General features: G+C 28.9%; 6 protein-coding genes across 21 annotated transcripts; 5 read left to right on the top strand and 1 right to left on the bottom strand.

Moving 5' to 3' along the window:
• Positions 1 to 431: 431 nt before the first annotated feature.
• Positions 432 to 3,259, top strand: LOC101268467 (transcription factor bHLH94-like). Its single transcript, XM_004237909.5, has 3 exons — positions 432 to 1,347; positions 1,859 to 2,308; positions 2,828 to 3,259. Exons 1-3 carry the CDS (start codon positions 856 to 858, stop codon positions 2,924 to 2,926), a joined length of 1,041 nt encoding a protein of 346 aa, XP_004237957.2. The 5' UTR covers positions 432 to 855; the 3' UTR covers positions 2,927 to 3,259.
• Positions 3,260 to 18,056: 14,797 nt separating this feature from the next.
• LOC101268178 (uncharacterized) lies at positions 18,057 to 23,474 on the top strand. 6 transcript variants are annotated; one of them, XM_069296471.1, is made up of 6 exons: positions 18,057 to 18,149; positions 19,538 to 19,584; positions 19,860 to 19,949; positions 20,070 to 20,197; positions 20,281 to 20,466; positions 20,994 to 23,474. In XM_069296471.1, the coding sequence occupies exons 2-6, from the start codon at positions 19,548 to 19,550 to the stop codon at positions 21,366 to 21,368; spliced, it is 816 nt and encodes a 271-aa protein (XP_069152572.1). In that variant the 5' UTR covers positions 18,057 to 18,149; positions 19,538 to 19,547; the 3' UTR covers positions 21,369 to 23,474. The 6 variants fall into 6 exon arrangements, with proteins under 6 accessions (XP_069152572.1, XP_069152571.1, XP_069152573.1 ...); XM_069296470.1 differs by having other exon boundaries at positions 18,075 to 18,178; XM_069296472.1 differs by having other exon boundaries at positions 18,101 to 18,178; positions 19,523 to 19,584.
• Positions 22,311 to 23,321, bottom strand: LOC101267886 (RING-H2 finger protein ATL54-like). The gene has a single exon (XM_004237907.5). It carries the CDS (start codon positions 23,319 to 23,321, stop codon positions 22,311 to 22,313), a length of 1,011 nt encoding a protein of 336 aa, XP_004237955.2.
• A 5,950-nt stretch (positions 23,475 to 29,424) lies between the features above and the next one.
• On the top strand, positions 29,425 to 39,434 carry LOC101267599 (uncharacterized). 10 transcript variants are annotated; one of them, XR_011220423.1, is made up of 11 exons: positions 29,425 to 29,827; positions 30,062 to 30,118; positions 30,254 to 30,336; positions 30,502 to 30,701; positions 33,055 to 33,171; positions 34,029 to 34,073; positions 35,480 to 35,528; positions 35,650 to 35,806; positions 36,887 to 37,035; positions 37,112 to 37,389; positions 38,353 to 39,434. XR_011220423.1 is itself a non-coding variant. In XM_069296468.1 (9 exons), exons 1-9 carry the CDS (start codon positions 29,643 to 29,645, stop codon positions 38,416 to 38,418), a joined length of 951 nt encoding a protein of 316 aa, XP_069152569.1. In that variant the 5' UTR covers positions 29,425 to 29,642; the 3' UTR covers positions 38,419 to 39,434. The 10 variants fall into 10 exon arrangements, 2 of the variants coding, with proteins under 2 accessions (XP_069152569.1, XP_069152570.1); XR_011220421.1 differs by lacking the exons at positions 35,650 to 35,806; positions 37,112 to 37,389 and having other exon boundaries at positions 38,353 to 38,472; positions 39,147 to 39,434; XR_011220420.1 differs by lacking the exons at positions 35,650 to 35,806; positions 37,112 to 37,389 and having other exon boundaries at positions 38,353 to 38,472; positions 39,120 to 39,434.
• Positions 39,435 to 40,893: 1,459 nt separating this feature from the next.
• Positions 40,894 to 42,596, top strand: LOC101267111 (uncharacterized). The gene is made up of 5 exons (XM_019213634.3): positions 40,894 to 41,424; positions 41,529 to 41,612; positions 41,686 to 41,753; positions 41,840 to 42,042; positions 42,374 to 42,596. Exons 1-5 carry the CDS (start codon positions 41,243 to 41,245, stop codon positions 42,464 to 42,466), a joined length of 630 nt encoding a protein of 209 aa, XP_019069179.2. The 5' UTR covers positions 40,894 to 41,242; the 3' UTR covers positions 42,467 to 42,596.
• Positions 42,597 to 51,492: 8,896 nt separating this feature from the next.
• Positions 51,493 to 56,486, top strand: LOC101266817 (uncharacterized). 2 transcript variants are annotated; one of them, XM_004237903.5, is made up of 6 exons: positions 51,493 to 51,893; positions 52,070 to 52,342; positions 55,435 to 55,595; positions 55,679 to 55,784; positions 55,871 to 55,987; positions 56,086 to 56,486. In XM_004237903.5, the coding sequence occupies exons 1-6, from the start codon at positions 51,702 to 51,704 to the stop codon at positions 56,221 to 56,223; spliced, it is 987 nt and encodes a 328-aa protein (XP_004237951.2). In that variant the 5' UTR covers positions 51,493 to 51,701; the 3' UTR covers positions 56,224 to 56,486. The 2 variants fall into 2 exon arrangements, with proteins under 2 accessions (XP_004237951.2, XP_010320190.2); XM_010321888.4 differs by having other exon boundaries at positions 51,526 to 51,893; positions 56,077 to 56,486.
• The last annotated feature ends 2,230 nt before the right edge of the window (positions 56,487 to 58,716 follow it).

The raw sequence follows: 58,716 nt of genomic DNA, 5'->3' as shown, positions 1-58,716 counted from the left end.
CATAATTCTAAAAGATTCATTTATATAATTCCCTTAACAATTCAAATTAAAATAGCATCACAATCATATTGTAAGCGAGTACGTACTATTAGCACAAACATGTTTTTTTCATTTGAGCTTCGATATTTTTATTAAAGCTTGATTAAATTTGAAATTACAAAAAAAAAAATCATATTAAAGATAAAATACTTTTTAACAGAAGTAACAATTTACACAAAAAAATTCAAACAACTCTCTCTAGTTATAATTATCATTCCATCACAATTCTCGTTGACACCATATACGATGTAAGTAGTTTAATTATTTTTTATCTACTATTACTCTACTATTAATGTCATTTGTCTTTGTCCTGTGTGGTTGGGTCCCATCTTATGTTCACCATCTTTATGAATCTATATAGGGGACCATTTTAGTCATCAAACTTTCTCAGTACACACATTCAGGAGCTAAGCTTATTCACTACCCCCACCCCAACCATTTTCTCTCTCTTTTTCCAACTTGCTTAGTGCCACGTGTGACATAATTTTGTGTACATTTTGTTAGGTTAAATTCAGTGCTCTTTTTTTTTTCCTTCTCTTATATATAACACAAAGCTCATTTGCTAGAAAGAAAAAAGTTATATTTGTTTTGGTCCTTTGAGAATTCTAGTGTTTGTGCCTATTTGCTTGAAACTTCCAATCTAAAGTTAGGTTTCTTTGGAACAAACATATTTATTTCACTTCTTCATCTCCTTTTGTTGGTCCTCTTTTTTCTTTATTCTTACCCTTTTCAAACTACTTTTCTTGTCTATATATGTTATGAAAATAAAGTAAACGAGAAAAAAAAGAGAGGGGTATTTGGTGTCAATAAAAAAATATGGCGTTAGAAACAGTGATTTACAATCAAGAAACATTTGGGTACGGTTGCAAAGAGTACTACAACAATAATTTAGGTAACTTCAGTTATAATTATGAGTTGGGATTAACACAAGGCGAAGGAGAAATGAGTTTTACAAATTTGTTGGATCATAATAATAATAATAATCGTGAAGAATCTTCATCATCACCAACAGAACTAATGTACAACAATAATGCAAGAGAGTACAACATTTGGGATCCAAACTCTTCGCTTGAAGATCATCACCTGTTTATGGAAGGTTCACCGGCGGCTGAAATTCCGGCGGCGGCGGTCAGATCCGCCGCCACCTCCGGCCGCCGGAAAAGAAGACGGACGAGAAGTTGTAAAAACAAAGAGGAATTGGAGAATCAAAGAATGACTCACATTGCGGTGGAACGGAACCGCCGTAAACAGATGAATGAGTATCTTGCTGTTATTCGATCTCTAATGCCACCTTCGTACGTACAAAGGGTATATATATTTTTCTCCTTTTTTTTTTATATGAATCTCTTTTTATTTCGAGTAATCCTTTTACTTTTTTAATAAAGTTGATGAACTTTTTGTAAATGTAAAAATGACAAAAACATGAAAAGGATTGTCACCCCCCTTAGCTATTTTCAACATATATTTAATTGTTTTTTGCCCTAAAAAGAAACGAATTAATTGAACTAATAGTAAATTTTAGGAAGTTTTCATACAAAGAAATTTATTGCATTTATTACTTAGTGTACTTTGTATAAATGAAAATGTTTAATTGTATCACTATTTATGTAGCTAGTCTTATTAATTATATATGGCGATATCGATAACATGATTTTTAACATATATATAATAATTCACATGAAGTTTGTATGAACCTTTTCCGCCCCTCTAACACTGTTAGATGTGTAAAATTATGTGGGGTTTCTTAAACATCCTTTTGTTTTTTCATTTTTGAATTACTGTTAAAATATTTAAGGAAGTTATTGTTGATTAATATCAGGGTGACCAAGCATCAATAATTGGAGGAGCCATAAACTTTGTGAAGGAGCTAGAACACCATCTTCAAACCCTAGAAGCTCAAAAGAGAAGTCATCCTCAAAAACAAGAGCATTCAGATGATAATGGCTCATCATCAACTCCACTATTTGCTGATTACTTTGCGTTTCCGCAGTACTCGACTCATTCCAAGAGTACATCTCCGGCAGCAACAGCATCAGATGTTGCTGCTGCCGGATCATGTAACTCTCCGTTAGCCACGGAGAAAATGTCGGCGTTGGCCGACATTGAAGTTAGCATGGCGGAGAGTCATGCTAACCTCAAGATACTATCAAAGAGAAGACCAAAACAACTCTTGAAAATAGTAGCTGGGCTTCAGTGTCTGTGGCTCACTGTCCTCCATCTCAATGTCACTTCTGTTGACCACATGGTTCTTTACTCACTCAGTCTCAAGGTTTGTACACTATTTCCTCTTTTAGTCAATTAACATCCTTTTTTTTATCGCAATTTACGTGACATTGATTGATTTAATGTATAAGATTTAAAAATTAAAATGAATTGAATTTTTTTAAAATTAAATTATTTCAAATTATATATAGAAAGGTGACAAAAAAGGAAAGTGCGAGTACAAACCCAATACAAATGTTATACTATTACATTAATAATGTACCCTCGATTTTCCACTTAATTTGTCATTTTTTAACTAAACTCAAATTCTAATAAAAGAAGAGAGATTTTCAAACCATATGATATTAAACCTATCATTTTAAATGTGTTTATAATGTTTTTCTTTTAAAAAAGGAAAAACGACTATTAAGGAAATAGTTTGGTATAATGATTGAAAGGAATGTAGAAAATGTTTATTTTATACTTTCAATGTATATTTTTTTTTCCTTTTCTGTTATTTTTTTTTTATGTTTGATTATTTCTCTAATTATGAATTTTGTGTGCATGAAATTGCAATATGGAGCAGCTAGAGGAAGGGTGCCAGTTAACTACTGCAGATGAAATTGCTGACTCTGTTAATCAATTGCTTGGTAGAATCCAGGAGGAAGCTGCTTCAAGTTCATGATTGGAAAAAAAAAACTCGATTTTATTATGTACGAGTTTTTACAACAATAACATATTCACTGGTGTCCCACATGGTGGGATATGGTCTACGGAGAATGTAGGTGTATGCAGACCTTACTCCTATCTCGTAGAGGCAAAGAGTTAGGAGTATGGGGTTTAATCTTTCTCAAAAATGTCGTCACTCTTTTTTCATTTCATTTTCTTTTAATTTGTTTTTTTTTCTGATGTGGGTTAAATTGAAGTTCTCTTGTACAAGATCCTAACATGCTACTATATGGCTCTAAGCATAAATTAATAATGCCCATCTATAACTAGCTAGCTTTTGACAGCTTAATTATGAGTACTTTGTACCTTAAGTAAATCTGCAGTGGTTTAGGTATTAATTAGACAATAATTACTCTTCTTGATTTACTTTGTCTTTTCTATTTTGCTGATTTACTCAAATGTCCGCTATTATTTCATTTTTGCTAAATTTTTAAAAATTAATAAACTAATAAAATCATCGTCTACCATCTAATTTTTTCACCGAGGTCTAATGTTTTAATTGATTTGTCATAATTTTATTTTATTTTTGTTAGAAGGAATTTATTTTGGATGGTGATCTAAAAAATCGATAAACAATGAAGAGAAAAAAAATTAAAAAAGATGAATATTTATCAAACAATTATCCTTAAAAAAAGGACAACAGGACAATTTTTTGTATTAATTATTCTCCAAAGAACAAATGAGAAATGTTTCTAGTCAAAATTGTCTATGATATTATATACTCGACAATAATATTCTGCCTGACCCTAGTGTTGCCATTGCAAAAGACAACCAACTCAAAATTATGAATTCCAAAATTATTTTTTTACAAGTTCAATTATAATTTTTTTTTATCTCCACAGTGACACGCAGTCGTTACGTATTAGGTAAAGTAAATAAATTACTAATAAGTGTGGTTACGTCTCACTCTATATAAAATATAATAAAGTGATACTTATAATTATAGTCCATGCCTTTGGATGATCTAGTCTAAAAAAATAGCCAACAAATAATATGTATTTCGTATATTTAAGTATGAATATGCATATGCTATAATCAGTATATAGATTTAATATATTTTAGCCAATGCAATAAATTTGATCCAACTTTACATATCGATAACCATCTCAAATATAAACGTTTTTCACCTGTCTTTTTAAGGCCAGACATTTCTTCCACTCCATTCCAATTTTAAGACTGATGAAAAAAAGGTAAAGTTGTTCCATGCCAATAGAAGATGAATTTGAAATTCTATTGTTTGTTCTGCATCCAACAACGAAGACAATCGAACTAATTAACAAGGACATACATCTAAAAAAAAGTGTTAATTTCGTTTTAAAGCACTATTAATTATTTGACCTAAAACTTATTTGGAATACTCGATTAATATTCCTATTCACTTCAAATTAGAATAGGAATATTAATTTCACCACAAACTAAAATCGGGCAGGGTATTGAAATATTATAAATTAAAAGGTGAGACAAAACTTATGTATTTTTCACATTTTAAAACTTATAATGACATATAGCAATTGGTTGATCATGTAACAATTTCATTTTACTTGTCCAAATTGTGGGAACTTGAAGGAGGAGACTAACTTGATCCATAATTTTTACTAAATAGGTATATCCATAATTTGTATGAAGAAATTTCATTTAGATTCCTCTTGATCGATAATAATAATAATAAAAAAGTTGAAATGCACCACACGGTTAATTCCTTTCTCCTTTTTAATACCAGCAAATTCGATTAAATTAATGTTATTATATTCAGGATTACTAAAAAACTTTTAATAAGCATTAAGATGTATGGAATAATTATAAATAGTTTCTTCTGGATGACAAGACCCCTTTGACTTTCATATAGTAAGGTTAACGTTTCTGAAGAAACCTTACCCCAGAACACGAACCAGGTTCGTGTAAGTTGCTTTTAAGTAAAGACAGAGTAAAGACACAAACACTTATTGAATTAAAAACCTTCCTCACTCAAGGAAGGAAAAACCTCGTTTTATTAATTCAACTATAAGATTTTGTGATTACAACTCAATAATCAAAAGTCTTATCTCTACTACTCCCTCGATTGACTCCAATCGATCTCTCCAAAAGGCCAAACCTACCTTTTGTTACAACTCTTGCTAACACCCAACCCTACAAAGAGCCAAACCCACCCTTTGTACAATAAACTGTAAACTATAATTAAGAACAAAAACACGACAAATAGTTCTACACGATAAAAACCTTCTCACTCAAGAATGTTTTGACCGTAGCAATCCTATCAATCTTGACGACCTCAGGTTGATGAATAATTCTCTCTTGTTCTCTGCGTGAAGTCGTTGTATTCTTCATCAGCGTCTTCTTCTTCTTATAGAGTTCCTTTTGCCTTCAGTCCTTATCAGATAAGGTAAGGAAGTTATTATTAAACAAGGATTCCATTTTAAAGTACAATCCTTATTATATACAACTTCCTTCCTTAATAATATATTTAAGGTTTTCCTTATTTGTATCAACTTATACCTTTAATATATTATTTTTGGCTTTGACAAATAACTCTATTTTCTTGATTACTTGGCTGACCCATTTTACTCGATCTTGGCTTCTTTTGCTGCGTACATTTGCTATTGATTATTTGTGCTTCTTGTCTATCATCAAAACATGAATTATCGATTCTATCATATTCTATCATATTCCCCCTTTTTGATGAAGACAAACAAATCTTTCTGTGTGATGCATGCGCAAATACTCTTCCCCCTTTTGACAAATCAAAAAGAATCCAACAGCGGCTAAACAAACCCAATCAACATCCATAGCAACAATATAAGCCCAGCCAGTTGAGCATAATAAGTTTAAACAACTAAGAGAACCAGGTTCAAACAAGATGTTTTTTCAATGTGAAGGTTGACCAGGCTTAGTTGAAGCAGAAGCCAGCATATCCAGAACTCTGTCAACTCTTGCATTGTTAGCAAGTTGCTGCTGCACTAATTGATCCTTCAACCTGTGAATTTCAGCATTTGAAGTGTCAAGTTCAGCACGTAACTTTTGATTTTCTGACTCAAGAGTGGCATACTTTTCTACAGCTACTTTAAGTTCCCTGAGTAACTGAGCAACATGACCAGATGTACGTGGAGACGCAGTTGCAACCTGCTCCGACTCCATGGGAATGCCACAATCAGCAAGAATGGTTTGAGTGAACATATCTGCACAAGTTAAAATCCTGCCTTCTCCCAATGGTACTTCAAATGCATCAAACACTCTAGTTAACAGATTTTCAAAAAAACTTCAATTCTTTGTCATCCATCAAAACTACAAACTTCATGTTTTCTCATTCACCAAGAGTTTCTATATATTTACCTTATAGTTACTACTATTAATATACATGTAGATTTGCATGTAAACCCTTAATTACACAAGAAATACTACAGTAGAAAACTCTAAATCCCTATTTATAATACTTCCATCTATTTATTACTTCATTTAAATTAGTAAAGTTTTTAAATTTCTCCATGCAAAGATATGTTTAATCATAAAGTAACATATAGATATATAGCAAGCTCTTCTTAAAAGATGCATCAATATTATAACCAATGAATGTCACTTCTTAATTTTGAATCACCTTTCATAATGTGTTGGATTAAAGGACTAATTATGTGTATTATGTTCATAATTACTTTTTGAAAAATTAATGAACATTTGCCTGATTAGTACAATAAACAAAATTAACTATAGTAGAGAAATATAAATGTTGCCAGCACCAAGCCTAAGGTCTAGTCTTTTGATAGCTAAACAAATCATTACAAACTTTAATTATTATTTTTAACTGTATGTAATTACGTAATTAAATAATTTACTATGAGTTAAAAGAATGTTTAGGAAGGTACCAAAGGAGACAGCTAGCACATACACTCAAAGAAGAGAATCTTTAAGTCATTAGTCAAATTAATAAATGATTGAAAAAGGGAAATGAAGTTTGAGCCAAGCATTTGATAGTTCACGAGAAAGAATGAAAGAGCCTTGATTTGACAAAAGTTATAACCTTATTCTTTTCATCACATGCTTTACAATTAAAGCCCCAAAATATATTTTACCTTTTGCACAATGGACAATGGTTAATTACAAGTAGCTAGGTCATTTTAAATGAGAAATGGTGATACATGTGTGGTACATGAGGGACAACACACACTATTATTAAAAAAACATTCAAATTAAATGGGCCGGGGCAAGACACCAACGTTATCTGGATCTTGAATTATCAGCGCTCGTTATTAAATAAGTATCATCTTGGATTATAAGAAAAAATTAAACTACTTTAGTTGATTGATGATTTGAACGATATATTTTAAAGATTTTGTCAAGTCAATATGAGTCGAGTAAAACGAAATGAAGAGACTACTTTGTAGTTAATGATCTAATTTCTAATTATTTTTTGTGTTAAAATTGTTTCCTAAATAAACACAGTTGTTGGTGTTTCGATCGAAGAGTAGGAGTAGAGCTAGGTAGGGTCTCTTTTGACGAAGAATAACACTAGTTATTCATTATTAAAAATATTTTGTACGTATATTTAGTATATATTGAATCCTTATTTAATTTTTTATATTTTAACTATTTTAATAAAAAAATTAATTTTATCACAAGTGAACAAACATAGTAAATATTTAGAATATGAAATTAAAAGAGGATGAAAGAAACGTTAACGCTTTGATTTTTGTAGCACGTAGAGGATTGTGTCTTAGCTTTTAGGGGGGTATTATATTACTTTTATTATATTATAGACTTATAAAAAAAAAAGTGAGAAACTCTCTGTGAAAAAGTAGCTTATAATATATACCTTTTTAAAATTTCTTCTTCACTGCAGTTTGCATCTTCCTAGCTTTCAGCTTTTTAACATGAAGAAAGTGGAAATACAGTTTCTTATTTATTCATTTCTAGAAATTTTCAATTCCCGCCATAATATAATATAATGTTTTATTATGTTTTTCTTCTGATTACAAAGACCAACTTTCTAACGCTTTTTCAACTAAAATATTACTTATACGTACTATTCAAATCTTGAACTTGACCACTTCACAGCAAAATACAAAGATAAATATTTCCTTTTTCATCTTATTATAACGATATATTTTAAATAAATTTTTTATTTATGAAGGCTCGATTCAATAGAAATAATAATAATAATAAAAAGATAATATATGTGTAAGTATAAAACATATAACATGACGACTTATAAGATCTTTGTATTATCATTAAAACCAAGGTCAAATTATTTTTTCTACTTTCGTTAAGATTTCAATTTTGAACCTTTCAATGTGCAAGTGGATGAATTTTGGGGGATGTTTCATACATAAAATTATTGAAATAAAACCAAAATATATTTAGTTCGATTTAGTTTTTTTTTTTTTTTCATTTTAGTTTTGATTTGGACTCTTATTGGACCTTCTGAAGGTGGTCCTCTAAAATATCTATCTAAAAATATATATTTATATATATAGTTAAATTAATTTATATATGTGTATACAAATTCAAATATATATAATTATGTAAATTAAATTATTTTACGTGATAAATATAATTATCATAACAAAACCCAAACTGAATTATCAAATTGCTAAAACTGATGAGGAAAATCAAATTATTTTAAACTATGAAAATTGTCCGTAGATGAATAACCTTGAGAGAGTCTAAAATAATACTTAGATAAATTTCCAAATACCTAATTATGCACAAGTACATTCATAATACATATTTGGAAATTTGGGACCTCTACCAACCTAATATTTTGGCATTTCTCCAAACCCTTCAATTAAGCTTAATCATCCGGTTTAATTCAATCCAAAAAACTAAATTTAAACGTAAAAATTATTCAATTCATATTAAAAATCTGACTCGTCCCTTAAAAAGCCAATATGAAACTTCTTAAAACCCCTCATATATTCAAGGTTGCTCTAATACCCATATAAATAAATATTACTAAAGCCATGTTAAGAGTCCAAGGAACCATTCATCATCTCCGATGTGAAATTTCATTGTGTTAAAAATTGAAAAAAGTCTCACAGCGGTGATTAATGAGATAGGTGGACTCCTTATAAGGCTTGAATAATACTCCTCCCATTTGAGCTAACTTTTGGGGTGTGAGTTAGGTCTCAGACCTGATCTAACATGGTATCAGAGCAGGGTTTGTCTCACCCGATATTAGAGCCTTCAAAAATCAAAACTATCATTAATGAGATGAGTAAACTTCTTATAATAAGACTGGATAATCCTCTTTTCTTTGAACTAGCTTTTAGAGGCGTAAGTTAGGCCTAAGACCTAACGTAACACATTTATCACCACCCATGCACACAAAATGTTTTTTTTTCTTTTTTTGTCTATATTCTGCATTTCTGCTCCTATGTTATACTATTCAAGTATTTTATTTTATTTTAACTTAGCGTAACAAATTGACTTTCATGAGGATATGATGTGAAAAAAGCTGCAATTTTTGTAGCAAAGTTTTTTTTTTTTTCCAAGAAGCAAATCAAAGCAAATTTGGATTTTGTAACCTCATGGTGGATTTGTTTTGTAGTCTCAATTAAACTTCAAGTTCAAATAATACAAAGACTAAGTCTTCAATTTATACACACACCTCTTTTCTTTTTTGCACTTTATTAATTTTCATTTTAACCCGATCCAATTAGCATGGTACCTGCGTAAAGATGATTAACACGTACAAATAAAAAAAAATGTAGTCAAATTATAAAATGGAAGAAATTAAATTTTAAGATAAAAGTAGAAGAAGAGAAAAATTGGAGGTCAGGAGGAGAAGAGCATGCAGCCTATCAAACAAATTATAGGTAGTTGATTGAACACTGCACAATGAGATAAAGAGTAAGAGGGACCAGATAGCTATTAGATTCTTTTCTCGTGTTTCACCCAAACACATACTTCTATAAATTATTATATACACATTCAGGTAATATCCATGAGTTCATGCAATTACTATTTCAAGAAAAAAAAAGTTGTAATCCTTCAATCAAATTATATGATATAGTTTGATCGAATACAAAATTTTAAGATAACAAGATTATTTCAAAATTTTATTATTTTAAATTAAAAATATGACATTGTTTCAAGATTATATCAAGTGACTTATTAATTTTTAGATTCTTATTTTATTGTAGTGCATCATGTGACATATTAAAATTGAAAAATAAAAATAAGAATAAGATATTAGTGTAATTTCATAAGTAAAATTTGACAAGAATAGATGTACAAAGATTTACCTCTGCCTTTAGACCCATTGTCTCAAAAGAAATATAATCAATGGGAGAAAATTAAAGAAAATCACTAAATAAAAAATAAGAGTAAAATACATGCTCCCACATTGAAAGAGAAGGAATATATATGACTTACACCATTAAGACTATGAATTTGAAAATTCTATTTTTAATATTTTAAAAAAATCAATAACCAGTCAATTTTTGTTACTTATAATTATGATGATAATAAGGGCCCGTTTGGATGAGCTTAATAAAAGCAGCTTTAAAAAAGTACTTTTGAAAGTGCTGAAACTTATTTTTAAAATAGCAGTTATGCGTTTGGATAAAAGTGCTGAAGTTGTTATGCCAAACGTGAAAAGGGAAAAATAGAAGAAAGAGATATTAGGGTTATATGGGTAATTTGGAGATTGTATAAAAATATTAAGGGAAAAAACATAAAAATGTGGTCAACTTAAAACAGCTTATAAGCTAAAAAAAAAAAGCACCCCTACCTCAGCTTTTAACTTTTGGCTTAAAATAAGTTTTTTTTTAACTTAAAATAAGCTATTTTGAGTATTGCCAAACAGTTAAATAAGTCAAAAATCAGCTTTTAAGTCAGTTTGACCAGCTTTTAAGCTGAGCCAAACAGGCTCTAAGATGGGTGGGCAGTTTTAAATTGGGCAACTTTCACATATAGCAAACAAAAAATTTATATTCGTATGTTATAGCAAAGTTTGTATAATTGCGCTCCACAGCAAACATAGAAACTGTATAATTCGCTATACATATACAGTTGAAGAAAATTGTATAAAACGAAGTGTATAAACAAGAAAGAGAAAGACACTTGGGCAGAGAACTGTATAAAAACGAAGTGTACAAAACGAATTGTATTATTATAAGTGTATAGAATGATTATATACAATTTGAATTTGTATAAAATGAGAAAGAGAGAAAGACAAAAGAGACTTAACAAGGAATATACAATTGAATCGAATTGTATAAAACGAGAAAGAGAGAAATTAGATACAGTTTGAAAATTGTATAAAACGAGAAAGAGAAAAAGACAAAAGAAACTGGGTAGGGGAGTATTTTTATTGTATAATTATAAATGTATAGGATGAAAATATATGTACTTGCATGTGTATATACAATTTTCTCACGTTTTATAATCAGAAACACAATTTATACATTTCGCTTCTGTTTGTATAAGTGAGAAAGGAGAGGGTGGCGAGCCAGATTTGGGAGAGTGGCGAGCGAGATCTGGAAGAGGGGAGAGAGGGAAACAAAAAACATATGTATTTATACAGTTGTGTTTGTATAAAAAGTGAGGAAGCGAGCTAGAGATTAAAGGAGAGTGGCGAGCTAGAGATTAGAGGAGAGTGGCGAGCTAGAGATTAGGGAGAGAGACGCCAGACAATTTTTTACAAACATTTGCTATGGAGCACAACTAAATCAAACCCTACCTACTCCATTTATTTTAGATTATTAGATTGATATTATATATAATTTTCCTATTCAAAATAGTTCCAAAAGACGTCATTTCCACTTTCTGTGTGTTTACATAATGATCCACTATAAATGAAAAAGCAACTCTCCATAGATCTGCTATGTTTATGGGATTTATTATTAGAAGGAAACAAAGAGAAATTATAAAGAATAAACAATGACGTGACTTAAAGTTGTACTAATACAATAATTATAAAAGTCCATTTAACACGAAGGATAAAGTTTGATATCTCAAGATTTATTTAGTCGATAAAATAAATTTATTCTCAAACATATGAATTCATTAATTCGAGAATTTTAATTACATACTGCTTATTTGAATTAAAATATGTTATTTCAAACATATAAACAATATATACACAGACTTTAATTATATCAATAAATTAATTGGTCGAACAATACTTAATTCATAACTTTCTCAATAATCAATTCATTGTATTAGAAATGGAATTCATTATCAATATATGCCCAACCGACTGTGATATTCTCAAACAAATGTGTCCATTGACTAATTGACAAAGATAAAATATATTTATATATCTTTGGATGAGATAAGAGTTAGGTTCCTAATTATTCTTTCAATTTTTTTAATTACTTCTTGATTTGAGTTATTTAAAAGGGTAACATCTCAAAGTCTCATGTTGTGCACAACTTGCCAGATTCAGAATTAAGATCTCTTATACTTTAATCCAATTTTAAATCTATATATATTTAGTGATGTGTTTGTTTTTCCCCTTTTTAAGATTTTTGTTTGTATTTCATCGGACTTCTGCGATGTTAACAAAGGCCCATCACCTGCCAACTTTCTGTATTTTGCACTTTATTTATAATATATATATTAGTAATAAATGGTCATTGCTTACCATTTTGACTTAAACTTCGATCATATATTTTTGTCCGGTAAGTTGCATATAATGTCAAATTAATAAATTAAAATAAGTGTTATAATTACACTTTAATTTAATTGTATCGTGTAGCAAATTGTTTGTCAGTCATCTCTCTTTTTCTAACTCTCGCTCGTCATTTTCCCCCCCTCTCTCTCTCTCTTTCTCTCTCACTTCTATACAAATACAAGTGTATAAAATGTGTCTTCATTTGTATGAAACAAGAAAAAATTGTACATATATATATATATATATAATCGTTCCCCTCTCTCTACTGTCCCAGATCTCGCTCGTCACCCTCGCCTCTATCGCTTATACAAACAGAAATTATTGTATAAATTATGCTTCTGTTTGTATAAAATGAGAGAAAATTGTACAGACACTTGCAAATACATATATCTTCGTCCTATACATTTATAATTGTTCAATTTAAATATTTCTCTGCCCAATTTTCTTTTGTCTTTCTCTCTTTCTCGTTTTATACATACACAAACTATGCAATTGATTTGTATACAACTGCTTCTTTTGTATATTTATAGCGGATTGTACAATTGGTTTCTTTGTATATGTATTGCGAATTATACATATTTATGTTTGCTATGGAGCGTAAATATGCAAAATTTTCTATAACATACAAATACGAATTTTGTGTTTGCTATATGTGAAAGTTGCTCATTTTTGTTTGATGTTTATCTACACTGCTTAGAAATTAAATAATTTGATTTTTAAAAATAGAATAACTATTTTGTTTGTAGTTCATGATGTTAATTAACAACTTGATGTTAAATAAGGTGTGAAGGACCCGAATTATAGTTGAAGGTTAATAGGTTGGAACTTGGAACACGTATATGCTAGTAGGTAGGAGTGGATTGTCTTGATACCCTTATTAGTAGTCATATTCTATGCTTGTAGTTCATGTTATTCAATTTTTTATCAATATCTGTTTTTCGATATAGTTTGATTGTAGTATTGTTCTGCTACTATATGTGTTGCTTTGTTGTTGTGTTTTATATCTTATGTCTTTTTTCTAGTTTGTTTTTGTCTTGAGATAATTGACTATCGAAAACAACCTCTATACCTCATATCTGACGTAAAGGTAAAGTCTGCTTAAATACTATCCATTACACACTTCAATTTTTCCCAAAATTATCTAAAACTAGTGAATTTTTTCGCGCTTTGCGCGATAGACAAAAAATTTAATCATATATTTTTATTTTTATTTTTATTTTAATATTTGAATATTAAAAATATTTTAAGGATTGTTTATAATTTTCAAACTCAAATAGATTGAATTTCAAATTTTAGTTATTATTAAATTATAAATTAAATAATGTAACAATAACGATGTTGTATGAATTTTTTTTTATTGATTATAGCCGTAATTTAAAATTACAAAATATATATAATATTAAATATATTATAGGAAGTGTTTGACTTTTAAAAAGAAATAAAAAGAGATAATTTTACAAAAAAACATTCACATATAAGTATGAAAATAAATTTTATTTTGATCATATGAAAATAAATTTTATTTTGATCAAATTTTTGAGTTATAGTTAAAGATTGATATAAAAGAATGATGCAATACCTCACTTTGGTCAAAATTATCACTTATCTTTGTTGTCAAATTTTTAAATTTTTTTCTTTATTTTGATTTATAATATTCACAAAAAGAAAAGAAAATATCTTATTTATCTTTCTCCTTAATATTATTACAATCTATTGAATATTTTTCATATCTCCTAAAATTATACTATTATAATTTATTATTTTTTCTACATTTTAATTTTTAAAATAATAATCTTATTTATCTCTCCTCTTTATCATCATAATTAATTATTCTTTTTCCTTAATTATTTTCTTTCTTTTGATTCATAAAATTTGAAGAAAAAATAAATTTAAATATTATTATTATTCAAAAAGTTTTTTTTTAATTTTTTTCCTCTTGATCCGTAAAATATGTAAATAAATAAATAAAATTTCTCTTTGATGAAGACTCATAATTATTATTTTTTCTCTTTTTCTTGACTTTTAAATAATTTTTTAATTTATATTTTATGATTAACAACTCAAAAGAAGTTATAATAGTATCTAATTTTATTTTTTTTTAAATATAGTTATAGTACTCTTCTTATATTATGATTACATACAATAACTATGTTTACCTTATTTATCTCTCTATCTTATCATTGCTACAATTTGTTGTTTTTTCATCATTTCTCATCATTGCTATAGTTTAATATTTTTTCTTAAATTAGATTTTTTACCCTCTACATTTTTATAATTTTGAAAAATAAAAAATTTTATTTATCTCTCCTCCTTATTGTCATAATTTATAATTATTGTTGAAGAAAATCTTCTTCTTTAAAGTATTTTTTATTGATCTATAAAATCAGTAAAAAAAATAAATTCAAATACCTTATTTGTCCCTCTCCTCACATTACTACAATTTATTACTTTTTCTTAAACCCTTTCTTTTACCTTCTATTTTTTAAAAAAAATTATAGAAATAATAATATTATTTATTTTTCTTCCTTACAATCATGCTTAATTTTGTTACTATTCTCTTTTACTCTTCTTAAACGTTGTAGAATTTAAATTATAATTTTAATTCTAATGTAGTAATATCATATTTTGTTTGTCAAATCCTAATTTACATTTTTTTGTTATAATTTACTAAATTCATTTGTTTTATAAATTGAGAAACTATGATTATCTTAATGCTTTGAAGACACGTGATAACTTAAAAAGATGTGATTATTTTTCTCATCTCAAAATAATTAATATAATTTGTATGCATTTGTTAAAATAATAAACTTTTTTTCTGAATTATTTTTGTAAAAAAGACTCAACTTTATTTCTATGAGCATTCTGATAAAGTTTGTTTAGAAAGTTTTTCCCAAATTTGTTGATGTATTTTGTTAAAGTATATAATGCCTCAAATTATTAGTTTCTTCAAATACTTTATTCTTTATGTAATTGGGGTTGTATATCTCTCAATCTCTCTCTCCATATATATATATATATATATATATATATATATATATATATATATAATTATTTATATCTCTTCTGTATTACAATTAATAATTATTCTTATTCACAAAAAGCTCCTTTTTTCTTAATTGTTTTCTTTCTTTTAATTTATAAATTTGAAAAGAAATGCAGATGTTAAATATTTCTATTAATATTCACACTCTCTTTTTAAATAAATAAAAATAAATAAGTTCTCTTGATAAAAATAAGATATCTCTTGATTTTTAAATATTTTTCTCCTTTATATTTTATGCTTAAAACAAACTCAAAAGAAGTTATCCATTTTCTTGATTTTTAAATATTTTCTTATTTATATTTTATGTTAAAAACTCAATAGAAATTATAAAAATAGTATCTAATTTAATATATGACATAATTAGAGTATTACCTTATTTATCTCTCTTTCTTACTTTTACTATAATTTATTGCTTTCATCTCTCCTCATCATAACTGTAATTTATTAATATTTTTTCTTAAATTAGTCTTTTAATCTTCTATTTTATAAATTTAAAGAGAAAATCTTATTTATCTCTCCTCCTTATTATCATAATTTACTATTATTATTGAAATTTGTTTTCTTCTTTACAATTTTTTCTTTTGATCTATAAAATCAGTGAAATAAAATTTAAATATTATGTTTGTCTCTCTCCCTAGTCCCCACGCACTACAATTTGTCACTTTTTCTTAAATTCCTCTCTAATATATTATACTTTTAAAAAATTCTAAAAAATAAATTCAATGAATTTATAATATATATATATATATATATATATATATATATATATATATATATTTATTTATTTATAATTTTTTTTCTATTTAAAATGTTATATAATAAAGAAGAAAGAGAGAGAAGTAGTTAACAAAAAACTAAAAAAAACTAACGTTTTATTTTCCTTTCTTGTGTTTATTTTAATTTTAGTTACTTACAAAATATCCGTATTTATTTTTATTTTAGTCATTTACAAAAAATTCTTTCTTTTTTCTTCTTGATCTTCCTTTCATTTTTTACTTAATATAATATAATTTACTCGCATTTATAATATGATATATATATATATATATATATATTCTTCTATTTAAGATGTTATATAATAAAGAAGAAAGAGAGAGAAGTAGTTATGGAAAAATAATTGTTTTCCTTTTTTTCTTTACCTTTCTTTTACTGTTTACTCAGTCCACTACTATATATTTTCTTCCTTTCATCTTGCAAGTTGCAATATCCTGCCTCATCTCTTTATTTTTTTTCTAATTATATCACACTAAATTTATTCTATACTATTAGAAAAAATTTACTAATGTCTTATTTTTTTAATCTTGCTATTTCTTGCCTCATCTTTTTATTCACTTTTCATTTGTGAAAAAAAAAAGGAATAAAATTAGAAAACTATACTTCAGACATTATTTTTACGATTTACAAACTAAATATTAGAGGACATTTAGATGTTTCTCGATCTTTGGTATATTGAATTTCTATATAGAATTCCATTGTACAATTTTGATAGATCCGTTGATATAATTTTCGTTGGCATAAAATGATTAAACTTGCATAAGTATATTCTAATGAATTCATTTATATAACAAATTAAAATTTTGATTTACCTGAAGCAGTAAATCTTCTTGTGGAATGATTCTTCAATTTTGTTAATTTACCTTCATATCCTCTTGTTTGACTTCATTTCTACAAACAAATAAATTTTTTTTTTTATTTAAGGCAACAAAACTTTACAAAAATTCAATTACCTGAAGTAGTATATCTTCTATTGCAATAATTCTTCCATTTCATCAACTTACTTTTCGATTATGTGCTCCCATGCATAACTTCATTTGTATAGACAAATCAAAATTCTTGATTTACATGAGGTAGTAATTTTTTGTATATATTTTTTTGCAATGAAATTGGAATTTTATTGGTTACTTTCAGATTATGTGCTCTCCTATTTTATACTTTTTATTTGATTGTAATAATTTTTTGACAACCGTTACAACTCTTCATACTCCATTAGAACAATAAAAATATCATTTATGTAAAAACTTTTCATTGTCCTCTTTAATTATAAGTTATAGATGTATTTAGTAGATTATTATTTTAAAAAATAAAATAAAAAGTTCAAAAAAATTGAGAGAAAAGATAAATTGGAATGGAGGTCATATAGGCATGCCACATCAGCTTTTCTATATTCAGCTTTATATATATATTGATTTAGTTTTGACAAGCTCAATTATAATCCTGTATATCTGAAGTTAAACCAAGTTGAATCCACCAGACCTAATTATGTGGGCTTTGATAACAGATACCCAAATGCTATTGGGCTGGACTGTTCTTAAGATAAGATTCAAGGGAGATTGACATATTGGGCTTACGATATGCAATTTATTGGGCCGACTTTCAATGCAGCTCAAATTTCCAAAATTAACCGGTTTGGTCACTGTAAATTCCGGTTCGGTTCGACAGACCTTTTGAGGTTTAAATAAATAATAAAGATCGGCTATAACTCGGCGAGTTTAAAACTTTCACCTTCGTTCTTCCTGCTACTGCTTCGAGGTCCGTTTTCGCTCTCAAAGACTTATCGCGTAAGATTTCTTGAATGAATTTGCTTTAATTTTGTTTGAATTCAGTTTTTTTCGCTTCAATCCCTTTTTATATAGTTTTGATATAAGTCTTAGGGTTTCTAACTTTTTATTCATGTATTGACATGATTTTTAAAAGCTTGTGATGTTAATAAAGCTATGATCTTTGTATTGGTGTTGATAAATAAATGTTTGTTGTACTTGAGAAAATTGAGTTTATGTTTTCTCTGCTGACCTTTTGCTGTACATTCTGCTGGAAATTTTGGTTTTTTAAATTTATGAGTGGATGTTGTAATGTGCTGGGTTGTTCATGTGCTTTCTTCTGGAAAATAAGTCATTTAACTTCGTTGAGTAGATGTTCGTGTGATTAGTGTAATGTAAACTTGATATCCGGAATGCTGATTTAATGAATGCAGTGGAAAGGTTTGTGTTTGGGTCATTTTTAAGTTTGGTGCCCCTGTTGAAGTCTTGGATTTTTTGGTACATACCGGGCAGAGTTAGGAATCACGTCAGGGTTCTCCTGCATGTGAATCAGGCTTTAAATGTTCCAGGATGTCCACGAGACTGAAGTCTTATGGAGCTTACACCCCAGTAGTTTATGGTTCTAATGAACTGGTACTCTGTTTCCCAATAAGAGAGTTGCGCAACCTCGTTTCTTGCTTATCTTTTTCTTTCATTTGTGATGGACATATTGCCTTGAACTATATGATTTACTTGTGTATTATTGTTAACTTTACTTCAACTATCAAGCCATATGAGTCATGATTGATAAAATGTCCGCTACCTTTTAAACACCAAGTACTTGGTATCTTTAGGTTCATGTGCTCGCTGTTTCTTCCTTCTCCATTTTACAAGGGGATCTATAGCAAGTGAATTTGACCCATCGTACAAGGTCAAGTACAACATCAGTACATTATTAACTTCTATCAAGGCGGCAACATTGTCATTCATGTTTCTTGTAATGATAAATCAATTTGCAGCTGTTGTTTGTAACCAATGTTCACCTAGGTTATAGCTATTTTGAAGTGTCTGATTGTGATCTTTGTGTTACTTGAAAGATCTCTATTTTTATCTAGTTGTTCTTTGTTCTTCTCTGTTTCATCCCTTAACTTGTTTTCATCTCATTCTATATCTCTGTCATATCAAGTTATTTGGGGTGTGGATTCCCTTAAAAAGTTTTGAAATTTAACATTATGATACAAGGTACAAGGTTGTTGCAGCTAGGACGTTGTTATGTCTTAACGAATTGCATGTGACTATAGGTTTTACTGACTATGATTTCGGCTTTATTTTTTTCCTGTTCAACTTTACCCTAGAAGGTAATTTGATGCGATTCTTATGGTTTAGGAATTGATTGAACAGGTTAAGCAATATGGCTGAATTGACTGCAGAAACCCAGCTTGTTCAAAGTTGAGTTCTTTTATTTAATGTAGTTGTCCTCTTCCTCTTATCAATTCTATCAATTATTTTGTAACAGGGGCATGGCCTTTGATATTTCATGTTTAGAATTTTCGTTATTTTGTCAAGCTTTAATTCATGTCGGTCTCCTGTGATTGTATTCCATTTAACATCTTGATGCTAAACTTGTTTTGAGATATTGAAGTCACAGATTAGGCCCAAGTCTACCTCTCTCATTCTGTACTGCTGACATCTGGAGAAAATTTCTTGCTTCTTCATGATTCAGATAATTTAGAGAATGTCGATGGCTTCCAACTGATGCCCAAACAAGATACTGCGTGCCTTCCTAACATGCAGATGCAGCCCGAAGAAATTGGTAGGAGATATCAATGCTCCTTTCATTCATGTTATTGTTTACCAATTATATTCATTATTGTTTTTCCAAGATGCCGGGTTCACGAGAACAATGTTTTCACCTGTATGCTTCTGTTTCCAGAAAGGAAAGCTCGGGTGGATGCTGTTTGGGAGCAAATGAACAAAGGAGTGTCTACGAGGACCCTGTACTCCATAATAAACAAGCCTACCTCAGCATCAAATAAAAGTTCCTCAAAATCGTCATCTTCTGTGAGTATAAGACCTCTACTTTACAAATTGTATGAGATATGCCCACCCTGTTACTCAGATTTGTGGTGTTACAATCTCAACAGAGTTGGATGACAGTACTGGGATTGTCCCAAAAGAAACCATCAGAGCCTGGAAGAAGCACACCAGAGAAGTGCCTTAGGACTACTCAAAATGATACTAGCGAGGAGTCAAAGAAGCTTGCTGCTGCTGCACTCTCTGCAGTAAAGGAGGCTGCCACAGCTGCTGCCTCTGCAGGCCGGGTTAAAGTGGTAGGTCTATCTTGCTTGCTTTATGATACTTCTATGAACTACTAGCTTTTCATTTTTGTAGCTGAAGAGATGCTTTCAGAGTAGGTAATATAATCATAGAACACAGGTGTATAGAGCTCTTTTGGCCGTAAAGGGATTCTGATTCACTTTCTTTATACTTAAAATGACATCCTGGGGAGAGTTCAAATTTTAGCATATAGACTTCTTTTTCTTTTCTCTATGAGTGAAAAATGCTCGACACCGTTTTCATTCAAGTAACTAATCTCCAACACATACATACCCAAAAAAATAAAAGATAGAGAGTAGTTGCTGTCACTTTAGTGGTCTTGGTACTGTTTAACCTGTATGTTTGATAGTTATTATCAGGAAAGAGGTTGAGAAAATTTGCGGGAATGCTTACACGCAATTGTCTGTGTGAACCACTTGATGGAAACTTCTGGATTTAATAATATGTCCCTCAAGATGTGCCTAAATGCTTCTCAGATTTGTTGTTACCCCTTTTCCCTTGACCTATTCTAATTTTACAGATTACTGAAGTGCGAGATTTTGCTGGTGAAGATGTTGAAATAAAGAAATATGTTGACCACAATTCTGCAGAAGCATCTGATAAAGGCAAAGGCCCCGCAGCACCTGCTTCTGCTGTTGATATCATCCTTGAACAAATAAAAAAGAAGCAGAAACTGAGTGTACTTGATAAGACAAAGAAAGACTGGGAGGGATTCAAGGGAGAAAATAGAGGGATGGAAGAAGAGCTGGATGCTTACAAGAAGAGTTCCAATCAGTATCTAGACAGGGTTGGTTTCTTAGAGCGTGCTGATTACCGAGAGTTTGAGCGGGAGAGAGATGCCCGTCTTGCAATGCATGCAAAGAGGAAACCAGAAAGCATGAGAGAAGACTACTGAGAAACTTACCTTGAAGAGATACTGGCACTTTTCAGCCCTGTAAAAGAAGTTGTGGCATTCTTCTAGCAAGAAAAATGTGCATCAGCGCCTTTTGGAGGCCTATTCCTGTCTTAGATTATGAGTTTGTTCTATCTATCACTAGCAAATATTGCCAGGGGTTTTATGGGCTACATGTTCATGGCTCATGCTTGGAAACATGTCTTGTAATTTAATCTATTCCGTTTTCCCCTAATTTCATTCAATTAACATTCTTTTACTCAATCCAATCCTCTTAGTCAGTAGGGAAAAGATCAGACAGAAGAGCTGTCTTGCGATGTCAGGTTGATTTTGTACTGACAGTAACGAGTAAGTCAGCATTTCTTTGAGTGCAAGGGCAGCTTCAGTGGACGAATCTTGTAGTCAAACCTATAAGCAAAACCGGTATCTGAAGAATTATTCGTCTTCTAACTAAAAGTATTCTCTGTACAATTATCGTAAAATCCAATATTTCCTTCGTACAGTCCCAACAAAACATCACCATCTGAGGATAGACGATGCAGATACTGTTAACTAGGTAGATTTTGAACATGATATAAATTACTAAGTTAGCACAAGGTTAATCAAATTTCATTATCTGAACCATTTTGCAAGAAGAAGAATTGAAATAAAATTGCAACAATTATTCGAATATAACAAGGAAGGGGGGGGGGGGGGGGGGGGCACCATGAGTGATTTCGTCTGCTGTTCACACTTGGACAAAGACGAAGAACTTTTTGTTTCTGTAATTAACTAAAATTTTCTGTATGAATATAAAACGTATGCAAACCAATGATGTTAAAACTAACTTACAACCTCCAATCTGGTTGCCGAATTACTCAATCTTCCTCTTGTTTCATCTTTAAAACCTAACATTGATGTTATTCACAATTTATCATCTTCAACTTCCATCCAAGTAGCTATGTTTCACAATGGAAGCACTGAACTTCGACTGCGATTATGTCTTGAGAAAAACGACCTACCACCATAAGAAAATGATCTCTTCATCTCTTCTTTATGCAGAGTTGATCTCGAATTTTCACCAACAGCTTCTCCTCCTGACAACAGAAACATACTATCAAGACCTCTACTTGAACTAATTGATGAATCCACTGAAGCTGATCTCCTAATTGACTCTACTTCCCCATCTCTACAACTTCTCTCAACTTGCAAAAACTCTTGTTGATTGACCCCATTCTCACCAATCACTACCTCATTGTTACTATTCACTTCTCTCTGTTCATCATCTTCCAGTACCCTTTCTTCATTGGTACTCAAATGAGCACCTAAATTCAACACGATTGGAACCGAAGCAGGTGCATTCAAACTGTTCGATAAAATGCCTGAACGACACAGAGGGCAATTTGTGTGTGATCTTAGCCATGTATCTATGCAGTAGATGTGAAAGGCATGTTTACAATTTGGAAGTAATCTAAGAGACTCATCTTCTTGAAATTCATTTAAGCAAACAGAGCAATTTGATCCTTCAACCAAACCATTCCCTGTTTTGTACTTGAAAATTGTAATCTTATTAATAACAGATGGCTGAAGACCCACAGTGTTGATGTACCAAATGGGATGATCAATAACAGGAGCTCGATTTTCGTCGAAAAATTCATCATCTTGTGCTGGTGGGGTTCTTCTCCTGTTCCAGTTGAAGCAATTCTTGACAATGATCAAATAGTAGCTGACAAGAATGAAGAAGCTAGCAAACAAGGCAACAGATATTATCACATAAGGTGATATGTTCTGATGATGTTTGCTACTTAACTGAGGCTGCAGCCACGACGACGGCGGAGGTGGTGGTGGAGGTATGTAATAATCTAAATCTACATATGGATAACAAGCATAAGGACATGTTGAATCACAAACATAGATACAATCTGCAGATTGGTTTGTTACTATTTGAAATAACTTTCTGGTGTTCATCATGGCCATTTGATAGATAAAAATTGTGTCTTGATGAGGTTTCTTGATCTTGGAAAAACTATAATGAAGTTAAGATGATTTAGGTGATTAGTCATTGAGATAATTAGCATGTTATTTTCAAAAGTTTTGAATAAAGACTTTTAGAGAGGGCTTTCATTTTCATTTCAATTGAATATGTGAGGTTGATGGCTTTCTTGGAATATTTTATTATTTCCATGAATTATTGAGAAACATTGATGTGAAGCAAAACCAGAGTAAATTATATAATAAGAATTTAATTAGTTGTCAAACATAATGATAGATAGTGTAATATATTAGTAGTTTAAACTAAATTCCACGAGATTATTTGACCCTTGAACCTAATTAGCATTAATATTTTGTAATCATATTGTATTCAGCTAGTCAATTTTCTAGTATGGTATAAAGAGTTACATGGTTATGGTATTAAAGATGTTTATGTGATCAAGTCATTAAAGGGTGATTATAGTGTTAGTCGTTAACCTGGAATAAATGATTAGTAGCCTACGATAATAAGTTCATTATATTGGTAGTATAAAAGAATTATTACATTAAACAAGTGAATTGTAGAGTGATAAGTCAAATTTTGAGTGGTACATATGAAACAAAATTTTGGCGGCATAGGTGATAAATCAACATCAAGATGGTACCATAATTAGAAAAATAATTAAGGTTATTTGCCTAACGAATAATTAATTTATCATATTATATATCAGGTAGTGGGTATCTGTCGATTTCCTAAGCGTTGAGCAAATAATAGTTGTAAATCTGAGTCACTACTAGTGTTTATTTTGTTTTGTCCAATCATTTTTCTTTATACTTTTCCTTTTTAATTAATAATATTGAGTTTTATGCTTTTGCTAAAGCCAATATTCTTGAGAAACAAAAGACGTATATTATTGATAGTTTCTCTCTAGGCTTTGTGAAAATGGGAGCTAAAATTTGGATTAGTTTAAAGATTTACTAGTATTAAATGGGTTAATTATCAAATTTTGGCCAGTAAAATTAATTAAGTATATGAAGGTGTTATAAATTTATAATTCACCCTCCCTATTTTCGGGTCAATTTGGGATAAGGCAAGATGAATTGGGGAGTGTTAGGTGAACTGAGCAATTAAGCCGATTCTGGAACCACTATTTAAGACATAGTCGAAATTTATAAATTTTTATAATAAGTTCAGACATGTGCGATTAAAGTTAAAAAAAAAGAATTGCGTATGAAATTATAAATGTATATAATTTTTTATTTTCTTTTATGGTCTCAAACTCCAAAACTATAATGTATATGATCAGTATATAATTTATGTGTATCAGCTAAGTGGCTATTACATAGAGATTAAAATAGTTAGTAGTTGACTTGTAAAATTATGCTCCTGCTCCTATTATGTCTAACTTAAAGTTAAATCTCGACAAAATGGCACAACATAACACTTTATAGATTAAATTAGTAATAAATAATTTGCTTTTAATTTTTTAGTAAAAAAAAGATTTTATTTTATTTATTTGGCATTGAATAGTTATTTTTTTAAAAAAAAATATATATGTTTTTGTTCTCCTTATTTTTCTCAAACACACGTCTCAAAAATTATTATTTTATCATTCCTATTTTACCTCCTTTTTTTTTAAAAAAAATCAACAATTTTAAAATAGAGTTCTCTTTTTTTGTCTCCTTTTTCTCTTCCAGATTTCTTTCATATTTTCACACGTAATTCTTTTCGTAATTTCAACTCTTCTGCTTAATTCAATATGTTTATGAAAATCATATATAATAATATATTTTTTCATGGATATTCTAAATATCATCTTTATATATATTTTTGTTTTTGTCAAATTAATTGTTGAATTTCATGATTTGTAGAATTGAAGTTTTTCAAATTTGTTTTTGCAAATTAGGTTATTCAACCTTTTTTTTTTCTTACTAAAATCCTTTTCATATTTAAATTTTCTTTTCTTCTAAATTTTCTGTTATTCTCCTAAATTTACTATGTCTATGCAAATCAAATATAACTGAATATTTAACGATTGATCATTCCAATAATTTATTTTAATAGATAATTATGTAGCATTTCTTGCCCCATTAGTTCTGAAATTTCGTAATTTGTGGAACTAAAGTTTTTAAAACTTTTTTTGCTGAAAATTCCGGTAATAGTTTTTTGAAATTTTTGTTCTCAATTTCATGGGTAAGAAAGATCTTCGTAAAAAATCAGAATGATGATTTTGATGAATACAACCCAATGTATAGCAATAAATTTCAATCTCAATTTAAATTAAAGTATAATAGTTTATTATGTGAATATAAATCACTGAATACACGAAAAATACGAACTAATGTATACATAGTGCAGTCACATGTACAAATAATGAATAAAATTTATATATATGTCCAGTGGCGGAGTTACATTGCATTAAGGGGGTTTTCATCCGAACCCCCTTCGGCGGAAAATTATATTATTTATACATAAAATAAGTTTATATGTATATATAGGAGATGTTGAACCCCTTCGGCTATCTATTTCTAAAGATTATGAACCCTCTTATTGTAAATTCTGGCTCCGCCTCTGTATATGTCATATTAATCTCATTCTTATATTCATTAATAGTAATACGTATAATTGATGGTAATATTCTTATGTATACAGTATAAAGTTTATGTATACATACTAAAATTATTATATACATCAATAAAATTTACATGTTTATTTTTATGAATATTTTTTTTCCGTATACATATTCTTTTTTCTGTATACATTATGTAATGCAACTTTTATTATTGTATAATTTATGCATATGTATTATTAAAGTTTCTAATAATGTCATTTAATATTATTTAATTAATTATTATCGATTATGTGATAATTAATACATGTTAGATAAAAGTAGTCACAATCTTTTAATAAGTTATTTAAAGAATTTTAACAAATTCATTTCTTACAAGTTTGTGTAACCTTTTTTTAATAGTTAACTAATAAATATATATATATCACTTCTTAAAAGTAGGCAATCAATTTTCTAATAAACTAATTATTGTTGTTTGATAAAAAAAATAATTCATAAAGTTACAATCAAATATATCTTTATATTTCTGTAAATTGTGTTACTATTTTTTTTTTAATAGACGGTTAAATAAAGTTGAGTTTGAGACTTTGAAGAAATTGAAAAGTTAACTTCCTTAAGTATAGGAGTTAAAAACAAGGAGAAAAAGTAATTCTACATCTCCTTAATTAATGGGGGTTCGTTGCACATGATTAAAAGAAAAAAAAACCTATAAAAAATTGGTTTTATTTCTTTTAGGCTAATACATGCTAATTTTATTTTAGGCTATTAATTGCTAATTATCTATATATTGCCAATTATACATAATAGTCGTATGTCTGTATCAATTCCTCTTAAATCTTTCTTTACTGACTCAATGATTTGGGTTTGGAACTTTCACGTGGAAGGTTTCAAGTTTGAGATCTTTTGCCCGTGAAAACAAGAAGTTTGGCTTTTGGATCAAGCTCATTGCATCAGAAATGCTTAGTGTTGATTACCTCTCCTTTTTGAGGCATTGCATCCGAGCAAAAGTTTTACCTATGTACATCTAAATGATAGCAACTATGAATTTCTCTTATCATCCAAAAATAAATAAGAATATATTTGAATTAATTTAAAAATTGATCAAACTCACTTTTCAAGTCATTTTTAGTTTTTGAATGTATTTAACGATGTTTAAATTAAGTTAAAAATGACTCTAACATGTTTTAAATCAAAAGCAAGACTCCCCTTGCTTTTTATGAACTATTCAATCAATTAGCCTTTGTGTGTGGCCCAATCTCACGACTCCAAGTCAATGATATATAGGGAATTATAGCTAATGAAAATGGACATGGGTAGTCATGAATTTTTTTATTCTGCTCGCACTATGGGCAAACATTCAAGATCAATAGATAAAATTCGATTACGAGGTAAAAAGGATCATCAAAAGTTTAAAATCACTCATTTACAATATGATCAGTTTTATAAATTCTCACCAATATATGAATTATATTGTGAAGAAGTGCACTGATGAAAAATAAGTAGAGAGCTTGCTTGATTTCAAAGGCTTTGAAACCTCTTATTTGTTAAGATGTTAGGACAAGTAATTGAGTCCAAATTGTGTACTAATTTTTGGTAATCCAAGAAATTTGTAGTCGCTATTCTTTGAAATTACATAAAATAAACTTGTTCATGTGCAATAATTTGCATAAAAAACGTGAACCACATCAGAAAGGTCCATTGCAACAAACTTTGACTAAGAAGGTTGATGGTGAGAAAAATCAAGAGTCCGGTGCCTAAAGGGTGAAAAATATTAACAAAAATTTCAAAACGGTATATGAAATTTCTTTTTAATCAAAATGGTAAAATCGCTCATGAAGTAGCGATTTTATCCGCTTGAAAAAGTAAAATTGCTGCAATAGCAGCGATTTGTTAAATTTGATTATTTTTTTTTAAAAAAAAAGAAACAAAAAATAATTAAAAAAAAAATTGATCTCAAGTCGTTGCCTCGACATAACAAAAATATAATAAAAATATATATATTTTAAAAATCGCTCCTTCGGGAGCGATTTTGTTTAATTTTTTTTTTTAAAAAAAAATCAAATTTAACAAATCACTGTTATAGCAACGATTTTACTTTTTTCGACGGACAAAATCGCTACTTAGTGAGCGATTTTACCGTTTTAGTTAAAAAAATAAATTCATATACCATTTTAGAATTTTTATTAACATTTTTCACTCTTTAGATTCCGAACTCGAAAAATCAATAGTCTATTATATGAGAAACCACTGACCAAACCCAAGCCCTATGAGTACTTTTTCTCTTATGTCATTACTCTAAAATTATCGATAAGTTATTTCGTAAATAGTGTCATTTATGCATTTTAGAAAGAATTAATATGTTCTATTAATATAACCATATTGATGTGATAGTTATACACTTATTTTTTAGCAAAAATGTTCCATAAACTGCGGCCACACTCCAATAATCAAGAAAATACATTTTTTGGCCATTGACTTTTGGTAGATAAAAAAGAAACGAAAAAAAATTAGCTATAAAGTTTAGTATAGTAACCCTTTTATAAAAGTATCTATGAAGTTTAATATTGTTAACCCTTTTTTCAAAAAAGTATAGAGATAAATATAACTATTTTCTGTTTTTTAAACTATAGTGAAGAATGTGTTTTTAAGTTGAATCCCTTCTTTTCTTAGAAAATAAAAAGAGAAGTTTTTGAGCTAAATTATTTTTTTATTAAACTTCTAAAACAAATTTGTGCTCTCTTTGGTAGCACAGGTTTACTCTTTAATTACGCAAGGGAAATTTGAACGGTAAATATACATGCAATGACTTTACATAACTTTTGTTTATTTCTAACCAAGTAAAAGAGTCTGACTTTTATTCATTGTATAAAAACGTGTATATTAATACAAGCCAACTAAAAAAAAACAAAACGTGTAATTTTTAGTACATATATAACATTTTAAAAGTTTTTTGACGGTCAATATATGTAAGTTAATTAATTTAATCAAAAAAGATAAAGTGACAAATTGAACCTTGAACTTCTGTGTAGACATCCTCATTTGACCATAATTAACTTGTTTTTATGGGTTTAGAACTTTCTTAGTACCTTCAAAGTAAAATAATGTGCATTGAATAAAGTTAAAATATACTAGTCCAATTTGCACCTAACATGATGACCACAGTTTATTACAATAGTTAAATAGTAACAACTTGTAATATATTGGTTACTTTGCTTTTTTTTTTTTTTTTAATCAATAGGATATTAATATATATATTTATATAATTAAAGAACATTGTGTAAAGAATGACAAAAATTTCACATCGGTGGTTAATGAGATGAGTAAACTTCTTATAAGGTTTAGACAATCCTCTATGAGCTAAGTTTTGATGTGTAAGTTAGGTTTAAAACCTAATTTCACATGGTATTAGAGTAGGGTCCGTTTCATCCGATGTTAAGACCTCCAAAGTCAAAATTGTCGTCTGCGCACCACAAGGGCTTGTTTTTCTCCCCTTAATGCCTATACGTCTATATTAGTTATAATTAATTCAATTCTTTAATATAATATCCTTTGTGTGTCGATTTGTTCTTTCTTCCACATGAATAGCACAGTAGTCTATTAATTTCTAGATTACTACTAGGATTATAAATTTGACAATTGACTTGAATCTCAACTCTCAAGTATTCTATATATATCAAGTTTTCTTCTCATTGTAAAAACCCAAACACCAAAAATCTCGATTACCAAAATATTATTTGATCCATATAATTACATATCGATGACAAAATCCATTAGTATTTTGCAAAGCTGTACAGGTATCAACAATGCCTACAAGTCCCATTATAGCTCTAATAGTAGTTTTAGCTTCAAAGATCTTAATCTCAAATGCTTTGGAAGCCAACAACATAGCTTGTCACTTTTCAACTCCACAAATGGACGTCTAAATGGTGATATTATTAAGAGGTACACATAATATTATTAGTTTTTTCTTTCTCTATTCGAGCAATGGTAAAATTATCCCTCTCTTGACATATTGATGACAAATTCGAGTTGTGGAAACAGAAATTCATTAGTGATTTTCTATAATTCTACGTCATACCCCTTGGACGTGGCCCTTTTATGAACGCAGAATGCTTTGTGTACGAAGTTCGATCATTTTATGTCCTCATTTGATTTTTTTTATTTTTTTGCCTATAGAAAGTTTGTGGTATGTTGCAATGGTTCCTTGCCTACTCCACCCTCTTCAAATCCACTGTAAGTTTCACATTTATCAGATCTGATGTCAACTTCTACAAAAAGGATTAAATAAATAAAAGTACGATTTAATTTCTCAAATTAACCAATTAATGGTTTTTAATAATCTTTTTTTTTTTAAATTTATTGGTGCAGTAATGGCTGGGTTGTAGGAATCCTACTATCAATAGTCTTACCATTCTTTCGCTTCAAATGGGGTTCATTATTGCAAATCAAAAGTAACATTCCCAACCAAATAGTTTATTACTTATATATATATTTAATTTGATGATTATCTCGTTTAAAAGTTTAAGTACATAAATCACATTATGTCCCACGTGACATACCTCCTCACTGTTATATTATATTTATAATAGTACATATTTAATTATATTACGTAACAGATAAGGTGGAAGATGTAATAGAAACAGTGGAAGAAGTGGTAGATGGGGTGGAGATGATGGCTGAGAAAATAGATGAAGTAGCTGAAAATATTGTGAGTGTTTTACCAGATAGTCAACTCAAAAATGTTATTAAAGCTGTTGAAGAGTTCTCTGAAGATACAGCTGAGGCTGCTCATGCTGCTGGAGATTTCATTGATCAGGTTTTTCTAACTAATATCTTAATTATTTAAATTAATTTAATTAAACACCTTCTTTCCTAGCTAGCAAGCACTTAAAACTTTTTAATTTATTCCTAGCTAGGTTTCAATTCTTGTTCTAATTAAATATTTGATTCTTTAGATCTAGCAATAATTGACTTATACATTTCAAAAAGATAATGGAAAAGAGACTAAAATACCTTTGAAGTATTGAAAATGGTATAAATTTATCCTTCATCCACCTATTGGATTCAAAATATCCTTTCCATCCATCTAGTGACTCCAAAATACCCTTGTCATCCACTTTTGAGTTCAAAATTGACCACTTATTTAACGGTTTTAAATTTAAACTATTTATATATATTTTTTAAATATGTGACACTCAACTATTTGTTATGATTTAACTTATTAGTATAATTTATAAATCAATCCACTATCCAGTCATTACTAATTAAACCCCACTAAATTAATAAACACGTCATATTACTAATGCAACAACAGGAAAACTTATGTCAATGAGTGTTTTAAAAGTTTGAGGCGAAAATATTTATAGAAGTAAATTATCCTATATTCAAGTGTCTAAATAAAAATTACTGATAAACTTAAAAGTTTGACTATATCCATCTTAATTATTCTTTCATCTCAATTATGTGATGTTACTTCATAGATTTTTTTTAAAAAAAATAATATATTAAAGGTTTTAAAACAAATCATAAATATTTATAAAATTATATTTAAAAAAAGTGCATGAATTAATTCGGGATGTACTATATTGAAAGTGTCCTCCTAAATAAGCGGCTCAACTCAAAATTTAATTGGGGCTTCGATTCGAAATCGAATAATTTTGAATGTCATTCTCAGATATCTATAATTTGGTCGTGTTTTAGTAGTGTTTATGACGATTTTGATATTATAATTGATTTATTAATTGGGTGGATTTAGTTAGTAATGAGTGGGTACTGGGTTGGTTTAAAAATTATATTAATAAATTTAATTATAACTAATAGTTGAGCGTCAAGTATATTAAAAAATATTTAAATAATTTAATTTTAAAATCGTTAAATAAGTGGTCAATTTTGAACCAAAAATGGATGAAAAAGGAGTCAATAGGTGAATGAGAAAGGCATTTTGGAACCAATATGTGGATGGAGAGTAATTTTGTACCATTTCCAATACTTCGAGGATATTTTAATTTCTTTTCCGAAAAAATAACTTTAAAAATTTAGATTAAATTAATTAATTATCTTTAGTCCATAACAATTATTGATGAATTCTGATTTAGTCTTTATAATATATTTGTTATTTGATAGAAATATAGAACACATTACCTTTGATGATAACCATATTATACTTGTGTATATCCACAAATTTACGATAATTATTAAATTCAACCATTTAATTACTGATATGTTTTGTTAAATTTGTATTGTTACTTTCATTTGACTGCTTGACAATACTTTAGTTTTATGAATAGTCAAATGTAATATATTTTCTATGTAGAGAGACAAAAATAAAATTTTAATTAATTTAATGTTAGAATAAAAATTTATCAAGAATTTAAAAATCAAAAATACTATCATAGTCCCTAGTTAATAAACTCGGTCATAGATTTGATATATTAATAATCATCCACTCTAATCTCTCTTCCAGCCAAGAGTCAAATTTAATTATACAACTATCACAGTCTGACCAAACAATTGCTTTAATATAAAGTTCATAATTTGATTATCTTAATCTTTGATAGAAACAAATTAAATACTCTTCTAGTGTTCATCGACTATGACTTTGAACATAAGATTATTATACTAATTAATTTGCTTTCTCCATTGAATTGTCCAAAGGAAATAGTCAAATAACGTAACCAAGAAAATTTGCTTTCTTTATAAGATTTCCTCTTCTAATTAACCATATCTACCTCTCAATAAATTAATCCTCTATAAAGATATATATGCTTAACGATTTTAAGTATATATACATGGATAATATAATATTTTTTTTCACGATCAATCCATTTGACCAGTTATATCAAGCCACAATTACTTGATTTTTCATATTGCACTATATTACATTTGAATTAAGTTATATATGTCAGATTAACGATATGTATATATTAAATTCTACCATCAGATAAAATTGACTTTTAATAATAAGTAACTCTTCATTTCAAGACTGATATAGTAACTCGAAAAACAAAGTGATAAAGATTGAAAACTTGCTATGTTAGTTAAATTGCAATGCAAAAATATTTCTAACGATCAGTGTATAAAACTTTAATCCGTTTAATTTATTTGAAAAGTTTCTTTACTAATGGTGCAAAATAATGAAACTATATTTGTATACATATATTTATATATAGATCCAAGGGGAGGACGTAGAGTTGGTTGAAGAAGTTGAAGTGCCAAAAGAACAACTCAAAGATCTCTCAGAAAAAACAGCCAAGGTTGCTAATGCAGCTGAAGATTTGAAAGATAAGGTATGATTAATTAATTAATTATCCTCTTAATGATAATCGTTGCTAATTAATTAACAGCTTCCTGGTTATTAGCACACTTGATTATTAATAAATCCCACGTTACTTCTAATCTAAAATGCAACTTTAATTTGAAACAAGGGATTAGTAGCAATTTGTATTTGGTCAAAGTCGAGATTTAAAATTAATGTTTGTTGGCCTTTAAAAAGAAAAAGATAATCATCCTTGGGACTGATATTATTTTTATATCTCTTCTTAATTCTCCTTTCTATCTAGGATTAAGAATCAAACTTAGACATAAAAAAATTGCTTTAATAGAAAATTCATAATTTTGTTAACCTTTATCTTCTTCAATATAAACAAATACAAATTATTCATCAAGTTTGACTTATTCAATATTAGACTTTTATCCTACTATTATAATCTAATTTTCCTAGTTCCTTACCATATTAGACTTGCATTTTTTTTCCTTGTCCAACAAGATATATATATATATATATATATATATATATATATATATATATATATATATATATATATATATATATATATATATATATATATATAAAACAAGAAAAATTTGTTTTCTTTTTTCAAATTTCCCTTTTTATAATCCTACCTACTTTAATAAAACCGCGTATTAGTTAGTATCCTGTATTTTAATAGAACGATATATAACAATTTTTTGTTTCAATTTATATAACGTAATTTTGATAAAGTTTAAGATTAATTTTCTTTTGATGAAAAACTAATGTGACTAAATCATATAAAGTATTTAAAATTAAGTTATTTGTAAATATTAATTTTTGGGAAATAAACTAATATAAATAATATACGTAAATTATTTTGTCTAAATGTAGGTACAAGAGGTGGGGCTTAAAGCGGAAGAGATCTCAGAGAAGAAGGTGATTGAATCTGTTAAAGAGGAAAACAATAAAAGTTTATGACACCTTGTATTGAAATATAGGTCACTCTATATAGGTTTACAATACTTTTAGTCATTTGATTTTTAATATATACTACTAATTTTAATTCTAGTAATATTTGATTAAATCATATTTATTTTTTAATTGGTTAAAATGTGTCTTTGCTTATGAATATTCAATTAAGAAAAAAAGTTAGAATTTAGAGTGTATTTGGTATGAAGGAAAACATTTTCTGATTTTCCAATTTTCTCATGTTTGGTTGGAACAAAAGTTTTGAAAAATGTTTTCCAAATGAACTCATTTTCCTCAAAATTAAGAAAAATGACTTCCCTTAAAAAATTAAGGAAAACATTTTTCAAAACACTCTTCTAATTTTAAATTTTTTTTTTTTTTTTGGAAAAACAACAATTTTTTTTAAAAAAAAAAATTAAATAAAAATTCTTTTTTTACCCGATCCCTGACCCCCACCCACCCTCACCCCCACCCCCCAATTTTTTTTTTTTTTTGCTTTTTAAAAATATTTTCAACTTCAAATTTTTATTTTTAACTCCTACCCCCCCCCCCCCCCCCAGACAGCCAGCCTCCACCCACCCTTAACCCCCAAAAAAAATTAATTTTGTTTTTTAAAAATACTATAAAGTTCAAATTTATATTTTTTTCACTACTATCCCCTCCCCAACCCCACCCTCCACCATCACCCTAAATAAAAATTATTTTTAAAAAATATTTTTCAATTTCATAAATTATTTTCTACTCTAGTTAAAATAAAAGATGTCTCCCAAAAACATTTTTCATTCATAATCAAACACTAAAAATCATTTCAGAAAAATATTTTCTACTCACCAATTAATAATGAGAAAATAAGTTCAAAATCTACTTATTTTCCAAAAAAACATTTTCCATATAAAACATTTTCCTTCGTACCAAACACACCCTTAGAATTTGTAGATTCTAAACTTATCATCAAACTCAATAGTCGTTAAAGTTATTAGATATGCAACAATATATTGTATGTTTTTTCTATGTCAATTTTATATTATTACTATATAGAAGCGTGATAGAGGATGACGACCAAGGCTATTTTGGTAGTTCTGTACTATATACAAGGGCAAATTTGTCATTTTGGTCAAAGACAAATTTCTATGACTAGCTTTTTGGCCTTTCTAGAAGACTCGTGAAGTCATTTCTTCTTTCCAACAATGAAGAATTTCCAGAAGACTTGTCCGAGTTTCTTTCATCCAAACTTAAATTTTTCAATTTCATAACTTAACTTCATCGATACCGTTGTTATTATTCTACTCACTCTATCTTCTATGTTCTCTTTGATTTTTCATCGGTACAAATTAGTTTTCTCTCTAAATATTTTCCTAATCTTGTTTTGGTAGTGTTCAAAATTTTCAATAAGTACCTTCTGCCATAGGCATACAAAGCGAGGTAAGTTTTTTCTCCTATATGGTGAAAAATTCGCATCTACAAATGTTCATATGCTATTATTAAAATAAGTTTCAAGCTTTTTCTTTATAGATGTTTGAACTTATTGGACCATGATTTGCAGAGGTTGTATCTACTAGCTCAAGCTAAGATATTTCGCCAAAGTAGATAACATCAATTTTCCGAGTTGGGATTTCAAATAATGCTTTTCAATCTCAAGAATGTTAAAATTATCGGCTGCCTTATGACATGGTTGGAGGCGTGGTCTGAAACAGAGTTTTGTAAGCTTTTCAAACCTTTGAGGTTTATATTAAAGAATACAACGGTTTTGCAAAAGTTTGTTATCATAAAAATTAAACAAGTGTGCATTCCGGCATTCATAACGATTGACTAAGAAATTGTTAGACAGTCAAAAATCATCAACAAATTTCGTGATTGTTTATCAAGAGATTTCTTAGCCAACCATAATAAATAATAACGAAATTTGTTGCAGTGTTTCTAGCCGCTGCAACAAATACATATTTATCAACAAAATATAAGGTGTATCTAGCGATTAAGAGTTGTTTTTTGTAGTAGTGTTCTTATTAGGATCATTATGTATGAACTACAACTGAGTTAGAGTTGAGTTTTGATAAGAAAAGTTGGAAGCTGTGGGCATGCTAATTGAAAAACCGCAAGTATCGACTATCGTGAAACAAGCACTTGATAGTTGATCCTGATCTTGTGAGGTTGGTCTTAAATATCTCAGGGTACTTAGGCTATAAGATGGATTCAATAGTTTTTTCTACTGTGGAAATATTGAGAACAGATTTATTCACAACTCTTTTTGGACTTGGATATTGGGCAAACATCCATAGTTTCTAGCACTATTTGAGTATCTGACTATCCAAATGGTTGCTGGATTATTCCAATCCTCTGGATGTCCTGCAGTAGTTGCAATGGTTGGGAATTAGTTTTGCAAAGAAGAGGTTATTTATAATGGGTATTTAGAATTCTCACACTTCTGTTGGGATATTACGGGGTCATTAGTCGCATCAATATTATTGAAATACAAATGGGGTTGGTCGGTGATTGTTCTTTGGTATCCTTATTGCTTTTAGTGGCATGATAGTGTTCCTTTTGTTACCCGTTTATCCGAAATCCATTGAATGCAATTAAAATGAAGTGCTATCTCTAGGAAAAGAAGACGAGGAAGTGAATGAACCTCTCTCGAGATCAAACAGAGAAAGAAATCGGCCGTGGGTTTTAGTGAAGCACGGAGGATTCCCGAAGTTGTGCCATCTGGTCTTTGACCTTTTTTTTGTGGCTTACACATTTCTCTAATGTGGTTGTCGTACAACACTAATTGTTCCATGCTGCAGGAAAGGTCAAAAGTATGTTGCACTTGGCTGAACTGGTTGAGAAACATAATGATCAAATTGCAACGTTCGAGACTTGGGACACTGAGAAGCCATATGAACAGGCTGTTAAGATTGGAGTACGCTGGTTATACATCCCCGTTATTATGCTGGTAAGTAATAAATTCAACTAGAAAGAAAGTCTATCATCAATTATTTCTTCTCCCTGAGAAAAAATTATTTCTACAGGCTAGGCAGATAAAAATCTTGATATGACTATTCATGCTGAAGGACCATATTGCATTCAAACGTTGCATGAACTGATTGAATTTGTTGGTTAGATTATCTCATGAAATTTTCCTCTCCTCGTGTTCTCTTGGAAGATGAGCCCTACTTTCACTTGTGGCAGAAATATCGTGTTAAAAATGCTGAGCAGACCCCTTTAACTACACTCTATGTAGAAAATCTGTTGCAGGAGGTAGCATCAAAATTTTCTCTTTTATTGCCCAAAAGAGTCGTTTTGCACAGTAAGTCAAGTTTCAGTTTTTTTGGTATCGTATCTGAGTGAAAGAATATGTTTTTTTTCTTTTCAATTTTAGAAAAAATATTCCACAACAGTTGAAGTTTTTCATTGCTTCTTATCAAACAACAACATATTCAGTGTAATTTGATGAGTGGTGATTGGGGAGGATAGTGTATACGCACAACCTTATCATATAAGTTCGATAATGTGTTATTTGAAATTAATTCTTGATTCTTGAATATATGATTTAAGTATGAACTTGGAAGCAAAGAATCAATGCTAATTCAAGAGAAGGGAACTGTTAAATGAATAACTATTAAGTTGATATGTCGGATTACTACTAAAAAGATATGCTCCTCTTTATCACTCAAGATCACAATTTTTTTCATCGGTTAATTTTAGCACTTTTTAAAGAGATATATAATGGATCTTTTAATACAATCTGTTTGTTCTTGTAATTTTTGAACTATATAACCCAAAGATAAATGGATTATCCCTCACCTCTTCCAATTCCATGGATATTTGTTGTCATTCCCATACCTTGAGAAGGTATATGAGCCTTATACTCATGGTTGTGTCCGTGAGCTTACGACTGTCTGAAGAAGTTTGCTTATGTCTGTTTCTTATAGAATAACCATATTTGAGTAGATCTTATTGAATCCTGATGGTTGAGTTGTCAAGAGGCCACAGTTCATATTGTTATGAGTTAGGTCTATTCATTTCTTCACCGTCGTCTCCTCAAAACTCCTCTGCTCTTCTGGTATTTCTTTTTCAATAATAGATGTAGATATTGAAAATTCAAGTTCATTTATTTTCCACCTCTCTCTCTCTCTCTGGCTTATGGTATGTATGCATTTATCAACTTTATTTTTTCAAGTTTACCTATTCTAATTTACGATAGAGCTATCTTTTTTTTTTCTTCTCTACTCATTAATAATTAGAAATTGAATTTGTATTTGAACTGCAGTTAGCTTTAAACTCAGTAAGAACTACATTGAGGTACAATGTACCATATAAAGTCGGGGTTTCTTGATTGACATACGACAAATGGAGAGCTCTGACTATGCATCGGTCTCTCACCAAAAAGGTATGGTAACCTCAAAAAAACTTTCCTTGAATCTGAAGACGAGAGTACTTCAATAAGGAAATTCGCGAGGAGCCTGTTGGCCAAGACCATTAATAGGTTTTGATTGAATAACCAATGTATAGTCATTCTTGATTATATCCATTAATTTCCTTATTTCGTATCATAGAATAACAATCTATACTAAAAAAAATATTTGCGAGGTTATAATTAGCAGATACTCTTAGTCATGGATACACTATAAGCTTCCACAAATGTTAAAAAAGACATCTAATATGTATGAGACAAAGGATCAATTATACATGTAATGGTAAGTCCAAAATCTTACAAATTATATCAGAGACAATTAAATTTTGCCCTTAATTAGCTGTAAACACTCGAGAAAAGTTATTTTGATACCATCATCTTTATATTGGCATTTTGTGATATAGCTTAATATCCAATGGCACTATCATGATAGTTAATTTATGTCTTCCTTTCCTCATATTACTTGCCACTGGACTCGCTAATGGGTTCAAAGATTAATAGACAATTAAAATCCTCATTGTAGTCCATTTAAATCTAAAGAGTATGCAAGAGTTCTATGGTTTGTGATGTTACTTTTTGAAAATTGTATCTTGATTAATGTGTTTTACTTTATTATTATCCAGTTTGTTCAAGTTGTGTGATATATTTAGGTGGAATGCTTTCGATTTTTAGCCCTCAAAAGAAGATGGTTGTGTTATTCTTCAATATATAGAATCAGATGTTGTTATCTTGAGTCAATTGAAGCAAGTTTCCAAGGTGGAAACTGGAAATAATCTGTCAAAACATGAGAAGGTTCAAAAACTTGTTATGTAACAGTGGTTAGAAGCTTTAAGTCGCACATATATTTTTGTCTAATGTATGTAAAAAATATAATTAGATCCAAAGTGTATATGAACTTAAACAATTATTTGTTTAATCAAATATGCTGCATTAGTATATTTATCATATCAACATTAAAGTTGCCTAAGGCATGTAATACTTTTAATCTTTATATTTGAATTGGATGTCGTTGAATTAAATTAAATTAATTAGATTTCCTTTTGCTAAAGGACTGTTGCACATGTAATTGTATATATGTAAGTAATAGTGTTGGGCCCGTGCTTAGCACGGGCACATGCCTATCTAGTATATATATAAGAGGTCATATACACCGTTATACATAGCTATATACGTAATTTCATCTTCCTCAATTAGATTTTTTTTTCAATCTCGACCACCGCCTCAAATCTCTTCTAAACATCTTCACACTTAAGATCATGATATTTTGATTCTTCTATATTTAATTAAAATGAATGACTCACATTACAACAAATCAAATTCTAAATTTTAATTTTAAAATCTTTCACTGATAAATTTCAATCAATAACTTAAATCTTTCTCGATACATCTCAAATCAACTCGTTCGTACAAACAAGGGCTTGACAATTAACGGAAGAAATGACGAAACAAAGGAAATACCACCCTCCCAATAATTCTTATTCGAAATACCAAAGAAAAATAAAAAGACTATATAGGTATATCTAATAATTTAAGTTAATTTAAATCATTTCATTTATGAAAAATAAAGTGGGAGACATTATCATGTGCAATTAGTATCTCATGTCCACCTCAACTTGCTTACCAAATATTAAGTAATTACTACGTTGCTTGAGCATTTCCTAATTTTGGAATTAGATAAATATCTCATTCTAACAAATTCCAAAATTTCACCAAAAAATTTCGTAATAAATTAAAAGACGTGATTCACCAATTATAATTTAAGATATTTTGATTGGAATATATATCATATGATACTCGTTTTTTATGTAGAAGTAAAATGCTAGTGGAAGTTTACATGATTGACCACTTTTGTAGTTTTGCTTTAAAACAAAGGATATTAAAGATATTTTTTTTTAATTAGAAATAAATATAATGGTACAAAAACTAAAGTAAAACTTACTTTTTATTCTATTTATGCTGTTATTGTGCTACAATTATTTTTTCCAGAGTAGCTTTCACAAAATGTTAGGTAGGTGAACGAAAGGAATAAAATCATGACAAACACGTGGGCAACTAGTAATATTTTATGCTACATTTTTTTTTGTTAAATAAAATCACACCACATTACGACAAATATTATTCTCTCGCATACAATTTATGTAAAATATTAAGCAATTCAAAATAAGAACCAGTGATGACTGTTTGAAAAGAAAGGGTCATATTTTGATAATTATCAAAGTTACCAAAAAGTAAGTTTTTTTTTACGTTCACTCAACTAATAGTTTAATATTATTTTAAAAATCACTCAAAAAAAAAAAGTCGATATTATCCATAAAAGTGAGGACACATATTCAGATACATTTATTTTTTTTCGTTTTATGTATTTAACTTATAGTTGGCGTGTTAGTTCTTAAAGTATAATAATATGAGCTACTGGTAATGATATATTCTTTATTCAAACCCATTCGTTCCCCATGAATTGACTATATTATATAAATAAAGGATCTTTTCATATATATTTGAAACTACAATTAATTAATTAATTAAGTAATTAAGTAGAGTATATATTTTTTTTAAAAAATCTGAGCAATATGAAGCAGAAATTCGATTACTTCAATGCACCTTATAAATGTTATCCACCTACCATTCATAGTTGACTTCTCATTGGGCTAATATATTTCTCTTTTCTTATTAGATCTATAAATAATAGATATCTTCCCAAAAGAAGAAAACTGTAGAAATTAAATAAAAAGCTTAGTACAAAATAATGTCACTAACTATGATCCCAGCAGCTTCTTACATGTCAACAAATCTAGTTAATCCTTGCAACAGATCTCTAACTCAGATCTTCAATCCTTTAGTTAATTCTAAAATCAACAATCTTGATCGCGTTCTCATAACCACCTCCAACAGATCTGGTGTTCTACGAAAAACTAACAAAAACACGAGGTAATTTATATTACGATATGATTCACTTTTCTTTTTATTCTGTCTCGATTAAAAAAAATATATATGGAGTACATTTCATAAGTTGTTTCTAATTTCTAATGTAGGGATTTAGTTGTCCATGCAACTGCTGAGACAGGAGATCTGCTTTCAAATGTTGTTCCCTTTTTGCCAACTGGTGAAAATTCTTGGTATGAATTTTTTATTTACAAGCTAAATAATGCACGTAATTAAATTTTGATTATTCTTAATTAATTTGAGCAGGATTAGCTGGGCTGTGGGATTAGGTGTAACAGTACCTTTGATAACAGCAAGATTATTAACAGTAACAAGTAAGGATCGGATATATAATATATGTTCAGTTCTTTTTTTAAAAAAAAATAAATAAATAAATTGATTTTGGATCAACGTTCAATAGAGCAAGTTTCACTTGCGGCGGAGACGGTGGAGAAGGTGGCGGAAGCGGTGGAAAAAGTGGCGGACGATGTGGACAGGGCGGCGGAGGAATTTGCTTCGAAGCTGCCGGAAGGTGGAAAACTTAGAGGCATAGTGGAATCCATTGAACATATAGCTGAAGAAACTGAAAAGGACGCTCAAACAGTTCAAGATCTCATGGACAAGGTTAATTTCGTCTTTTTTCCTCAATTTTAATTTTAACCTACTTAGCAATTCTTACAAAAATACACATTTAAAATAAAAATAAAAATTTGCGTTTAAAAATATTGATATAGTATCATTTATTCAGACGATCAATTAAAAGTAGATCGCAATTCTTATTATAATATTTGTAGAATGGATCTTGAATGGGTTGATTTCATTTTGATCCCAATAAATTTTTATTTTAGTCCATATAATTATGATATTTAAACTTTGATTACTTGAAATGTACATTTTTATTCGCTTTGCGATGAATATTACAAAAATTAATCTTGTTTGGAATGATTATATATAGGTTGAAGAAGTGGATGAGAAGGTGGAGGCATTTATCTCTAATCAATTGACAGTGAAGGTACAAAATTCATCAAATGATGAAAAAAAGCAATAATAGATTGGCACTACTTGTTCTTCCACTTATGATACACTATGTATTATTTGTGTTTTATTTTTTCTTTAGATATAAGTTTGATTCCACTGTAAAATATTGGCATTCAAAATATATTTTAGTATTTTATTTATACCCCTGTATAGAACCCACATGGTCCTACGGATGTTTTTTGAAGAGTGCTTGTTAATTTAGAGTTTGGAGCCTAAAGGGTATAAAATATTCATAAAAATTTTAAAACGGTATATAAAATTTTATATTGATCAAAATGGTAAAATTGCTGCAACAACAGTGATTTACTCCACCGGAAAAAGCAAATCGCTGCCTCTGCAGCAATTTTGTAAAATGTGAATTTTTTTTAAAAAAAATGAGATCGCTATCTAGACAGATTTTAATTTTATTTTCTGTCTAGGCAGCGATTTAAAAAAAAATTAAATCGCTGCCTAGGCAACGATTTTATAAAAAATAGTTATATATAACTACATGAGTTTACGTTTAAAGTATCATATAATAATATGATAATAATTGAGTGCATTTCTTCATGTGAAGAAAGAAATTTAAAATTTTAGTATTCGTCTTTTTTTGTAATTTCTCTTGGTAGTTATTTGGTAACACTTTTGGCGTTTCAATTAATTTTTATTTAATCTTTCAAAAGTTTCAAGTATGTTAGATTAAAAATTCCTAAAATTTTAGCAAAGATTTTAAAATATATATATATATAATTAATTAGATCTGCATTTCAAAATTTATAACTAGTAGTATTATATATGTTGGACCTATAATTTTTAAAATTTAATGGTTCATATCAAATACCTAAAAGATCAAAACCCTTTAAAATTATATCTTAGATGTATTTTTTTCATAATAGTGCATCAATTCTTTTCAAATCTTGAATATGTCTCTAATTATCTTATCAACAACTTGCTATATTTTACGTTTTTAAAGATAGAATTAAATAAATAAAAATATTTTATAGGTTGAAATATCTCATTTAGATGTTTTATCAAATCTTTTATATGAAATAGTAATACTTTTTTATCGATATAAATGATAAAGATAAATATTTTTCCAAAATTAACTTACATCTCAAACAATATTTGGAATTTCTAATAACTTGAAATTAAGATTTTTTTTTGACTATTTTTCAATCATTTTGTCATATATTTAAATTGCGAATATTTTTTTAACTAGATTCCTGGCTATATTCTAATTAGCAACTATAGAAGTTCTTATGTGGTACTCTCATTTCTCTCAATTCAAAGTCAATAAATTCGTGACTTACTACTCTAATTCTAGGGCTACGTAACGCGCTAAGTCTTCCCAGGTAATAGTTTGTTTGGCCAAAATTTAATGACAACTTTCACATATAACAAATAAAAAATTCATATTTGTATGTTATAGCAAAGTTTGCATAAATGTGCTTCATAACAATATAAAATATGTATAATCCGTTATACATATACAGTTGAAGCAAATTATATATAACGAAGTGTATAAAACAAGAAAGAGAAAGACACTTGAACAGAACTGTATAAAAACGAATTGTACTATTATAAGTGTATACAAAATCTTCTCAGCCTCAAATAGATGAGGACTTATGCTTCAACAAAGTATATTTTGAAGATTATATTTCCTTTTTTCTCTTTAATTCTAGTTGGCTTAGTTTAAATTAGTAATTATCGTTCACTAATTTACTTTATTAGTCTTTGATTTTTTAATAATTTGTTATTATTTATTTATTTAATGGAGAAGTGTTAAAAATAGCTTAAAATTATATCACATTAAACAAAAATATTTTGTATAAATAATTTGTCCTAAAAATATCTCCACTCTCCAATATAAATATTAATAGTTTGACCCTAAAATTATCCCCGTTGTTACTTTATTGTGTCAAAACTTCACTTTTTCTAATGAACAATATTATTTTTAGATATATTTTTCTAGTAAAATTATTATTTTAAAGAATCCACTTCTTGTTTCTTTTCTTTTGAAATCTTTTTAGCTAAAAACATGGAAATAGTAATACTTTTCTTAATCCGTTTTGTAATTTAAATAGAATAATATCATGTACTTTTTAAATAATATTATAGTAACTTCATTTAACTTTTATGTATGATAAAATCCTTTTTTCCTAATAAAATAAAAAATATTTCTATTACATAATCTTTTAAAAATTGATCAAGTAAATATTTTTCTTGTAGTTATTGCAATTGTGAAATATCATTTTCTTTGTAAAGTATATAAAAAATGAAATATAAAATAAGAGTGGTGATTGATATCCAAATGATTTGTTTAGTTTGTTACATAGTAAGTGATATATTTACAAATATAAATAATGACGTGTAAACTCGTCGAGAACTATTATAAATGAATAATATATATTTATAATATTAGTAAATTCATTTTAAAGAAGGTTATGCTTTATGGATTTTGTGCGGAATCGAAAACTAAATGCAGGAAGTTCAAATCTTGGATCCGTCTCTGCATATAAGTGAGATGAAATCATTTTGCCTATATAAAATTAAATGGATCACTCATACATTCTTTCTTTTTCTTAAATGGATTAATATGGTCCTCACTATTTAGGCTCATACAAATATGAATAAAATGAGTTAGCATAAGAATCCATATTCAACCTATATAAGTGAGAAATGAAATAATTTTTTTTATTTTATGAAAACAAAAATATTTAGGAGGGGGTAATTTTTTTTATTTTTTTTTTGAAAAACAGATTTTTTTGTTTTTGCAAAACAAAAAAAATTAGGGGTCGGTTGGTGAAGGGGAGGGAGGGGTAAATTTTTTTTTGTGAAAAATTAATTTTTTTTGTTTTTGAAAAACAAAAGTTTTTTGGGGTAGGTTGGTGGGATTTTGTGGGGGTGGGGGGGGGGGTTCGGAGGGAGGGAGTAAAACTTTATTTTGTAGTTGAAAAAAAGGAATTTTTTTTTCAAATACAAAATTTTTTAGGGATAGATTGGTGGAAGGTCGGATTGGAGGGGTTGGGGGGAGGGGTGCCTGTAGGGAATTTAAAAAAAAAAACAAATTTATTTAAATGGTTAGAACCATTTTGCCCAAAGCATATTTGACCAAATTCATATTTGCTCATATTATATTTGGATAGATTATAATTCAAACAATTTTTTTTCAATACATATTCAACTCTTTTAAATCCGATCCAATTAAACCATTTGTCCGCCCTGTCAATATATATACCTGATTAAGCCAATGGAAGATTCATATGAAATATTATTATTGTCTTAGTGTTTATCTTTGGCTTTAGAGAAGGTGTGACATTAGATAGGAAACATGATTTTGCTATGTTTGAAATTTATTAATTTTCATGATGACTACTTTTTAGTTTTAGTACAAAGTTTTTATGTATGGACTTGTTAATTCCCAAATTGTAATGCCTCTGTTGCTAGGTATTTACCTTTATAATAATTTCGTAATCAGCATAATTACAAAATTTGATACAAATATTTGGTAAGAAGGAACGGAAGCAAATAGGAAATTATAAGTTCACAGAAGTTCGAAATTACAAAACCGATTGATTCAAAATACTTATAAGAGTCGATGCAATCGATATTTATTTGGATCGGCTAAAAATTGCAATTTTTTAGATACAAAACTAATTAAAAAAAAATTCTCGTGAAGAAAATCTTATATTAAGAATGAGGAAAAAGGTCTGAAGTATATTTAAATTTTGTTCGACATTATTGTTATTTTTATCGAATTTTATAAGGACATTTTAATCTCTGCACTATTTAATAGTGTATTTTAAAGGTATACATGTGTCCAATGGACATCATAAATATTGCATTATTTTAAATAGTAATGTGTCCACGTAGATACATATATACCTTTAAAATATACTTTTAAAAAGTGTAAAAATAAAAGATATCGTAACTGTAATTTCGATCAAAATTAAAATATCTTTCAAACCCTTTTTCCTTGCTAATATATACACTTTCTAAAAAGTTTTATCACAATTACACTTTATAGCAAATTTAATAATAAGAAAAAAAATTCTAAACACGTCTCCTCCTTATACAGTACTATTACATACATAAATCACAAATAACTTATACAACACTTAAAATATATAAAACTAGTGAATTCAGTCGCGCTTCGCGCGGTCATAATAACTCGTTAAATTCACTAACTAACTTTTTAGAATAGTTGAATATTTGAATATTTAAAATATTTTATATATTTTCTATAGTGACATCCTAACGATTAAATCAGATTTCATGTTTTAATGAAATATATTATTAGTATTTAAGTTTTATACCTTTTATAATCTTAAGTAAGAGTCTTTATCTTCTAATAATATTTTTTATATCGCTAAACTTATGCTCCTTATTTTTGTAAGTAAAAGAAAATTTGATTCAAGAAGTTATATACATGTTTATCTATACATAAGTTTTCCTTTCATTTATATGGAAGCATTGATGAAAAACATTTCAATATAAAAGCAACAACCTATTTAAATTAGTTATTTAAACTTGAAAATAAAAAAATTAAAAAACGTAGAAACATAAGAAAGAAATAATTTTGAATTGTGAAAACCCAATTGATCATTTGACCTTCATTTTTATGATTCTACTATTTTAAATTTTCACGACTTAAAATTTAAAAAAATAGAAAAACAATGAATAATAACTTTTATTAAAAAATAATCAATATATATCGTATGGTAAAAATAATTTAAAAAACTAAACAATCTATATTTTTTCATTCCTCTACAAATTTATATATGTCATGTCCATCCAATCACAAGTAACTAAAAGGATGTATTTAATCATTATTTTTATTTATTTATTTTGAATTTCAACTATGGAAAACTCAATTTGACTATGAAAGTTTAAAATTTAACTCATAATTTTTAAAATTTTGAGAAATAATAAAAAAGATTTTCAATCCAAATCATTGGCAAAAAGTCAAATTAATTTGCATTACACAACCCCAATTTTCATAAATTATTTTTCATATTTTAAAATAACAATTATTTTTTTTAAAATTGTACAATAAAAGTGGACATTTGTCTATAAAGTTTTCTGATTTATGGTCATAATTATTGTGTCTTAAGAAATTTATATAAAAAAAATGTAGTGAAGCAAACTCTCTTTGGTGTCTTGATCTCGTTTTACTTTCCTTTTCTCTAGCAACTACATGGATAAAGAATTAACAATTCATAATATAAATAACGATCAATCTCTTTTGCTGTATGAATTTTTGAGCAACATTTTTTTTGTTTATTGGCTTCTAAAACAATTTCTTGAATTTGAATTTAAATTTGTTCCTACAAAAAATATAATATTATATTTACAGTTCACATTTTATAGATGATTATGTCTTTTAATATGCTATTTTTACAAAAATGTATATAAAAAAAATAATTTCACTTCTTTTGGTATGTGTGAATTTTAAGCAACCTCGTTTTGTTATTGATTTTCAAATGTGTCTCTTAGGTTGAGACTCTAAATAACACTTCTTCCAACAAAATATAAAATTATAGTTTATAGTTCACATTTTAACATATTACTTTTGAAAAATGTATATAGAAAAGAAAATAGATATTCTCACTTCTTTTGATATGTGTGAATTTTTTAACAACCTTTTTAGGTTGAGACTCCATATAAGACTTTCTCCTGCAAATTATAAAATCATAATTCAGGGCTCACATTTCATAAAAACTCATATTTTTTAATAGATTCCTTTTGAAAATTGAATAAATAAAAGAAGATAGATATTCTTACCATCAATTCATATAAAAGAAAATAAATTTGAGCCTCCAAGCAACACTCCTCAAAAATATAATATCATAATTCAAGGTTAACAAATTCATAAACACTCATGTCTTTTGATAAATTTTTTCTGAAAAATGCATAAATAGAAAAAGATAAATATTCTTATCATCAATTTATATAAAAGAAAATAGATAATCTCACCTTTAAAATAAACAGTAAAATATCACCAGCACCCAACATTGACTGAGCTTCTCAATCATTTGCAATGTTTCTTATATTTATATGTGCAAATATGATATAACTACAATACATAATAACTCATATGGTAAATGCCATTAAAACTAATGACTTTTCACATTTTTGTATTTATTAAATTACAACGAAACTTACCTTTTAAATTTCATAACTACTGCATTGATCATTTCTACATTTCCTTATAAAAATATAAGTAATACAAAAAAAGTGAAAAAAAATTAGGGGAAGAGATTAATAATAATGGTGGAGAATATCCTAAATATGGATAGATTAAATATGACATTCACACATGTAAATTATAATAATAACTAAATTAATAGATGAAATTTAGGGACAGAATTGAATATTTGCAACACATAAAATGAGTTTTACGTATCGTTGTCCAGTTGGGTATATTGTAACGTACATATACAAAATAATAAAGGAATTAATGTAAGAATTTAAACGAAAATGATTAATAGAGGGCATTTATCTAATTTATTTAATATATTAAGATGAAAATAAGATAAAATAAAAAAATCAGGCATGAAAATTACATACTAAGATAATAAAATTTGGACAACACTGACAATGCTAAAATAAAATAATTAAAAAAAAGGAAAAAAAGAAAGAAAAAGACTTCTTGCAAAAAGAGTTTGAAATAAAAAGAAGAAGAATTGAAAGGAAATTATGAATGAAAAAGGACAAAATGTTATGTAGTGTTAGATATTTGCTTTAGTATTTATAGTTAGTATAATAATTAGTAACATATGAATATGAAAAGATAAATAATAATTAGTAACATATGAATATGAAAAGATAAATAATAATTAGTAACATATGAATATGAAAAGATAAATAACATTCATTGGAGTAATTATAATTCAATGACTTTAATTGTGATTAGCTTCAATATTTAAGAGACTCTTTTTATATTTCAAAATTTAAAAAATATATTTAAAAAAAAAAGATGAATATTTTTCTAGCCCTTAGAGGCATGCCACATCAGCGATTTGGAATTCAGATTTATATATATATATTGATTGGGAGTGAGATTTGAAGAGCGATTTCTTATGTGTTTTGAAAATAAATACATAATGTGTTTTGGGTAAGAAGAAAAAGTTTTTTATTTATATTTAGATAAATGACAAAAATTCCGCCTTTAAGATCTTTTATTACCATTATTCCTTATTAGTTTTACAAATTCTCAAAATCTTTCATTTTTTCACTCATCAAATTAATGTATCAACGCATCAGATTTATGTATCTCGCGCATCAGATTAGTGTATCGTGTATAAGATGTACATCAAATTTAATGTAATGTCTAAAATGTAATGTATCTTACTTAACGATTAATGTATCTTGCGCATCAGATTAATGTATCAGTTTGAGAAATTTTTGTAATTATAAACTTATAAGGGACAAATGATAATTTTGATTTAAAATTATGTAATTTTTGTCCTTTGCCCTTATTATTTTGATAATTATGGTACTTCTTCTACATATATAGAAAACTACTCGAAGTTAAATTTTTTGCAAAGCTTAGTCAAAATAACTTCACATATTCGAACTTGAAGTATTGTCTCGTGAAAAATAAATATTAGATATTTCTGATCAAAGTTTTGTATGACTTGCAAAAGCCAAAGGCATAATGCATAAATGTTTAATTTAGCTTCAAATCACATTTATGCTCTTTAACTTTGAATGTGTACAAATAGACCCTTAAACTTATATAAAGTTGAATAAATAGACACACATGTCCTACATGTCGTTTTTTGTCATACGTGGTGTCTTACGTGTATTGTGATATGTAGGACTCATGTGTTTATTTATTTAAAAGTTGGATAGTTAAAGTGCATGTTTGTGCATTATGAAAATTGGAGGTCAAAATTAAAATTTAAAGCCAAATTTAAAGTTCAACTTATTATTTTGAACATATTTTCCTAGAATTGTGGGCTTAACCAATCAAATTATAAATATTTTTAAATTGAAAATTTTATCTGACTTGCCAAAGTGAACCTCAAACATTTACTGAGGTGCATATAATGATTGGTTGAAATTTTAATCACGTGTCTAAACGTTTCAACGCATGACATGTAAAAGTTAGCTATAACATTTTAGTTTTAAATTCATGCTTATTTATATATATTTTTTGTCAAAAATAAATAAATATTCATTTTTTGAATTTCACTAATCAAACACATAAACTCAACATTTTGAATTTACTACAAATAAACTCAAATTTGAAACATAAGTTAAGCTCTATGTATAATGAAGAACAAACGCTAATCATCAATTTGTCAAATAACATTTCATTCAACAAACTATTTTACATTCATCTGATTTCTAATATATGCAACTGAAATTATATAAAGCCTTGACTATAGTTTCAGTCAATGTATATTTTTATACATAAGCAAAAGAAAATAAAATTTTATCATAACTTATCTAAATCAGGTATTCTGCAAGATGAGAGCAAGTTAAATGGTACAATCAAAATAGAACATTAATGGATTTTTTTATTTTTCTCCCAATTGAAAATTTAAATGGACTTCGAAACCCATGAAATTTATTACTTTTTTCTTAATATATATGTTTTAATAATATTTAAAAAATAGGGTTTGACTATAAAAAATTCATATACTAGTTAAAGTGTAGCCATGAATCATTTTTTTGCAATTTATTAATTTTACAGCTTGCGATTTTAATTTTCTAACCCTCAAACCCATGAAACTTATTCCTTTTTTAAATATATTTTTTAATATTATTTAAAAAATTAGGGTTTGACTATAAAATATTCATATACAAGTTAAAAGTGTAGCCGTGAACTAATTTTTTACAATTTATTAATTTTATAGCTTACAATAAAGAAAATTAAAAAGCTTATGAAATTAAGTTAGATCATAATCTATGACTTCATAAATGATATATGCCATTTTAAAAAAAATAGAAACAAAAATTTAACTAATAGCCTAAAAGAACCTTTGCATAAATCATCTTATTGAGTCCAACATTTAAATTCACAAACAAATCTTTAAGTTGTAACGGCTACATCTTCCACTTCCCAATTCGAAATTCACTATAAAGAAAAAAAAGATAAATATATAATTCAGACTCCAAAACCCCTCATTTCAGACCGCAACCGCTCTCACTTTGCAGAACTCTCCGATCACATTCCGGTAGCCGGGAAGATCGATTTTCAATTCCCATCGCCGGAATCATTTAATCGGAGTTTACGGTTTGTTTGAAGTTTCAAGATGGATCTTTCGCAAGAGACCGAAGATTACATTCGTGAATCGATTGAGTACTCTCTTGGTCTCCCTGTTTCGTCACAAACGCTTCAATTAAAGCTTCGAGCATCTGAAGAATCTTTTGTTCGTCTTCGGAATCAGTATCTTTCTCTACGAGCCAAATTGAAAGAGAAAGATGAAACGATTGAGCGCTCTAGGGTTTTTACCTTATACTCTCCTCTTTGATTTACTTCAATAAAAATACTGAGTGTTTGTTATAAATATTGATCTTCTTTTATTTATCGTTGTATATATAGAAAAGTTCATATGCCTATGTTAAGATTTTATTTGATTTTGTGCTTCTTCTCTTAATTGTTGATATTATTACTTGTTAGGCTGAGTCAAGTATGAATGCTTCGGCACTGAAAAGGTTTGTGGACGAAAATCAGAGGTTGGCGGTGGAGTGTTCGAATTTGTTGGCTCAGTGTAAGAGGTGGGAGAAAGAGTGCGCTTTGTATGATCATGACCGTGAGGCATTAATGGATTTTGGAAACGAGGCAGATGAGAGAGCAAAGGAAGCTGAGATTCGTGTTCATGACTTGGAGGAAGAGGTTCGAAAGTTATCTGAAGAATTGCATTTCTACAAGTGTCAATATGAGACCCAAGTGGTATGTAACTCCCCCCCTTTTTTTTCTCTTGGTTCCCTCCCATGTTTAACTTTATGTTTATTCAAGGTCATGTGGTTTTATGAATTGTTTATAGCATTTATCAGGCCAACATGGACGACTTCCTTTTAATTTTAAAATTTAATGTTGTTTTGAATGTACTAACTTAGGTCTCCAAATATTGTTTATTTGGATCAAAGTATTTACAAAATGATTCATCGCATGAAATTCGGAACCAACTAAGTATGAACAATAGTTGTGAAGAAACATTAGGGGAGGTTATATTACAATGTCCAGTATGAAATGGAGGTATGCATATGAAGTTCTATGTGATAACCTAGACTTAAAGGCAAATTCTATAGAGTGGTAGTTAGACCAACTATGTTGAATAGTGCGGAGTATTAAGCGGTTAAGAACTCTCACATCCAGAAGATGATGAGGATGTTGTGTTGGGTCCATACTGGAAGAGATAAAATTAAAAATGGGGATAGCTAAGACAAGTCGCAAGAAGTAACCTTGAGATGTTCAAGCATGTGATGAGGAGATGCACATATGTCTAGTATGGAGGTGTGAGAGATTGGTATGGATGGATTTAGGAGAGCGAGAGGTCGACTAATGAAGTATTGGGGAGAGGTCATTAGATAGGATATAATTAAAAATGGGGATACTAGAAGAGATATAATTAAAAATGGGGATAGCTAAGACAAGTCGCAAAAAGTAAGGTTGAGATGGTTCGAGCATGTGATAAGGAGATGCACGTATGCCCAGTTTGTAAGTGTGAGAGATTGGTATGGATGGATTTAGGAGAGGGAGAGGTAGACCAATGAAGTATTGAGGAGAGGTGATTAGATAGGATATGCCATAATGTAACTTATTCATGACATGACCTTAGATAGGAAGATGTGGAGGACATGACCTTAGACAGGAAGATGTGGAGGACACGAATTAGGGTAAAAGGCTACTAGGTAGGAGTGTGTCCATACTGGTAGGTAGGTGTGCTACTAGTAGTCGTAGGCCTACTCTTGTAGTTACTTGTTCTTCGATTTCTGCGATTATTTATTATTTATGTAGTTTCTTTTTAGTATTATTTTGTTGTAGTACTATTATGTTACTATCTATTGTCTATTGTACTTCCATTATGTCTTCTCCTAGACTTTTTTTGCCTTGTGCCGGAGTTCTATCAAAAACAACCTCTCTGCCTCACATCTGAGGTACACTCTAGACCCAACAATGTGGGACTACACTCTGTATGATGTTGTTGTCGTATGTCATACCATTATGTACGTAGGTATGTTATGAAGCACTCAATTAGTAAGTCTTGTCATCTTATAGAAATTATATTGCTTCTTCCAAGAAGCTAGTTTTCTCACTCATTTTCTGACAAACATTTTGCTAATTAGTGGATGCTCTCAACTTTTCGCCCAAAGGGTACTTCAAGATATGTTGTGGTAAAGTTTCTAAATTTGCATCCCAGAGTACTTTTAAGAGATTCAGTGTAAGCTGAATGCATTTACTTAAAATAGATGATAACAGATGAACGTTTGCTACAACATTAATTATCACATTATTTCATTAGGGTTTTGATATCTACTCAGGCATGAAAGAGGTTTTTCACCCAGGAAGCTTCATAGAGCTGTTTTATCTTGACATCATGAGGCTCACTGCGTTGTTGACTCCCCAATTTTTCAACCATGGGTTATGATGTGGTTAAATAACTCTGATGGTAGCGTACATTAAGCTAGAGGTCTCTTAAATCCTATGTTGTACCACCGTCTCCATTTTTTGGGTTTTAGGCTTAAGGTTTCCAATTTTTTGTACTTTCAGAATTAGGTATACGCACGATATTAATTGCCTTATTCTACTATGAGTGATGATGTGATTTATGTATGATGGTGACTTACAGTTTGTTTGAGGCCATTATTGACAACAATTTGTCCATTTATTCTTGAAGTAAAAGTTATGAAGTCAAAAGAATATCAATGGTATCAGTGTTTATTTAGGCCTCTTAGGTCTCTAAAACGTACTAGTGTCACACTTTTTTTTGCGATAAGATCTTCATTTTAGCATGCACACATGTCCTCTATGATGCTGGGAGTCTGGCAAGCAAATGCATTTTTATATTGCTTAAACTATTCCCAATTTTTCCTTAGGATCTTTGAAGTTGGTTCTGATGTGAGAACGTTTTCGACCCAAATGCCATACAGCTGTTGTATATGGGGATAATATGAAGGGTTTGACTTTGTTGATCGTCTCACTCTTTGACCATGAGTTATGATGTGTTGAAGTTCTTCAATGGTAGCGTTCGTAAGGCCAAGATCTCTCAAACTTTGTTTGTGTCAATGTCTCGTTGTTAGGATTTCAGACATATGATCAATGTTATGTGAATTCTCCCATGTCATTGTTGACCGGTGTTGACATGACAACATTGGCATGCCAGTGGAATTGTTGTTGTCTCTGTCCAGGTTACGATAGGGAGTAATTTTTGTTCTCCATTTCCTGTAACAGAATTGGGCTTTTTAGGCCCCTTTTCTATTACATATTCCTACAACTCTTTATTGGTCTTCTTCTTTTTGTTTTTGTTTGTACTAATATATATGTGTTAATGTAGAACAAACTAGATAATATTGTAGACATTTCAATCCTTATAAATAAAAATAGATACTTTAACTAACAAAAAATTATATTTGTTTTGACTCTCAAAAATTATATTATTTTGACTCTCAATGGCCTTCCTATAATTGGGATCCTAGATTTTATGTGATTTATGAATCTGACACCTAGATCCAGTGTCGGATACTGGTAGTGTAACATAATAACTGGTGACTGCTACGTGAATAGCTTCCTTTCTCTTTCCCAGGATTCAAGTTGTGCCTTTTCATGTGCAACGGCCATTCAGATAATTAGATCCTTCTTCTGAGGATATGCAATTAGCCCTCTGATTACTTGGAAACCTAACTAATTGGCTGCTTGGAAAATAACACGGTCAATATAGTCAGTCAATTAGTTAGTTACAGATCCTATTTGATACATCTCTAGATTGCTAGAAGTAGAATCTTTCTTCTTGAGGCTAACAATTAGATTACTCATTCTTGAAGGATGACACAGCCACAGATGATGCTTCGGTGGAACAGAATCTACTCGACAATTTGCTGGAAACTGTGATTGGTAGAGATGCTGCTGCATCGACAGCACATGCATTTCTGGAGGCAAATAGTGGTGTAGAAGTTTGTCAAAGGTTGTTGACGAAGTGGAAGCGGTGAGTTCAACTTCTGTTTCTCCAAATGTCTACAATTTTGTGTTTTGTTTTAATTTTTAGCTGAGTGCCTTTTGCTTTGATAGATTGAGGCCATCAACACAAAAGGTTATTGCTCTGGTTGCTGAGGTCAATACTCTGCAGAAAGACAAGGAACATTTGAGGACAAACCTCCATAAAGCAGAAGACGAGGTGAGTAGATTTAAAGAGAAAGAAAGTGTTTGATCTCCTGTCTGGCCTAGTAAACTAAGAAAAGATGGGTAACTTTGTGATTTTAGGTGAACGTATTGTTTGATCAAAACAATGTTTTGGATGAGGCCAATAAAAGGCTGATAAGGCTGTACCAGAAAGAGAAACACACACCTGGTTCTGGTGGAAAACCTTCTTCCGGCAAGGTAAGCTTATACGAGTTTCTTTTAGTCTGGTCTTTTGTTTCCTCTCTATATTACGCCCATAGCTTAAGTTTTGTTTAACCTTTAACTAGTGCTCGCAGGGGAACAAAAGGAAATCAAGCCCCAAGATAAGCAGTCCAGTGGAGGGAAAACTTGATTTCAGCGAGGTTGATTCTTCGAGGCAACCTTTATCACCCTTGCGAGAAAACTCACCTGAATATAGATTATGCAAGAAGTAGCAGGAGAAGCTCCTCCTTCCTGACCAGTTGCAATTTCTTTTGATCATTTTAGGCTATTCTTGCATTTTAAAAGTGTTGTTACGATTCTCGGTAACTGTAAAAAGTAACGTACTACATTCCATCTCTCCTATATAGCCTTGAAGAATTTGGTTGTTTTGCGTTCTTGTAAGGAAATTATTGTTAGTCTGCTACCATTGTATTGCTAGTGCATTATGGATATATATTTTGCTTGTGTTATATTGCAAAGTAGGGATTTTTGGTTACTGCTTCTTGCGACTGCTGCATGTGTTCTTGTGTTAAAAGTCAATGGACATGATTTGCCAGATCTTTCAATATCCATATATCCTTGTATCAGTGATGAATTTTTGCTCAAATTTCTACTGCCATGGCCCATGGGACTGACTACTGTGCAGCCTGCTTGTCAAATTGTTAGATGTATGGAACTGTGAAAATGGTTTTTTTTCAACAACAATTTTGTTCCAATTTTTTATTCCAAATTTATGTTTTGCATGGTTTTGATGGTGGTTGGTTGTTTTTGTTCTTAACAGAGACCTTTTCTTTTTACCTTCGTAGATGCTTTCACCTTTTTGCTCTCTTGGTGACTGAAGCTCAGAATTTTGAAGGTTGAAAATGAGGAATGTTTATCATTCGAGCAAGTTCCTTTTTCCAATTGAAGGAGAATCTTTCTTTATTTCTTTTGGATGAGAAACATGAGTTTCTTGAGTTTTGTTGTTAGAGAATTGGTCATATCTCAGAGCAAAATTATACGTGTGTAGATCCTTGACACACAGAGGAAGTTGGAACAAAAAAAAGGCATAGCTTGGGTTGGTGGTCATCACAAATGGTTTTTATTATTTGCAGGTTTCTTGTTGATCTTAGAAAAATAATGGTTCAATATAATAAAAACAAATTTAAATAGACAATCTGACTATATGAAAATCTTGATTGAAAATTTTCAAAGAATCACTCTTTTTCCGTGTAGTATTTTGGCGTTAATTTGATTAACGTTCCAGACACGTGCGTTGCACGTGTTCCCCAAGCTAAATTGCATGAAGTTGTTGTAACGATGTGTTTGTATGACCTCTTTGATATTAAAGATGAAGAAACCACAAATTTTGTGAAATAAACATAATTATATGTTAAATGGTGCGTACATTTTGATTTAGTAATTTGCTGATAGAATAAAAATAGATCAACAAAAAAATAATTACAAATTAAAATAATTAATTAAGAAAAATATATAGAAAACTTTCACATATATAAGAAAATATTAGGCAAAATAGAAGGCATACCACTATATAAGAAAAATCACATTTATAAGAAAACTTTCAAAAAAAAATTTCAAGAAAATCAAAAAAGTCTTTCTTTTGTAATGGAAGATATATGTACGTTTTTCTTGTAAAGACGATTTAACTTAACCAAGAGAAAAGTAATTAATTAAATTGGACAATTTGAACTTAAACTTCATATTAGAATTAAAATGAATTAAATGAAAGAAAATGAAGGATAGGAATGAAAGTCTCAAACATCTTTACATATTTCACCTGTAGCTAGAAACTTTTAGTAGATGAATATGGTCAATATATTAAATTAAGTGTATTTAATTATTAAGTAACCCTTCAATTTCTTCAAATTTTATAATTTCAAAGAGTGTTATCTATACAAATTTATAGGATAATTCTAGTAATCTAACCTTAACTTTGTTGCTTCACACTTTTAGCTAGCGTTTGGCCATAAATTTTCAAATATTCTTGGCAAATATTATTTGAGTGAAAATTTGGGTGAAATTTCACCATGTGTTTGGCCATAGGATTTGGAAAATATATTTCACCTTTTTAGAAAAATATGATTTATACCCATAAGTTTTAAAAACTATTAAAACTAACTATAAGTTTGTATTACAAGTCAATTGGATGTTCATTACAACAATAACAAATAGTTTCCACCACACTAGAGCAATGTGGTAATTTGGAGCGAGTGCAACAAGTATCATTCCATACATCGTGAAGTAGACGAAGCACATGATTTTATTACCTTGAGTTAATTTTTCACATTTTCATCAACAATCATATCATTATTTAATATTGACTAAATATTTCATCACCAGTTTGGTGTTCACGTAAAAAATTATGTAATACAACACAAACAACTACTATAGAGGGTGTTTTTGTAAAAGATAAAAGTTTGGGGTAAAATTTTAATTTTCAAAAGATCCCAAATAATGAGATTTGGCCCAAATACTAGAAAAAACTAGTATTTGAGAATTTGGGATATTTACCAAAAATATTTGTCAAATAATGACAAATTGTATGGACAAACATTATTTGCCAATTTTTTCCCCAAATATTATTTGGGAAATCTATGGCCAAACGGGTCCTTAATAGAACTAATAATTCTATTTTTATTATAAAGTTTGTAAAATAAAATAGTAAATCAAGAAAAGTACTTTAAAAGCTATACAACTTATGTGGTTATCAAAGCAAGAACAATTAT

The sequence above is a fragment of the Solanum lycopersicum genome, chromosome 4 (assembly GCF_036512215.1).
Source record: "Solanum lycopersicum chromosome 4, SLM_r2.1".
NCBI classification, from domain to species: Eukaryota; Viridiplantae; Streptophyta; class Magnoliopsida; order Solanales; family Solanaceae; genus Solanum; species Solanum lycopersicum.
The sequence above is the reverse complement of the archived record's forward strand: the minus strand, read 5'-3'. Positions and strand labels throughout refer to the sequence as shown.

Bases quoted from the DNA above. Each gene is read 5' to 3' on its own strand.
- LOC101268467 (XM_004237909.5), top strand. From the start codon at position 856: ATGGCGTTAGAAACAGTGATTTACAATCAAGAAACATTTGGGTACGGT. The intron at 1,348-1,858 runs GTATATATATTT...GATTAATATCAG, and splicing joins CACCTTCGTACGTACAAAGG to GGTGACCAAGCATCAATAAT. The intron at 2,309-2,827 runs GTTTGTACACTA...AATATGGAGCAG, and splicing joins TTTACTCACTCAGTCTCAAG to CTAGAGGAAGGGTGCCAGTT.
- LOC101268178 (XM_069296471.1), top strand. From the start codon at position 19,548: ATGGCTGAATTGACTGCAGAAACCCAGCTTGTTCAAA. The intron at 20,198-20,280 runs GTGAGTATAAGA...CAATCTCAACAG, and splicing joins CCTCAAAATCGTCATCTTCT to AGTTGGATGACAGTACTGGG. The intron at 20,467-20,993 runs GTAGGTCTATCT...CTAATTTTACAG, and splicing joins CTGCAGGCCGGGTTAAAGTG to ATTACTGAAGTGCGAGATTT.
- LOC101267886 (XM_004237907.5), bottom strand. From the start codon at position 23,321: ATGGCCATGATGAACACCAGAAAGTTATTTCAAATAGTAACAAACCAA.
- LOC101267111 (XM_019213634.3), top strand. From the start codon at position 41,243: ATGTCACTAACTATGATCCCAGCAGCTTCTTACATGTCAACAAATCTA. The intron at 41,425-41,528 runs GTAATTTATATT...TTTCTAATGTAG, and splicing joins AAAACTAACAAAAACACGAG to GGATTTAGTTGTCCATGCAA. The intron at 41,754-41,839 runs GTAAGGATCGGA...AACGTTCAATAG, and splicing joins AAGATTATTAACAGTAACAA to AGCAAGTTTCACTTGCGGCG.
- LOC101267599 (XM_069296468.1), top strand. From the start codon at position 29,643: ATGACAAAATCCATTAGTATTTTGCAAAGCTGTACAGGTATCAACAAT. The intron at 30,119-30,253 runs GTAAGTTTCACA...TTATTGGTGCAG, and splicing joins CCACCCTCTTCAAATCCACT to TAATGGCTGGGTTGTAGGAA. The intron at 30,702-33,054 runs GTTTTTCTAACT...ATTTATATATAG, and splicing joins CTGGAGATTTCATTGATCAG to ATCCAAGGGGAGGACGTAGA.
- LOC101266817 (XM_010321888.4), top strand. From the start codon at position 51,702: ATGGATCTTTCGCAAGAGACCGAAGATTACATTCGTGAATCGATTGAG. The intron at 55,596-55,678 runs GTGAGTTCAACT...TTGCTTTGATAG, and splicing joins TTGTTGACGAAGTGGAAGCG to ATTGAGGCCATCAACACAAA. The intron at 55,988-56,076 runs GTAAGCTTATAC...ACCTTTAACTAG, and splicing joins GAAAACCTTCTTCCGGCAAG to TGCTCGCAGGGGAACAAAAG.